The sequence below is a fragment of the Rhineura floridana genome, chromosome 12, assembly GCF_030035675.1.
Source record: "Rhineura floridana isolate rRhiFlo1 chromosome 12, rRhiFlo1.hap2, whole genome shotgun sequence".
Classification (NCBI taxonomy): Eukaryota; Metazoa; Chordata; class Lepidosauria; order Squamata; family Rhineuridae; genus Rhineura; species Rhineura floridana.
In genome coordinates, this window is record NC_084491.1 from 20783031 (window position 1) to 20854231 (window position 71201).

A 71201-nucleotide genomic window follows, 5' to 3' on the forward strand; every position below is an offset into this window, starting at 1 on the left:
ATCTGTATTGTAAGGGATTAAAGTTGTATTTTGTACGTCTTTTAGCAGCACTTGAAATACATTTTTTGCTCTCACCCAATTCAAGTCCATGTCCGCTCTATGGCCAGTTCCCCTGTGTTAAGAGGGAAGGTCTGAAGGGTTGGTTGCTCCTCACCCCATTCAGCTGGACATTTGTAGAGGCCTTCTTGTGACTGGGAATCCTCAAAATCCAGGGATTGCAGGGAGGCTTCCAAGAATGTTCAGCTGAACAATGCTTAGAAAGAACCCCCTTCAGACGTTTCCACTCAGTGCAAGAAGGTTGGGATGAAGCAGGCAGGGATGTGAATTTTGTAAATGAGCACAGCATACAAGTGTTCCTCTGCCACTACACATTTTATGCTCACGTCCAGTCAAAGGACACATTTATTTAGAAGATTTATGAATCTTTTAATCAAAGAGGTCTCTAAGCGGTGTGCAAATAAGATTGCAGATCAAAGATCAGTTACAATTCACAAAACTATTTATTTGTATTTATGTAACAAAATTATGTAACCCTCCGTGGCGCAGAGTGGTAAGCAGCGGTAAAGCAGCCGAAGCTCTGCTCACAGCCGGAGTTCGATTCCAACAGAAGGAGGAAGTCGAATCTCCGGTAAAAGGGGTCGAGGTCCACTCAATCTTCCATCTATCCGTGGTCGGTAAAATGAGGACCCGGCACACGCTGGGGGGTAAAGAAAGGCCGGGGAAGGAAGGAACTGGCAACCCACCCCATATATACAGTCTGCCTAGTAAACGTCACAAGATGTCACCCTAAGAGTCGGAAACGACTCGCACTACAAGTGCGGGGACACCTTTACCTTTACCTTTTGACAAAATTTGTATACTGCTTGATTAAGAGGGTTACAGGAAATATTAAGAGTATCAAAAAAGTTAAAAAACAATTAAGAATATTTCAAAGATAATTAAAATGAACAGTCAACTAAAAAGATACGAAAATGTTGTCAACATCTACATGTCAGGATAGGCCATTACAGCTATTTAAAAAAACCAAATCTACATAAAATAATTATCATTAAAGTACAGTTCAAAATCAGTAAAAAATGTAAAGCCAGCTATGAGATGTGGGTGTGACAAGCTATCTAGCAATCACCTGACATCATTATGATAATCCAGTTGCATTTCTACCTGCCCCACACCTGATGTCACATATATGTTGGGAGTTCAGTCCTGCTCTCTGCAGGGTTCAGGAGCACCACTGGGTTCCCCGGAGGGAACTCACTCAAGCACCCTAACCAAGCAGGATTGAGTTCCTCATCCATCAGATGTTGTGAGGGGGGGTTCAAGTCTGCTTTCTAGCCACAGGATCCAGCTGTGTCTCTATCTGATGTCACATATAACATCAGGTGGGGTGCATGTGGCCGTGGTTTGGGGAAAATGGCATCACAGGCCTAACAGGGACCTATGGTGGGCCAGATTTGGTCTGCAGGCCGGAGGTTCTAAAACAATATTGCAAAGGCACCTGCCTCATGTCGATAGGGAGTTCCAAAGTACTAAAAGATCGACTCCTCACATGCACAGGGCTTACGTGTGCAGAGAAACGCATCTCTCCTGCCTTCAAACTTTACTCATTTTCACAACTCTGATGTATGCTGGCAGTTGGCCAGCATTGGGCAGAATAAAATGTGTGTCACCTTAGATTGTTTTTTGCTTTTGTTGGCTAGGTATCATGGCTTGGGGCGGGGCGGGGAACAAGTTTATTTCCCCCAGGAGAGAAATCCACCGAGGAGCTTTGAAGAGCCAGTTATGCAATCAATTCACACACACTCGCTTATTGATTCCTGCTCGGTGTGTTTGTTTGCCTTAATGAAACCTAAGCCTGGCTTGATTGGTCAATGACAGGCTAAATTGCTGTGTTGGATTAGGGTCTGTTGTTGGCTTTGATGGGAATTGACACTCAGAACCAAACTGTTATTTCCCTATTCACACTCCTTTTATTTCTTCTTTCCTTTCAGGGCTGCAAAGAAAGCTTTGCAGGGAGGGGGCTGCCCCCCCTGCTCCCCAAATAATTATTACTGACTCTACATCAGTGTTAACAACGTTGACTCCTGCAAAGAAGAAGAAAGAGGAAAAAAAACCCTTCCCTTTATTTTGTATTTTTGTACTGGTTTTCCCTTTTGTGTTTCAAATTGGGAACGGCTGTCATGTGCTCCCTAGAGACGGTGAAGGTGCTGTTTTCTAGCAGTGGCTGTTCTGATCGAGAAAGGGCAGAAGTTGTTACTCTGAATCCTAGAATCATCAGTACTCATTTAACTGTTTGCCAGTGGCGCCTGGTGCCTCCATGTCAGGGGGGCAGTGGAATCTGCTCTGGGTTTCAGTCCAAACTTTCAAGGAGCTGAAAGCATCTTGCACAGCTCCTTGACAGTTCTGACTAAAACCTGGAGTGGATTCCACTGCCCAACTGACATGGAGCCACTGCTGTTTGCTAGCCGCTGTCCAGATCCTAGAAGCAATTCTGACCCTTTAACATGGTTTCCCCCACTCACCCAGGATGCTCAGTACTACTGCTGATTTAACATGGAATTTCATCTGAGGGAAGACAAGTCCTTCATCAATAGTCTGGCTGTCAACCACTAGCATGAATGCATACGACACGTATGGCTGGCTGACTATCTTTTTGATGTTGTCTCGGGTATTTTGAAATTTCCCTTTTCTTCAGCAGGGAAGCATTGTGAAGAAGAAACAGCAACCCTTCAAGCAAGTAACAAATGGCTGGATGAGGCCATTTCTAATGCAGTTTTGCCTTTATAATGGGTTGGGGAACCTGTGGCCCTCCTGATGTTGTTATGCTCCAGCTCCTATCAGCTGTAGCCAGCAGGGACAATGGTCAGGGATGATGGGGGTTGTGGGGGCCACAGGTTCCCCACCACTAATCTGAGAGTAGGTAAATATATGGAATGGGAGTGGGGAGATGGATTTTACCATGATTGAGTTGGGTAGTGATTATCAAGGGCCCAGCAAGGCTGAATGTGGAAACCTAATGTAGTTAACCTTGTCTGCGGTTTGTGTTTGCACAGCCTTGGCAAAGGCTAGTTTTGTAGTTCAGTGGAGCAGGAATTGTTGGCATGAAGAGCTTGCCAGGCAGGAGCCAAGTAAAGCTGCTTCTGATGACATTTCATGATCTACACAACTGTTAGAGCCCCAGGACTGACTTCATTTGTATCTGGTCACGCAATCTCCCAAAGCAGTTGGCAGAATTTCAGAATGGCTTGTAGAAGCTGCTGTGTCTGTTGCTCAGTATGAAAAAGGGACCCAGATGGAACTCTGATGTATCAAAACTAATGCTTTGGGCTATGTACACATCATACTTTCAAGTCACAATGCCGCCCCCGCCCCCCGAAAGAATACTGGAAACTGTGGTTTTGTTAAGGGCGCTAGGAATTGTAGCTACAGTTCCCAGGATTCTTTTTTGGGGTGGGTGAATGTGCTTTAAAACTATGGTGTTTGTAGCCCTGGACTAGTTCAAAAGTCACCAACTCAAATTAGGACTGCAGGATCAAAACTCCTCTCTCCTTAATATATGTACGCAAATTCCATAATCTGTTTGAAAATGTCCATGAAATATGATTAGTGTTTGAGATCGTCTGTGAATATTCCAATTGGATCCATGAAGATAATTGCCTTCTTTTACTGTCAGTCTTTCCGGGGCCAAAGAGGAAAACTGTATAATCCCCAGAGCTACTGCAGAGGGAATGCTTCCTGTATGGATTATCTACCTCAGAAGCCAGGACTTTGGAGTTCAACCAGAGTAGAGCTTCAGATTCACTTTTCTTCCCTTCCTTTGATGTTCATATTGTATACATTTGGGGAAATTTTATTAGGGCACCCTGTTAACCTCTGTGGAAGGGTCAGTGCAATGCCTTGTCTCCAGCTAGCATCAAGGATCGGCATGGTTGGGCACCTGCCAAAGGGCTACACAACAGCAGAGGACACACTGACAAGCCTCATGGACCTGGACCTTCTCTTCACCATTGCAACTTGCTTGTTCACCTGCCTCTCACTCTGGCGCAACAATGCTGGGCAGTAGCGGTAGAAACAGGTGGAGAACAGATGTTGCTGGACTTCAGTTCCCATCATCCCAGTCCACTGACCGTGTTGGCTGGGCCTGCTAGGACTTAGAGTCCAACAAGATCTGGAGGACCCCAGGTTCACCATTCCAGCTGCTGAGTTCCACCAATACACATAGGCAGGGTGAATAGATGCCCCTGTGGAAAGCCCTATCTTTGGGCAGGGTGGTGGTGGGGAAACCTTTGCATACATGTAGCATTCCAGATCCTCAGTGCTTTTTACATAATGTTTGCAATAGAAAACAGACTTCCTGTACTTGTATTACTTCTGTAGAAGAAAGAACTTTGGCTTAACCCTCAACTCCTGCAGCACAAGCAGGGCATGCTCAAATCCCCTGGTCTTCACCGGCTATTATCATTAGAAGGTGTTGTCCTCTGCTGGGTCTGGTAATCTTCTACAAAAGAACTGTTGGATTGTAAATATAAATGTGTTTTGGTTATTGTTCTTTTGTCTCATCTCCCCACCACCACCTTCCCAGTGAAATGCTCCATCAGAGAACACATTAACTGTCAATGTATGTACATTTAAAAATAAAAAAAAACAAAAGCATTGTGAGTGTTGAGAAATCCTTATTCACAAACAGAAGTGGGCATGCTCATGTTTCAGACTTCGGAAAACTGGAGGTTCCTTGGTACTTTTGATGGAAGAAATCCACTCAAGAATCTATTAGTGATGGGCATTTTATAAGGGGCCCTTAGGATTATCAGCAGTGGGGGGGGGAATGTGGCCCTCCAGATGTTGCTGGACTACGGCTCCTATGCTGGCTGGGGCCATGCAGGGCATGGGGCACATCTGCAGGTCCACACAGGTTCAGATTGTGCTTTAAATAACTGATGACACCTGGTGAAATCGACAAGACTTTACTCAGACTGCTCAGTTTCTTGTGGGCACAGTGTGGAATGAGAAAGAAATCCAGTGCTGGACAGGTTTTTGTGGGCCATAAAGTCTAACTTCCTGCTGCACACAGGAAATCTAGAGCTACAGCATCCTCAACAGATGGCTACCCACCGTGGTGGCTGGTATCCACTGAGATTGGCAGGATGGAATACAGGGAGCCCAAACAGTAGGTGGAGCCAATGACAGGCAGAACCAACTAATTCTAGTTTTGTCCCTGTCCTCCTCCCTGCTGAGTTCTACACAAGGGCAACACTGAAACTAAGGAGGAGGGCGCTGACAGGAAGTGCCATCCCCTGGAGTGGTTGTAAGAAAGAAGGCAGGCTGGATGAGGGGAGACTGAAGTTGGTGGGGCAGTGCCCCAGTTGCCCTAATGGAATAGCCTCCACTGGCTGTCCAGGCTCTGCTCAAAGGCCTCCAGCAAGTGCACAAGAGCAGAGGCATTCTACTGAATGACTGGGCAGAATGTGAATTTGATTGGCTCATTTCATGTTACACATGCCCCTTTCAGAAGAAGCCCCACAGAGTTCAAGGGGGCTTACTCCCAGGCAGGGGTATAGTCATTTGGCTCCTGGGTGTGTGTCTTAGACCCCTTACCTTTTTGGAAGCTGGGTCCCAGCAGGGTCTGTATGTCTCCAGGGTCCTACAAGCCAATCAGCATGAAAGGGGAGTGTATTAGCCACTGAGAAGAGGCCCCAATGAGTGTCAGTTGTAACCAAGCCTGTGTAAGGTCCTACTTCAAAAAGTTGTGGAGAATGAGAATTCTGTAATTGCAGAAGAAGAGACAGATAGCATCCCATCTACATCATCAAACAGTCTGAAAGCAGCAGGAGACAAACATGTAATAATAATAATAATAATAAATTTAATTTTTGTGTCGCCTATCTGGCCGAAACCACTCTAGGCGACGTACAACATTAAATTCAACAATACATAATAATACAATACATAATAAAATACAATGCAGTCAACAATAACCATTTTAAAAAGCGGGAGTACAGGGCCATCAATAGACAATTTTAAAATATAAAGAAATTAGCCCACCCCGGGGACCCCAAAGGCCTGTCCAAAAATGCTCACATAGGCCACAGAATAAATGAAAGAAATACTCCAATTAGGTTACATGTGGGGATTCTTTGAAAGCACCCTTCCATGTGAAAAGCAGGTCACATTCTTAAAACTTCTTTTAAACAACTTTTGGTCTTTTTTTCTTGAGATCTTTAAAAGTTGCAGCTACATTACTAACTCTACCAGGGCAGCAGTGGACAATGAATTCAGTGATTCTGATTCTCTGACAGCGAGGCTGCTTTCACACATGGGGCTAATAGCGCTAGTTTAACGGATTAAAAATCTAGCGCTTCGTTCCGGATTTCAAAAATCCCTTTCACACTGCAGTACCGATTTAGCGGCATTTTGTGCAATGGTCTTTCACACAGCACTCTCACCTACCGCGGCCGTTAGAAGACTGCTTCTTTTCCCGCCTTTTCTGTTCAAAAGCTCTGCTTGTTCCTTCTGCGTGGGGGGGTTGAAAGAGGCCCGATCCCGATCCCGATCAGCTGAGAGGCACGGCAGCGCAGCAGCAAAGGCTCTGGTTGAGCACAAGCAGCAGCAGCACAGGCTGAGCGAAGGCTGAATGCTGGAAGGGCTGTTGGTAAGGGTGGGAACGCACTGCATGCTGGGATGGCTGTCACGTGAGCAGTGGCAGCTAGCGCAAAACTCCCACAATCTTCCGGGTTCCCAGCCTGCTATTGGAATTTTTCTGGTATCATTTAATGCGGAAATTAGCGCTAAACTTCCACTACATTCCACCAGAATTCCGGAGCTACCCATTATGTCGTGTGAAAGCTCAAATTTTATGCGCAATTTAACAGGAAATAAATCGTCAGAATAACGGAATAAAGTGCAGTGTGAAAGCACCTCGAGAAAGGACAGTCAAATGGTGACAGTGATAGAGAAGCAGAAAGCAGTATTCAAGCCTGGCCAGATTGTTCTACAATCTTAGAAGGGGGCATGGCTGTGACAATCATGAAGGGACCCTGCACTCTTAAATTTGCCACTGTGCTACTGCTCCCAAGTAGGTGTCCATAGGAGTGCAGCCCTAATTTGGTGCTAGTTTTCTAGATTGGTGTCCACATGTGCACTGCTTAGCTTGTTAACATTTAGATGTATGCACAATAAAACTCACATAAAACATGTATCTTGTACAGTGACATTTCCACCACAATTTTCACAACTGAGGTTTCAATCAGTTCTGGGTCCATGCTGGGTACAACGAAGATTTCTGTCCCTCATTAACAAATCAAAATTGCAAATAATGCAAGGAAGACTAACAGTGCAATCCTGTCCATGTATACTTAGATGTAAGCCCCGCCAGTTCAACAGGGTTTACTCTTAAGTAAATGTGCGCCGTGCACAGGATTGCAGGCTAAAACCAGCTTTTTAGCTTCACAGATTTGCATGTCTGGGATTCCATACATCCTCGCTCGGGAGGAAGTTCAACTGCAATCGGAAAGGCCTTACTTCACAAGGGCATCAAGTTGTGTAGAGAAAGTGGATTGATAAAAGTTCTCCCACTGTCATAGCACTTGATCTCAGGGACATCCAATGAAGCAGATCATTGAAAGATTCAGGGCAGACAAAAGAAAGTACTTCACACAGCGCATAATGAAACTATGCAATTCACCCCCAAGAAGAAGTAGTGATGGCCACCAGTTTAGACGGCTTTAAAAGAGGATTAGCCACATGGAGGATAAGGTTATCAATGGCTTCTAGCCATAATAGCTATGCTCTGCTTCCGCTATTGGAAGCAATATGCCTTTGAATACCAATTGCTAGAAACTGCAGGCGAGGAGAGTGCTGTTATGCTTAGAATCTGCTTGAGGGCTTCCCATGGGTACCTGGTTAGCCATTGTGGGAACAGAGTCCTGGACTAAACAGGCTTCTGGCCTGATCCAGCAAGGCTCTTGTTACATGCTTTCAGCTGGAGAAACCACACACAAATAGTTTCCAAATCTCGTGTGATCTGTGCTGCATGTGAATATTGTTCATGCAGGACAGAGAACAGGGAAGAGATTCCTTTTTAAATCCAGTTAAGTTCTAGGCAAGGAAAATGTTACACTCATGTTGCAGATTCTTAGTCAAACAAGAAAGCAACACAGAAGTGAGACACCTTTAAGGGGGCAGGAATGAGGGTGTGGTTCCAGGTCTTGAAAAGGATTTAGGAAGGAGCCTTGAAGCCATTTCATGGAAGTTGCTCTGGTTTCTTCTCTATTGGTTGGGTCAGCAAGCAACAAGCGTGATTGTAACACAGGTAGGTTTTGTCTCTGGATGTGTGGAAGAATGATGTGTAGTAGCCCCTGCCCTGGGTTACACATTTGTACAGGGTGATAGAGGAGGCTCTTCTGGTGAAATGCTCTTTTATGCTACACTTTAGTGTGGCATGCCATGTGCATTTACCTGTTCTGTACTGTGTGACCTGCAAGACATTTCCGTCACTGAGAATTTGTATTTTTTTCACCAGCACTCAGTGTGTGGGGAGGGATGACTGTGACTTTTCTTCCATTTCATTTTCATATGTCAAAATTGATATTGTGGCTACTGTCTGGAATGTGGTTCTTGGTATTTATTAGCATCAGCTAGATGCTCCTTTTGTGGAGGTTCTCCTCTTGCCCCTAGCTTGTACCATTATAAACGTTTGGGATAGTTCAGTAACTTAACAAACTTTTCATTGAAAAAAAAATTGAGTGTTTTTTTAAATTATGTACTAGCAGAACAAAGTACAAGAAAATGCAGATCTGTATAATTCTTACAAAAAGCCATGTCAATCTTATCCCAAAGTGTATAAGGATATATTTTCTTTGTTGTTGCTATTGTTCAAGTTTATTGCTACAGCATTTTTAGACTAAAAAGACCCCTGAGGTAGCTCACAAAGGGTCACATGCAAAGTTTGGCATCACAGCCACACCACACATTTAAAGCACATGGCTTCCCCCCAAAGAATCCTGGGAACTGTAGTTTAAGGGTGCTGGTAATTGAAGCTTTGTACAGGTAAACTATGATTTCCAGGGTTCTTTGGGAGGAAGCAATGGGGGGCTGTGGCCCAAAGATGTAACCTACAAACATTTAAGACAGCAAAATCCAAACACTTTTAAAATGACTAAATCCAAATCATCCATATTACTGTTAAAGGCAAAGGGCACTCACCACAAAAATGTCAGAGGGAACAGGAGCGAAACTTTAGGGAGCAGCTCCTCCTTCTCAGGGTCCAAGGTGGTGGAGTGGGGCAGAGCAGGTAGAAACTCTCCCCCCTTAGTGGCTCAGCACATGTCTCCTATAGCAATGCCTTTCTTATTACTTGTATGCTAATATTTAACAACTAATGCATTCTTTTTGTATTGTTTTTATTTTGCCGATATGATTACATAAATAACAAAATTGGGGGAAATTCTTTGCAGGTGCTCAGTGGCTACTGCCCTGGCAACAACGTCCTTCCTGAAATTTAAAAGCCAGCCAGATTAAAAGGGTGGGCAAAGTAGCTTCATTGTCCTCCTGAAGATGGGACAGCCTTTGCCTGATGATCAAATGTACTTAGACAGTATTTTGTACTCTTGCTTGCAAAACAGGTGAGCGAATAGTGCAAAGGTGGCAGTGTTTGCTAGCCTCCTTATGTCTTGCGTTTCTTATCCTAGGTCCACCCACTGGGTTCTTGCCAAGCAAAATGAGCTCCCTTTCCTGTCTTTCAAGTTCCCTTTCAGCAGATGAAAACGTTGGGCCTGGCCTTTGGGGTAAGGATGTGCTTTTGGCTCTGTTCGTTAAAGGCCATCCAGGGCTTTCTAGTGAAACTGGAGCCACCAGAACTGCTTAGACCTCTTGCATCAGAAGCTGATACAAGGACAGGGCATTGGTCCATTTAGCTCAGAATTGTCTTCAGTGACTGGAAGTGGCTCTCCAGGATTTCAGACAGGGGTATGTCCCCCATCCCAACCTAGATATGCAAGGGACTGAACTGGAGACCTTTTGCATGCAAAGCAGATGCTCTTCCGCTGAGCCACTGTGGTGGCAGCAGAATAAAAGAAAAATACAGCATTTAGTGTGTTGAAGGGAGGGGGATCATTGGTGGCATTGTGCCAAGGACTCCCTGGAGTTGGGTGCTGCTCCTGGGATAGACTTTGCTCTCGATTTGCGGTAGAGAACAGGCAACCCTGACCTGGATGAACAAATAGTCTGATGTGGTGTAAGGCAACTTTCTTCTGCTCTCCAGGACAGAAGGTAAGAGCCCAGCTAATGATGTAGAGAGCACAGCCTGTTCTGTTAGACACAATAAAACAAAACAATACTTTCTGTGCATACATTCAATGCTTTTATTTATTTATTTATTGTAAACGAGGTGCCGGTACTCATACCTTGATAAAAGTGCTGTGGGTTCCAGCACAAAATGTCTGCTATGGGCAGCAAAAAAGAGGTGCCAGTGAGTATTGTCCCAAAAAAGTACTGTGTACATTTATGGGGAAGGAGAAGGGGAAGGGAGATAGGGGTGTGTGCAAACCAACCCAGCATTCATACATTCATGCACATAGGTCTGTATATGGCCCTCTCCTTCTGAAATTGAAATGTTAGACATTTAGGGCAGTATTCATTCAACTAAATTAGCAAAATGGGATATTCTTTTCCCCCCCATGTGCACCGCACACCATCCCCAAAACTGTTCTGGAAAGTTAGAGGCACCCCCTCAACAGATTTAGGGGACACACAAGGGAAGGAGAGAGGGAGAATGTTCCATTGCGCAAGGAAAAATATTTGCCCCGATGCAACCAATGACTTAATGCTACATTAAATACATCCCTCAGCCTCCATGAATTTCCTTAGCAGACAGTTGTATTGTCCCTCTGCTAAGTTCCAAAGGACTGGGACATAATTCACTAGTAAATTTGACTGTTCTGTTAGGCTTGATTGAGAGATATCTGGCTACAGTTTGTTGACCTTTGTACAGACATTCTCTGATTAACATTCTGGGGACTTTCCCCCCCATCTGACTCTTGAAGCATGCCCATCATTGAGCTGCCTGGAGTAGAGTGATCACTGTAAAGGAAGTTACAATGCTAAATATCTTGATGTCTCCTTAGGCTGTGAATTGAATGGTGAGAGCAGGAGGTATGAAGTGAAGGAACAGGATGACATATTGGAACACTTTCTGTACTTGCGAACGGTAAGCTTATATTGTGATATTTCTTGTTGCAAGTGATAGGTTTGATTCTGCACATCTTCCACTTGAAAGCATAACTAGTCCACTCGATTTCCAAAATGCCTTCCCCCCCCCCCAATTCTGTGCAAAGCAAAAGATTGATGTGCAGAAAACTGTGACTCTGGATATAGTGATTCTGTTCTTGCTTTTCCAGGTGTCTCTGGGTGAAGATGCCAATGATGAGCCCCATGTGGTGGCTGTGGAGTCCAAGAACATGAGCAGTGTCCTCAAACCAATAACCGTTGCATCACTGAGGCCCTCTGTCTTACCAATGGTAACTCCACTGGGCAAAGAATTATGTGATGGCAGCTTTTGCTACCACAGGAACAGAGGGTTGTAGTCAGCTAAGCCCTACTCAGAGTAGAACCACTGAAGTTCACAGGCATGTCTAACTTGGGTTCATTAACTTCAGTGGTTCTACTCTGATTGGGACTAGCCTTGAATCCTACCCACATGAGCATAGGGAACCACCGTATATCAAGTCAGACCAGTGGTCCTCTTAGCTCAGCATTGCCAACCCAGGGGTGGGGAACCTCAGGCACTGGGACCAAATGTGGCCCTCCAGGCCTCTCTGTCTGGCCTTTGGGCCTCTCAGCCATATCCTCAGCTTCACACCAGCCTTGAGTGTTTTTGCCTGGTTTGAATGTGTCCTTGAACTCTGATAATACTTTTTGCTTGCATGAATGGAAGCTCAAGAGGGTTGTAGGATTGTGTGTAGAAACTACCCTACAGTGCAAAGGAAATATTTACATTCATTGTTCCTCTGATTTTTGCCTCTGGCCCCACCCACCAATGACATGCAGCCCACAGAAGGCCACATTTTTTTAAAAAAAGTTTTCATAAAAAGTCATCAGCATTTTAGGGCATATTTTTCCTAATATACACATTTTGATCTGTCTTGGAGAGCCATCATCAGGGGACCATGCAGAGATCAAATTGTTTGGACCAATCTAGTCTTTCATATTTATTATTTATTTATTAGATTTATATCCTGCCCTTCCTCCCAGGGTGGCAAACAAAAACACTAAAACACTCTAAAACATCATAAAAGCAAACTATAAAACATATTAAAACAAAACAGCTTTAAAAACATCTTAAAAGCAATTCCAACACAGTTGCAGACTGGGATGTCAGTACTTAAAAGGCTCATTGAAAGAGGAAAGTCTTCAGTAGGTGCCGAAAAGATAACAGAGATGGTGCCCTAATATTTAAGGGGAGGGAATGTGATATGTTTTTGTGATGTCACTCTCCCGCCTTTTTACGGCAGAATGTTCTAGGATAAAAACATTCTAAAATCTGTTGTTTGCTTCTTAAAACAGATCAGTCTTGATGACTTTGAATTAATCCCTCCTGTTGTCTTCATCCTAAAGTCTGGAACTGGGCCAGTTTACCTCAATGGGCAACATGTGATCTGTGAGTGAAAATGGGTCTCTTGAGAGGGAGTGGAACCAGCATCCACTGGTGCAAAAAAAAAAAAAGATTTAGAGGACTGCTTTAGAAATTTGGTTAAGAGTGGAGCCCACATGTTACCAAATTCATCCAAGCTACACAAGAAGTGGATTGTAATGTGAAAGACCAACCCAAATTGTGTTTGCATTTTGACAAATTTGTAGGGCAGTACAATATCTCAGAGAGGAGGTCAGGTCTCCTGCTCCCCTGGTGCATTCACTATAGCTGCTGAATTTCCCTGCTTTTTAAAGTTTGATAGAAATATCTGTGGGCTATAGGTACATTTTTAAACAGCAAAGTTTTTTTCCTATTAGTGAATACTGGAAATGTGGATGTGCTCCTTCATACTGGGTGGATAGCACCATTAGGCCAAAAATCTGTGTACCTTGGCTGTGATCTGAATATGCAAATCCACTATTAAAGATAGATTCAGGCTTCCACATCCCTTACATCTTCTGATCTGGATAGCCAACTGCGGAGTTTCTTGCTCTCTTCCCATTATAACTTCGTTTCATTAAGTACTGGTAAGGATGGGTGAATCTGTAAATTTCAGTTCCGCTTAGTTTCTCATCTTTCCAGTCTTAAGTTCATTTCCACATCAGTTTGGGAATTTTATTTTTTAAAGTCCTCATGTAAATTCATCAGCATTTTAGTGAGAATTTATTCTAATATACACATTTTTGTATGCAATTTTGCTTAATATCCACATTTTTGCAACACATTTCCCCCCGAATTCCTCATATAATGCATTTTTGAACATCATTTTCACGAATATACCAATTTTATGGATACTTTGTCCCATTATATGTGTGTTTGTACACATCACTTAGTTGAAGTACAATTAAGAGAAGTGCAGATTTCGAAGGATTGGTGTGTTTTGGTTCATACATTGCCTCAAAGTGCAAACTGGATAATTTAAATGTGAATTGATTTCTCGCCCATCCCTATGCATTGGTGTAACAAAGTACAAGAAAATTCTGATCCGTATTCACCATTAGGAACACTGTGAAAAGCTATTTCCAATGTGTGTAAGGAACAGGCTATATTTCATTTATCTATTACTACTTTCCTTATATGAATATTAAAACATGTAAATGTACTGCCTCCAAGTCGATTCCGACTTATGGCAACCCTATGAATAGGGTTTTTGTGGTAAGTGGTATTCAGAGGTGGTTTACCATTGCCTTCCTCTGAGGCTGAGAGGCAGTGACTGGCCCAAGGTCCCCCAGTGAGCTTCATGGCGGTGTGGGGATTTGAACCCTGGTCTCCCAGGTCGTAGTCCAGCACCTTAACCACTACACCACACTGGCTATTAATGTGTTTATTATTGTATTACTGTGATTTTTGCTGATATGGTTAAATAAATAAAAAATGGGGGAAATTCTTTGGAGGTGCTCAGTTGCTAGTGCCCTGGTAATTGTGACCTTTCTGAAGCATAAAAGCTAGCCAGGCTTAAAAGGATGGGGCTGGACACAGCAGCTCAGTTGTCCTCCTGCAGGTGGGACATCCTTTGCCTAAAGTGTTTTGTACTATTATTGTGAAAAACAGGTGAACTAATGGTGCAAAGGTGGCAGTGTTTGCTATCCTTACGTCTTATGCTTCTTATCCTAGGTCCTTCCACTGGGTACTGTCCAGACAGAATGAGGTCCCTGCCCCACCTTTCAAGTTCCCTTTCAGCAGGTGAAAAACCCGTGACTGTCCTTTGGGGTAAGGATCTGCTATTTTTTATATTCCTTAAAAGCCATCCAGGGACTTCTAGTGAATCTGGGTTCCATGTAGCCACCGGAACAACGGCTTAGATCTCGTGCATGGGGCGCTGCCTGATATGACAGACCATTGGTCCATTTAGCTTCGCATTGTCTACAATGACTGGAAGTGGCTCTCCAGGATTTCAGACAGGAGTGCCTCTCCCATCTCCATCTAGAGATGCAAGGGATTGAACCTGGGACCTTCTGCTGCAAAGCAGATGCTCATCCACTGAGCCACTGTGGTGGCAGCAGAATAAAAAAATACTGCATGGAGGGTGTTGAAGGGAGGGGGATCATTGGTGGCGTTGTGCCAAGGACTCCCTGAAGTCTGGTGATGGTCCTGGGATAGACCCTCTGCCTGATACTCTGGAGAAGCCATTGCTGTTGATTTGCAGTTGAGAATAGACAATCCTGACCTTGATGGGCCTGGGCTCCTGCTGGGAAGAAGGGCGGGATCTAAACCAAATAATAAATAAATAAAAGGTCTGATGTGGTATAAGGCAACCATATGTCTGCCCTTCAGGACCGAAGTTAAGAGTCCAACTAATATAGACAGCGCACCCTGTCCTGTTAGGTTTTTTTCAATGTATACATTGAGTTTTTAAAAGAAATTAACCACGAACAGGGGATACAGCCAAACAAGACATAATAAACGATAATAAAACAAAACAGTACTTTCTGTGTGTACATTTATGGGGTAGGGAAGGAGACATGTGGCTGGTGATCAGACCAACCTAGTGGTCCATACATTCATGCAAATTGGTCTGTATATAGAGTTCATATATCTGAAAACTTCCCTTGCACTTGATCACCTTCTCATAGACTGCCAGTTGGTTCATGGCTTCTGTCCATTATACAACTGTGGGAGCGTAGACCTCTCCTTCCAGTAGTGAAATGTAAGATGTTTAGCTGCCATGAGTGCATTTTGTAGTCAGTGATATTGTCTTGCTGCCAAGTTCCAAAGGGCTGGAACATAATTCAGTAGTAAACTGACTGTTCTGATAGGCTTGATTGAGAGATACCTCACTACAGTTTGTTGGCCTCTATACAGATATTCTCTGATTAACATTTTGGGGATGTTTTCCCATTTGTGAATATTGAAACATGCCCATCATTGAGTTGTCCAATGTAGAGCGGTCACCATAAAGAAAGTTGCATCTCTAAATATCTTGATGTTCCCATAGGCTGTGAATTGAATGACAGGAGCAAGAGATATGAAGTGAAGGAGGAGGATGACTTACTGGAACACCTTCTGTACTTGAGAACGGTATGCTTATATTGTGGTATTTCTTGTTGCAAGTGATAGGCTTGATTCTGCACACCTAGAAGCATAACCAGTCCTCCCCCCAAAAAAAAACACTCCCCACAATTCTGTGCAAAGCAAAAGACTGATGGGCAGAAAACTGACTCTGGATATATTGACCCTGTTGTCACTCTTTCAGGTGTCTTTGGGTGAAGATGCTGATGATGAACCCCATGCAGTGGCTGTGGAGTCCAAGAATATGACCAGTGTCCTCAGACCAATACCAATTGCATTGCTGAGGCCCTCCATTTTGCCAATGGTAACTCTACTAGGCAATGGCACATGCGATGACAGCTGTTGGGGCAGGCTCATGTGGTAGAAGGCAACCTTTCTAGTATTGCAAGCTATGACAGGCCATAGCTCACTGGCAGAGTATCTGCTTTGCATGTAGAATGTCCCAGGTTCAATCCCTGGCATCTCCAGGTAGGGCTTGGAGAGAATGAAATACTGGTGTGCTGCTGCCAGTTAGTGTACACACTACTGAGCTAGATGGATCAGTGATCTGACTCGGTATAAGACACCTTCCTAGGTAACCTGTTTTTAGACAGCCATCATCTGGGCAGCATCCTGATATCAAATAGTTTGGACCACTCTAGCCTATGGGTGTGTTATTGTGATGTCCCTCTTCCACCTTTTTACTGCAGAATGTTTCCGAAGAAAAACATTCTAAAATCTGATGTTTGTTTGTTTGTTTTTTAAATAGATCAGTTTTGACTGTTTTGAATTAATCCCTCCTGTTGCCTTTATCCTAAAGTCTGGAACTGGGCCAGTCCATCTGAACGGACAACACATTATCTGTGAGTGAAAAAATTGGGCCTCTTGAGAGTGGGTGAAAGGAACTTTGAAAACATTTTACTTGGCTAGCCAGATTAGAAGATGAAAGGCATAAGGATGCCTGGTTTTGTTTTTACTAGTGGATTTGCATATTCAGATCACAGCCAAGATCCACAGATTTTTGGCCCTGATGGTGGTATCCACCCAGGATGAAGGTGCACATCCACATTTTCAGTAACATACTTAGTGATATTACTTTCTGATACCATTGGCAGCTACTTGTTGGTAGGTGTAACTGTGCTCTATGTCTTGCTGGCAACAGCTGTAAATGACATCCAGGTATGAATGCATTAAAAAAAAGTGGACTCTGATGTGGTATTGAATGTGCAAATCCACCCTGACACTGCCTTTCTTTGTAGCGTTATATTCAGAACACTTTATGTGTGCGACGCAAACTGAACCTTGTTTCAATAGTCATTGCTTCCCTATGCTGAGCTGGGGGGAAGGGAACAGTTCCTAGAGTTCCAGGAGTGTGTGTGGGAGCCCCAGTTACTAGCTGTAACTAGAAATTCTGAATGAGGTTCTTTGGGCTCCACTCAACAGTTTCTAAAGCAGTGGACATAACCTTTTTTGGAGCAGTTTCCACTCTGGAATGTGTCATACGCTCTGGGCACCAGCCACAAAATGGCTGCCATGGGATGTGGCATACCACCAAATGGCTGGCACATCTCAAGAGCAGGAAGGAGGTACGTCCATGAAATGGTGTGGGCATACACCCCCTTTCTGCCTTTCCATCAATGGGTGGAAAAGGCACGATATCAGCCACTGCCACCTTGAGTCAGACGAGCTCTTTGCATCTCTCTCTTTGGAACAGGAAGGAGGGTGGGTGCCCAGTCCTGGCATGCAATGAGATGTTGGCATGTTTAAGAGGCATGTTCAATGTTGGGAAGGCCAAGCTTGCACAGGTGTCATAGTTACCACTGGGGCACTAACACCTGCAGGGACCACATTGGCAACACCCTTTCTGAAGAGTAAACCTTGGGTTTCACTTGTAACCAAATAGGTGTTGCTCAGGGTCACGCTGTTTGTTGTTTATATTTATTGTCTGCCCTTCACCAATAGATCCCAGGGCGGATCACAAAATCTAAAATACAATCTTAAAATGTGGTGTAGTGGTTAAGGTGTTGGACTACGACCTGGGAGACCAGGGTTCGAATCCCAACACAGCCATGAAGCTCACTGGGTGACCTTGGGCCAGTCACTGCCTCTCAGCCTCAGAGGAAGGCAATGGTAAACCCCCTCTGAATATTGCTTACCAGGAAAACCCTATTCATAGGGTCGCCCATAAGTCTGAATCGACTTGGAGGCAGTCCATTTTTTTTTCCAATCACAAGAACAGGGTGGCTTCTGAAAACATACACTTCAGGAGGCAAAGACCAGGATAAAGAGATGTGTCTTTGTACTGCTTTCAAGTCGATTCCGACTTATGGCGACCCTATGAATAGTTTTCATGAGGCTGAGAGGCAGTGACTGGCCCAAGGTCACCCAGTGAGTTTCATAGCTGTGTGGGGATTTGAACCCTGGTCTCCCAGGTCATAGTCCAACACCTTAACCACTACACCACACTGAAAACTGAATAAAAAAGGTGCCAGATGCACCTCTGTAGGGAGGGAATCGCACGACTTCTGGGCTGCCACCAAGAAAGCCCTGTCCTGGGGCATCATACCCCAAACGTTTTAGGGTGGTGGAACTATCAAGAAAGCCCCCTCTGCTGATCTTAACACCCAAGAGGGTCTGTAGGGAAGGAGCCAGTTTCTGAGATATCTGTTAACATTTCTGCCTCTTCATTCTGGGAAATGCAGTGAACAGTAATCCTCTGGAAAGACTTGATCAGTTCTTGATTTTAAAGGAAAACTAGAGGCTGCATGGAAGGCCAGTCAAGAGTCTCCTGGTAGATTTTATGGATATGCAACTGTGGGAGGGGGCTGGGTTGGAGCTAGTGCCAAGTCTGGGGGGTGGGGTGTGGGGTGTGTGTGTGGGGGGTGGGGTGTGTGTGTGTGGGGGGTGTGTGTGTGTGTGTGTGGGGTGTGTGTGTGTGTGTGCCATCAGCCCCCACACTGTTGCCCCGGGGCTTCCCCTTCTGACCCACAGCACCCCTTCTTGTCCAGCTCCTCCCCTGTTGCAATCAGGCCTGAATTAAAGGCCTTCGATTGTAGCCAACTTTTAAAATAAAAAATTTATTGGAAGACCAAACAGTTGAGGATTGCCAGCATGCCAGTTGCTAGCATCCTGGTCTTTTTGCAAATGCCAGCCTTTGCTGGTATTGTGACATCACATCCTGCTCTCATGTCCATTATTCTCCCCAGTCCCAGCCCCCTCCCCTCCATCTTAACTGGCACAGAATTCTTTGTGCCATTGAGTACCTTGGCTGCGCTCACCTAGTAACAGAAGACTTGAGCGCCTCCATCTCCGCACAACCTGGGGCCCTTTTTTTTAAACTCTTCCTCTCTCCAATTTTGGGCTCTTTTGCTAAAGGAAGGAGGTGATGCCTTTCAAAGGAACACAGTTGTGTTGGCTGTGCTTCTTAAATTTAGTCTTTCCTGGTAACTCTCTCTTTCAAGTGGATGACGGTTCCGACTACGAGCCGTCGGAAGAAAATTTTCTGACTGATGCGGACACCGGGGAGAGTAGCTATAGTGAGAATGAGGTACAATTCAATGCTGAAGCAGAAGCCAAAGGACAATCACAGGCAGTAAGTTGTGTTCATTTCTTTCATTTATGTGTATAGTTCATGCGAGAGAGCCAGTGTGCTGTAGTGGTTAAGGTGCTGGACTATAACCTGGGAGACCAGGGTTCGAATCCCCACACAGCCATGGAGCTCACTGGGTGACCTTGGGCCAGTCACTGCCTCTCAGCTTCAGAGGAAGGCAATGGTAAACCCCCTCTGAATACCGCTTACCAGGAAAACCCTATTCATAGGGTCGCCATAAGTCGGAATCGACTTGAAGGCAGTCCATTTCCTTTTTCCATAGTTCATGCTTGTTCCCTAAGTGTAATCCAGGATCCTGTAGGTAGTGCACAATAAATAACAGATGTACCAATATCTGGGAATACCTTTTGAAAGCTGATGTATACATTCATTGACCCAGTAGTCTTCAACCTTTTCCAAACTCGGGAGTTGCCTTTAGCCCAAACATGCACTGCTGTTGTGACCCACCTTAGATCAGACCATTCTTACAGAGGGCGATCATATGCCCATGAGAAGGCCACAAGTGGGACCCGAGTACAACGGTGTTGACCCCACTTGTGATTCCCAGCACCTGGTATTCAGAGGCCATCCCGCCTATGCTATGCAGGTTCTCTCGGGAGTAGGCTGCACTGGCTTTGATGGAGCTATTCTCAAACAAGGATCCAGGGGATTTCTTTTTGTAGAACAGACCAGGACAGTTACTGTTCAATAAAGCAAGAAGTAATTCCTTCCTGATTTTTAGTGTGCTGTGTGTATTTGTGGAAATATACAATATGTATCTGTGGATATAGAAAGAGTCTTCATTGGAAAAACTACATAATATGGATATACAGGAGATCTGTTTGAATCGGACTTCTATTTTTAACTGAAATGCAACAACTCTTTCCCATCGCTATCTTCTTGATGATTACCGTTGAGTTGACCACCCTTAAGTTCTTCTTGGGGGCTGGTGTTAGCAATTGGCATGGTTGGCCACCTGCCAAGGGCCATTGTGATTCCTGTCACCATTAGCATAGCATTGTTGCTACCACCAGTCATTCACCTCCCCGGTATCTCCTCCTCCCCACAATGTTATGTTTATCCAGTGGCACTTACTGTGGTTGACTGCATACTGTAGTAGATGGCTGACATGTTAATTTTGGCAATGGATCTTGGGTGTGGCAAAGCTCTGTTGGGTTATTACCATGTTGAATGCTGGCAACTCTTGTCCAGTTTATCTATGACAGAGTTTGGTAGATGCAAAAAATAAGAAATTGTGGGGATGGCATCTTGTAGATCATTTAAAAAAAGAAAAATCCAGCTTCACCTGGTTTGCCAAGCACACCCCTTCTTCATAGTTGGAGACCGTGCAATATAGATTCATGCCCTAGTGACCACCAGATTAGATGACTGCAACACAGTGTGTGAGCTACCTTTAAAGCATTCAGAAACTGCAACTACAGCAAAATTCTACTCTTGGAGTGCTGATAAGTGTTTTTGTCTCCATCTCACCCAGTGGTGGCTGGTGCTCATTGGGACTGGTAAGGTGGAAGGGAGGGGCCCCAACAAGAGGTGGAGCCAGAGCCAGCTTTGTCTCCATCCTCCTCCCTGCCTTCTACAAAGGCAACCCTGAGATTAAGGAGAGGAAGCTGATAGCCAAATGCCATCTCCTAGACTGGTTGTAAGTAAGAAGGCAGGCAGATGAGGGCTGGTTAAGGGCAGACTGAATGTAAGTATTTATTGATTCCTTACACTTATATACCACTTTTCTTCCAAATAGCTCAAGTGTTTGGTGGGGCGGTGCCCTGTTTGCCTTAATGGATCTGCTTCTACTGTCACACTAGTTTTGTGTTATCAGCACTAGTTCCTGTCTGTTTCCTTGTTCAGTTCAAAGTGCTGGCATTAACATCCAAAGCCCTAAACGTTTGTAATCTAGCTACTTCAAAGACTGCCCGATTCCATATCCATCTTTCCATGCCCCAGTCATATTATCTGTGGCCCTGTTCCTTCATTCTTCAACCCCATGATTTATCAGAAAAGTTCATTATTAAATGAAAGCTGGGAATCTGTAGATATTGCGTAGTATCCAATGCTAAATTAGATTCATTAACTTCAACCCTGAGTAGAGTTGAATATGGCTCTATAGTTCATCCAGGGCAGGGAGGGACAGCTGTTCTGCCTGTGGATATCCATCCTAAGGCCTCTTCCGTAGGGGGGCAGACCTTGTGGCAATGTTTTGCCAAGCAACTTACATCGGGGCCCAATTGCTGTAGTGTTTTAGGTGGCTGGTAAAAATGTGTCTATTTTTAAAAGGCCCTTGGCTGATTATTATTTTTTCCTGGATTATTCTGATGTTTGGAGTTCTGATTACTTGTTCTGGAATTGGTGGTGGTGGTTTGGGTTTTAATGCTTTTATTATTTATTAGCATTTATATCCCACTTTTCCTCCAAGGAGCTCAAGGAAGCATGTATGGTTCCCCTGTCTCCATTTTATCCCCACAACCCTGTTAGGTTAGGATGAGAGAGAGAGACTGGCCCAGGGTCACCCAGTGAGCTTCATGGCTAAATGGGGAGTTGAACCCTGGTCTCCGAGGTCAGAGTCTGACACGCTAAGCACTATACCACACTGGCTGTCTTTTTTAATTGTGATCTGGCTGAACTGCCAATTGTTTTATATTTTAATACTTTTTTCTTTCTTTTTGTTGACTGCTTTGAATTTCTTTGGGGGGGGAAATGGGGGAGCAGGGTTAAGTAATAAATAAAATTAAAGACAAGTGGGTCCTGCAACAAAACATTCCAATGTGGAAGACTCCTGTTCAAAATACTACATCCTGCCCCCCCCCAATTAAAAGTCAGTCAGCATTCTATGGCTACTGAGCATGCTCAGTTTTCACTGAGCTGTCTCGAGGTTCTCTCTCAGGATTTTTCTGAAGGGGGTGTTTTTTGTTTGTTGGAATTTCTCAGCCTTCTGATTAGGGATGGGTGAATCTGCCAGTTTCTGTCTCTCTTTCACTAGTCTTAAGTTCTGTTCTCCACATTAGCCTATAGTGTTTTTCAAAAGTCCTCATGAAAGTTTAGCAGAATTTTAGTGCACATTTCTCTTGATATCCTTATTTTTGTATGCAGTTTTTTCCTAATATGCACATTTTTGCAAATCATACTTTCTCTGATATTTGCTTTCCCTAATACAATGCATTTTAATGTTTTCACTAATACCTACATTTATATGCACACTTTACCCTGGAATGTACATTTTTGTACACATTAGCTGGCTTAGAGAACTTCATTGCAAAATTCAGAGAAGTGCAAGTTTCAAAGGATGGCTGTATTTTGGTTCACCTGTTGCTTCAGGAAGTACGAATTGGGTAGATTTGCCTTTAAATACAAACTGAATCTCCCCAGTCCCTGCTTTGGATATCACTTCTTTGTAAGAGTGATACCATTTTGGCTACAAAAGTAGCATCCTGGACACTAAAAGCTAAGGGAATGGTTTAATACTATGGTAAGTTGGCTGTTGGGTAGTGCCAAATGCTGGCTATTGTAAAACGGCTGGATGTCAAAATGCTGATGCTGACTATCGCCTGGCCAAATATTTGTGCAGCTAAAGAATATTCAGAGTTTTTTGCAATCTCAAGCATTCATACAACAGAATTTTATGTGGGTGGATGTTGATTTCAGCTCTGTTCAAAAGACATGAGTTTCAGATGCTACCTTCTTTCAAAACTTTATCCCAAAAATTGCTGTTACTGAATTCAGGTTTGGCTTAGCCTATGGATTCTGGCTCCCTCTGCTGGCTTCTTCAGGAGAGTGGGATATTTTTGCCTAATTTTTGTGTTCCAGCAGCATTTCAATCTAGTAGTTGTAATCTAGTGGAGTTTTTTATTATTTAAAAAGCAGGGCTGGGAAACCTGTGGCCCTCCAGATGATGATGGACTGCTGCTCCCACCATTTCTGACCACTGACCATACTGGCTGAGGCTGATGGGGGCTGGAGCCCAAAAACATCAAGAGGGCCTTTTTACCCAGCCTATAAGGCTCCCACAATGGCTACATAAGATCAACAGGAAAAATACAATTTTAAAAAATCAAAACTGCTTTTAAAAAGCTGGCAACACTAGCAGTGAGCGGCTTCAGACTGGGAAGTTCTCCATGTTTACCAACTTTAGCACTAGAACTGATTGTTGGCTGTTTTCTCCCTCTCTCTTAGGAAGAAGCATCTAATGAAAGATGATGTCCCATTTCCTAGTTGTAGCAAGTATCACATGCAGGGGGTCTGCCAAAGCGACAACTTTGGACAGTTCCAAACACTACAGATGGATTCTACAATGGGATGGTTATTAAATATCTGTTAAACAGCTACTTCTCTTCCAGTCTGTGCCATGGTGTCCTCCTGGTTTGGAAGTATTGTGGAAAAGAATGGGGGAGGGTTGGCTAAAAGATTACCAATAAGGTTCACCTGGATAGTCCACTCAAGCATTAAACACTAGCGGCAGTGGCGACTGGTGACTCCATGCCAGTGGGACAGTGGAATCCAGGTTTTAGTCCGAGCTTTCAAGTAGCTGTCCAAGGTACTGGAACCAATTAGGTTTCAACACCTTAGACAGCTCCTTGAAAGTACTGACTAAAACCCAGAGCGGATTCCAAATGGAGCCAACAGCTGCCACTGATTAGCGGCCAGCTTTCATAATATTAGAACTCGGGGTTGTCCATTGAAACTGACAGGAGGCCGCTTAGCCTCTACTTCACGGCATCCAGTTGGAGGAGGCCATTCTTTCTAGACATCCTTTCTTTGCTGAAGATTGTTAGGGAAAGAGCAGAGGGGCAGCCACAATGATCAAAGGGTTAGAGCAACACCCTCACTTGGAAAGGGTGCAACACTTGGGACTTTTTACTTTAGGGAAAACAGGTGAGTAACAACAGAGGTATATAGGGTTATGCATAGCGTGGAGAAAGTGGGAAGGAAGATGGTCTCCCCCCCCCCATAATACTAGAGCTTGGGGTCATCTAATGAAACTGAACATTGGAAGATTCAGATAAAACGCTACATATTGCGGGAGTAAAAGCCATAAATCTGTGTGGCTTTGAAAGAGGATTAGACAAATTCATGGGGGAGGCTATCGATGGCTGCTAGCCATGAAGGGTATGTTCTTTCTGCACTGTCGAACGTAGCATAACAATGAATACCAGTTGTTGGGAATCACAAAGGGGAAGAATGCTGTTGTACTCAGGACCTGCTTATGAGCTTGCCTTGAGCATCTGGTTGGCTGCTATGAGAACAGCAGGCTGGACTAGATGAGCCTTTGCCTGATCCAGCCAAGGGGGAGGGTGTTTTTCTGTTCTTTAGCTTAATACTCATCAGGAGCAAATATGCAGCATCCTATGGACCTGGGAGAGAGCCACCTGCCACTGACAACGTTTAGCCTAGAGTTTGTGTATAAATGGCCTCTCCATTCTCCCACTCTAGATATAGGGGTGGGGAAGGATCATTCCACTGAATTTCTCCAGTGGAAGGAGAAATTCTCCCAACAGTTTCCACCCACACCTTCTTACCGGGGGATCTGTCACTCAGCAGTGTAATGGCAAATTCAGAAGTGCAGAGTCCCTTCATAATAGTCACAGCCACACCCCTTCTAAAATTATACAGCCTTCTACAATTATAGAATATTCTGGCTGGGCTTGAATACTTCTTTAGGAGACTTGTTTCAGTGACTAGCACACTTCCCCTTCATGCTGATTGGCTCACAAGGCACCAGAGACATTGAGACCCTGCTCCCAAAAAGGCAAGGGATCTAAGACCTCCTGAGACCCTGGCTGAGTACACCTCTGCTGTCACTACAAACAGAGGCAGGAGGTGTAACTGTGTTGCATAATGAAGTTGGGAGGGTTTCAAATTTGTGACGGATTTGCATATAATAGGGATAGCCAACACGGTGACCTTTAGATGTTCTTGGGCTACAGCTCCTATCAGCCCCACTGGCGTGATTGGAGTTGCAGTCCAACATCGCGTGGGCACCACATTGGCTACCTGTATCATAGAGGAAGTTAGAGAATGAGGGAAACATTTAAGCAGAGGCTAGATAAACCTTTCCTTTTCTTTGATGGGGTTTCTATTTCATACAACCAGTTGAAATGGTAACATTCTTTGCAAGATTGTTTGCATTTCTAATTAAAAGCTAAAGGATGTGTATCTGCTGGCTAAAGCTCTTTTGGTAAAGCTCAATGTGTTTTGCAAGCTGAACCTGTGCAGTCAGAAGTAAGCTCTATTGGCTTTGATGGACTTAACTCCCAGGAAACTCTGTTTAGGATTATAGCTATTGAGTGTTACGTATTGCTGCTCATTTGGGGGGCGGGAGGGAAGCTTTCTGATCAACATAGCTGCCTGTGTGTTCAGACTGAAGCAGACAGGTCACTTCTTCTGGCTTGGATCAGGATAAGGCTTGCCCTAAATTAGGCAAGTTGGAGGAAATCATAAGGGGATTCTTGCTTTAGGTACTTTCCGCACATCTTTCAGTGCTTGTGCAGATCTCCTATGTTATGCTTAATAAAGGTATGGCTCGAGTTTACCAAACTGAAGAGTCTCTCATCATTAGAAGGGGGTGCGTGCGATACAGGAGGCTAGCTCTGGATCCAGGGAGGGTCTTTAAAGATGAGCCTTATCATTGCCTCTTTCAAGGCAGTGGGCATAACTCCCTCCTGTAATAATACATTAACTACTCCCTTGACCCGTCCAGTCGATCCCCTTCTACTATATTTTTATCAGCCATGATGGGCAGGGATCAAGAGGGCCTGTCTTAAGTAACCTGTCCTTGTCACCAGGCTACAACAACTGAAACTGGTTCACAGGCTGAAACTTGACAATACCCCCCAGACCTCCAATGGGTCTGGACTTACTGTGGTATTTTCAGCATGGATCCTAGTGATTTTGCCCTCAAAGTACTTTGCAAATTTTTTGTAACAAGCGATTGGATGGTCTGTAGTTAATGATGAGGCATTGGTCTGGACAAGCTGATTTACCACTCTAAACAGCTCTGCTGGGTGATTCTCCGAGGATGCAATAAGAGGCTGAGATGTATATTCTCTTCCCCACTGCCACCACAGCTGTGTGGTTGTACCTCTGTTTGAATGGATTCACATAGGGACTTGTGCCACCTGCATTTTTAGCTGTTGTCTGGCCCACTTTATCACCCAGAGCTCCTCAGAAAACCAAGGAGCTTCCTGGGCTCACTGAGGGCACTTTGGAGTGATCATGTTGATGGCCCTCTCAATCTCATCATTCCACAGTGAATCTAACCTAGGGCCTCAACAAGAGTGCCCATCTTGCTGCCAGGAAAATCCCCCAGAGCTTGCAGAAATCCTTCAGTTGACCAACTGAACTGGTTCCCCATCCCTGCAGGGATGGCTAGTCACAGGCCATCCAAACATCGCCAAGAAGTGATCTGTCTATGACAACAAGCTGATAATCGTACACACACTTGCAAACCACCAGATACTTCCCAGTTCCCTCTGTGGCAACAAAACAAAAGCCAGAACTTGGGTACGACCTGCAGTATGTGTCAGGTGCATGATGGACTGAGACAGCCCCAGGGTTGCCATAGCAGACATGGAGTCCTGAGTGCCACAGCCACGGTGGAATCAACATGGATACTGAAGTCCTGGATTATTGTCCTGGGGTTCTCCAGCACCACTCTGAGGACTGCCTTCACCAGCTCCTTCATGTAGGTGGTTGGACAGTGAGGTAGATGGTACACCAAAAAGATCCCTGTTCTGTCTCTGCCACCCAACACTGTGCAACTCCTCACATCCAGCTTCCAGGTAGACTGGTCTTCTGGTAAGAATGATGGAACTTCCGTGCAGGCCAGCCATGCCCCCTCACCATCCATCCAGCTGGTGTTGCACTGAACACCCAGGTGGCTAAAGTCAGGTCCCCCCAGCTTGCTTGTGTCTCAGTAATGTTGCACCAGGTCAGCCAACTTATCCATGATGAGCTTACGGATAAGAACTGTTTTATTGTGGACTGACCTGATATTAAATAACAGCACCAGCAGAGTGGGAAGACAGATATACTGGTTTTTTAAAAAATCTGTAAGTTGTTTTGAGTGCACGTATTTGTGTAGAAAAGCCACTAACAAACTTAATAAATAAGTACAGACTGGATGAAGACCCCAAGCTAGAAAAAGTCCTTAAAGAATAGCTGTAAGGCAACATCATACATTTAAAGCACTATTATACTACTTTACACAGGTATGGCTTCCCCCCAAAGAATCTGGGGGATTATTGTGTGTAAAGGGTGCTGGGAGGAGACCCTGATTCCCCTCAAAGAGCTTCCCAGAGTTCCCTGGGAAGAGGGATTGATTGTTAAACCACAGGGTGGCTTTAAAAGAGGCTTGGATAAATTCAAGGAGATAAGGCTGTCAGTGGCTGCTAACCCTGATGACTATGTTCTTCCTCCACTGTTGGAGGCAGCATGCCCCTGACTACTAATTGCTGGGAATCCCAAGTGCAGAGAGTTGGTGTTGCACTTAGGTCCTGCTTATGGAATTCCCATTGGGGCACCTGTTTAACCACTGTGAGGACAGGAGGCTGGACTTCATGGGCCACTGGTCTGATCCAGCAGGCTCTTCTTAGGTTATGGCCAGATGGCTCAAGTGTGGGCCCTCAGCAACTATTCCAATGCTTGAGGGTGGCCCAGTCTTCATTTAATATGTCTAAATCCCCCTTTAAACTCACCGAAACCAGCAGCCATCGTTGCAGCCTGGAGCAGTGAGTTCCAAAAATGAATGCTGTGCTGTAGGAAGAAATACTTTCATTGGTCTACAGTTCCCCAGATACTGGGGGGGAAGCCATGCCTGTTTAAAGTAGTATAATAGTGCTTTAAATGTATGGTACAGATGTGGCCTTACAGCTATTCTTTAAGGATTTTTTTCTAGCTCAGGATCCTTAGCCAGTCTTTGTTGCAACTCCCTTTCAGTGGGTAATTCGAAGTTGTCATGGAAGAGAGAATATTTTCTCCCGCTGATTTTCTCTGTACAATGAATAATTATATAAGGTTGTTTCCTCCCCTTCCTCTTCCCTTTGGTAGAGAAGAAGAGAATAAACAGTCCCAGACAATTATGCATGCTGACTTTCACTAGACAGGTTACTTTCCATCAATGGCCTTACCTTGGAATGTTTGCATGCAAATATGTATGGTACCCCAGGTAACCATTGTGTTAGAGTTCCATAAGATGGAATGTCAGTGTGGGTCTTTCTGGAGGGCTTTAAGCTAGCATTTTGCCACTGAGCAGAAGACGGCTCAGGTGAAAGCTTTTGGGTGAAAGTCAGTCAGGTTGGGCTATGGAGACTCTTTCGGTCTTCCTTGATGTTCCGTTAGTCAAAGCAACGCTTCCCTTGGATGCCTACAGGGCAGATCCTTCACCCCAAAAGGTGTGCCTTGGCCATGCAGGTAGATTTCCTAGGCAAGCATAGCTGTCTGTAAGCAATACTCTCTTCCAGGGTTGTAAGGAAGGAAGGTTGCAAGATTTAGCTCCAGTGTTGCCACAAGGTGACAACAAATGTTCAGCAATCATCAGCGAGGAATTGTAAACATGAGGTACATCAGGGAAGTTCAGTTCTCCACATTTTCACATCAAAAAGACATTATGAAAATTCTTCAGCATTTTAGTACCAATTTAATGCAATTTTCCCCTACTATAATGCATTTTTGTATGCTATTTTCATGAATATATGCATTTTTATGCATACTTCACCCTAGCATATGCATTTCTTAACACATTACTTGCCTTGAGAACAGCACTGCAAAATTCAGTGAAGTGCAAATTTTGACGGCTGGCTATGTTTTGGTTCATGGATTATTTCGGAAAATGGAAATTAGATAGGTTTGCCTTTAAATGTGAGCTGAATTGAATGGCTTCCCTATCCTTAGTGACAAGAGAAGCAAATGACTTTGACAGCAGAGTCCTGGATAGACATGACATCACCAAAGTAGAGAGAGGTCCCATCTGCACTAGTCTTTTAAAGCTTTAAACAGTCATGGCTTCCCTCAAAGCAGCCTGGGAACTGTAGTTTGTCAAGGGTGCTGAGAGCTGTTAGGAAACTATTCCTCTTACAGAGCTACAGTTCCCAGACTTCCCTAGAAAGAGGGATTAACTATTAAACCCTTGGGAGTTGTAGGTCTGTAAGGGGAACAAGGGCTTCCTAACAACTCTCAGCACCCTTAACAAGTGACAGTTCTCATAATTTTTGGGGGGAAGTTATGATTGCTTAAAGTGGGGTGATACTGCTTTAAAAGTCTAGCGCAGATGGGGTCACACATGTTTTTTGCAACATTGCAAAGGGCAGCCAAACCAAATAATCTGGAAACTCCAAAATACTTTAGGGCACAAGCACTGAGCCTCAGCACGACCATAAGGATGTGCCTAGAATACAAGAGTGCATCCCCCTATTTTTGTCTCTGGCATGCTAGTGGGTATGGCTCAGGATAGCCCTCTCCTTCTCCTCAGGCTGCCAGACAGATGCGGATGAAGTCTGGATCCCACCAGTCGTGAAACAAATCCTGCTTCAAATCCCTCAGGACCCAACACTGGACCACGAATACCTCCCAGAGCTCGGGGTTTTGGAATTCACCAGAGCAGCCATGGAGCTAGCGATTGGCAAGGACAGCCGTGCCCTCTTAGACAACCGGGTAATGGCTTTTATCAGCAATAGCACCTAAATTACATGTCAACTCAGGGCTAGTTATTCCATTCTGCGTGCAGGAGGTGAACCCCGTCTTAACTTACACCTGAACTTTCCTTTGTAAATAGGCAGGTGGTGTTCAAACAATAGGTGGGACCGGCGCTGTGTGGATTGGAGCCGAATTTCTTCGCCGTTGGTACAACTACTACTTGGCTTCAGCAACTGTTTTGATTGCCACACCACACCTGGGTATATGATATGCTGTTGTTCTACCATCGCTAGTTTGAGGCCTAGTCCTACAGTCGAAACTGCAAGCCCCTGGGCAATGTTGCTTTTCTGCCCACGATGGGTGGTTAAAAAATCCCAGCCTATAGCAATGCTAGCAACACAGATAAGATACAGCCACTCTCGTGGCTGTATAATAACTGAATGTCTCACAGCATTGTGATATGTAGAAAGGACCCCTCACTATCATCTTGTCCAAGCTCCTGATGCGATTCCTGCTTAAGAGAGATTTAGCTCCTATCAGAATTGTCTCCAGGTTGAAGGGGATACTGACAATAGTGTCCTGTGGTGCCCCCTCTTATGCTGGTGGGCCCTTTCTTGCTCACGTGACAGTGGCAGCAGCAACCCTCCAAAACATTACCATTTTAATTTCCCACAATGCCCTGGAACACCTGACATCGCATCATTATAGGCTGTTGTGGGAAATCAAATTAAAACAGATCCAGCTGCCCCTGACAGGGAAGCTCCAGGGCAGGGGTCAGAGCTGGTGAGCCCTTCTGGCCCACTGGGTCCCCAGCATTTTCCCTAGGATGCCGAGAACTGACACCATGCCTCCAGGGCACCTTCTGCCCTGCCCAGCATATCTCACACACATATGCAGGTGTTTTATCCCATTTGTCCAATTATCGTAGTATTGCCCATTCTGACGATATTGCCTAAGTATTGCCTGGGGCATATTCCTGCCTGAGTGAAGATCAAGATGACACCCCCTCTAATCCCAGATATAAAAGCTGACCAGACTGGCAGCTGAATCTTACTTTGACAATGGCTGGCTTCACCGTACCTGAGGGCAATATACTTGCTTGGGGAGGGGTTGCACACACAGCTTTGTCCTCCACCGCATCACCACTGCCTGTCCGTCCTCCAGCATTTGCTGCCTGAGGCAGACACCTCACTCTGTCTAATGGTAGGGCTGGCCCTGACTCTGACAGGCATAGATCTCCATGGACTCAGGCAGAGGTCTTTCCCTGCCCTTCTCCCTGACATCCTTTCATTGGAGACTGAATCTTGGGCTGTCTGCATGCAAAGCATGTGCTCCATCACTGAATGATGACCCCCTCCGCATTCCTTATCGGTGAGTGTACATCTCAATCTCAACCAAAAATCAAATAAAAATAAAGTAAAGCTGGCACAAAATGCTCCATTGGTTTTCTCTCTCTATCTTTTCAGACAATCTCGGTTGTATATTCCAAGTCGCTGGCTTTACAGACATTCGTACTTACCATTACTGGGATCCCGTCAAATTGACTGTCGATACAGAAGGGTTCCTGGGGGAGCTGGAGGTAAAGACCTCAGAATATAAGAACTTCCTTGCTTGATCAGGGGTTAGAGATGGATTGGATTGGATTGGATTGGATTGGAGTCACCCTTACAGATTCTTGTTGGCTCTCTCAATCCCCCCCCCTTTCTGGAGTGATATACTGCCTATAGCTGCAACAGTTGAGCCTTCCTACAGGCTCTCTCAGGCCTCTCCTTTGGCTGTTACTTACAGCAGTGATAAACACTATGGCTGTAGGAACTGAGCCTTCTAGGATTCCTTGTTAGCCTGTGTCTTTCTTCTTGTGAGGCTGTCCCAAAAAGGACATACACGGTCTCCATTTCTGACTAAAGGTAAAGGTGTCCCCGCACTTGTAGTGTGAGTCATTTCTGACTCTTAGGGTGACGTCTTGCAACGTTTATTAGGCAGACTGTATATATGGGGTGGGATTGCCAGTTCCTTCCCCGGCCTTTCTTTACCCCCCAGCGTATGCCGGGTACTCATTTTACTGACCACGGATGGATGGAAGGCTGAGTGGACCTCGACCCCTTTTACCGGAGATTTGACTTCCTCCTTCCATTGGAATCGAACTCCGGCCGTGAGCAGAGCTTCGGCTGCATTACCGCCACTTACCACTCTGTGCCACGGAGGATTTGACTAGGGATGGACAAATCCGTCAACTTCGGGTCTCTCAGTTTCTCATTTTTCCTGCCTTAAGTTCAGTTCTCCATCATTTTCCACATCAGTTTGTGAATTAATTTTTTTAAAAATCCTTATGAAAATTCATCAGTGTTTTAGTGCAGATTTCTCCCAATATACATATGTATGTATGCATGCAGTTCTGCATAATATACACATTTTTGCAAAGCAATTTCTCCCTAATATAGTGCAGTTCGTGTGTTATTTTTACAAATATGTGCATTTAATGCACACTTTATTCCAGTATATGCATTTTTGTGCATATTGCTTGGGTGGAGGATTCCATTGCAAAATTCAGAGAAGTCCGAATTTTGACGGATGGTGTTTCAGTTCTCATACTGTTTCAGAAAATACTAACTAGGTAGATTCACCTTTAAATGAGAACTGAATCAAATTTCTCCCCCTTCCCTACTTCTGACATCATATAGGATTAACAGAGAGTCAGAACACCATGTCTGGAGACATAAAACATAACCTACTTTACTTTCCTATCTGCAACCTCTAATCTCCCTTCCACAGCATTTTTTTTCTGGTTTTCATCATTGGCAAAAAGGGGTACAGTAGACACAACTCTATGGAAGGCAGAGCCCAGCACCCTGATGAGAATACAAATCTCCCCTTTCTGGTCATTAGACCCTCAGCTACCTCCTTCCTCAGCTTATCTGAACAGTGGGCATGGCCGAAAAGTGGGCGTGACCATTTCACTGTCACATCCACAAAGAGGCATAGATCAGCTGAGGAAGAGGAGCTATATACCTCATTGTGTTTGCATGTGATAGTATAGGATGGCCACACCCACTTTTGGCCCTGCCCGCTGCTGGTATGCGGCCTGCAGAGAGCTGCCAAGAGTGAAAGCAATCCTCTGACCCAAAAAGGTTAGCCATCCCTGAGCTAGAGTGTTGGTCTGGGAGAGAATGTGGGAAACTCAGGTACAAGCCTCTGCTCACCTAGACAAATCATTCTCTGCCTTAGCCTAACCTACTTTACAGGGATGTTGCATGCCACTCTAAACTTTGCAGAGGAAGAATGGGATGCTAATGTGAATTATTTTTAAAAATGCAGTGCCCTACCTACAATAGTGCCCATTTGCCATCAGAACACAGGACACTCAGGTCAGACACTGGGTTCATCTAGCCTAGCATTATCTACCTTAACTGGGCCTCAGGCAGAAGCCTTCCCCATTGCCTGCCATATAAACCCGTGCAGAGGAAATGCTAAGCAATAGCTGAAGGCGCTTGGCTCAGTGGTAGAGCATCTGCTTTGCATGCTGAAGATGGCAGGTTCAATCCCCGGCATCTCCACATAGAGCTGGGAATGTCCGCTTTCTGAAGCCCTGGAGAGCCTTTCTCAGTCAGAGTAGACAATACTGAGGTAGATGAACAAATTGTCTGACTCAGTATAAGGCAGGTGAACCTGGCACCTTCTGCAAGCAAAGCATGTGTTCTGACACTGAGATACAGTGTGCTGTTCCATATGTCTGATGGAAACCATTGCTTCTACTGTATTAGTGCTTTGTAATCAAAAGTGTATTGCTTCTGAATATGAAGGCTTTGTACTTAGGAAGGATGACAAACTGCCATTGATGAACCATAAAATTTGTCTCAGTCATATCCAATTTTCTTTCCAGAATCTCACCCCACCTCTGCGACTCCCAGCATTCATAATCCACATAAGGCATTGATTGATGGATTGGTTTGCTTTCAGGGTGCGCCAGAAGGCTCCGTTGTGTTCCTGCATGCTCCTGAAGAAACTGGCCTGACACCCAAACAGTGGACAGAAGTTGCAGAAGTGATGGAGGTAACTTTAGGAAGCAGCTGGAGAGGTCAATGACCCAAGAGGCTAGGAATGCAGAACCTGAGGCCCTCCTGATGTCGCTGGACTCCAGCTCCCATCAGCCCCAGTCAGCATGGCATGATGGGAGTCAAGTCAGTCAAGGGTGATCCAGCAGCATCTGGAGGACCACAGATTCCTTATCCCTGCAACAGAGCTTGGAAGATTACTTTTAAAAAGTAATAAATTACAGTTACAATTACTTGGCCCAAAAAAAGTAGTAATTACCGTTACAATTACAATTGCTCTGAAAGTAACTGATTACTTTACTTTTTCTCAAAAGTAATCACTACAATTACATTTCAGTTACTTTTAAAAAAAAACTCCTACAAGGTGCTGGCCTTGGCTGCTGCACATCTAAGAAGCCTAAAACAATATTAAAAATAAACACACACACACAGGGGGTAGTAGAATTAAAAAAAAATATCCATAAGATTAACATAATGGCATAACAGAATCTCACATCCCCCCAAGCAATGAAGATACCCCAACTCTTGAAATCAGATTTTACACTTGAAATGCTTTTATAATATGTTTCTGTTATGTCTCAAAAGAACAAGATGCTCAAAGAGCATGTCAGACAAGGAATGTCTTTTTACAGTCATTACGTTGCCACCAGTACTAAACAGGCGTTCTACTGCGGCACTTGAAGGCATGCCTGTGTTGTGCTGCAAAAAACGCCGCAGCACACGTGGAAAGCCATGGAGTGATGACACTTCCCTGCTGGGAGACCTCAGGTACCTCACCAGTTCCTCCTCAGCAGTGTCCACTGCTGACTTCTTGCCCTGGGGCAGAAAGTTAAAGAAGTCATCTTCTAAGTCATCTCCTTCCTGGTCTTTATCTGAAGACTGATCACTGTCCTCATTAAGTACACCCATCTTTATTTCGGCTTTCAACAAGGCTTCCATTGTGTATCTAAGAAAGAGAGAGGATATGTTAACACATATATGTTAGGAAACCATCATCTGCTCTTCATTTCCTGATGCTTGTCATGTCCCCTGGTTCAGGGTCCAGCCTGAGCCTGTGGATGATGACATGGAAGGTAGGAAGGTGACCAAGTCACCACACTCATGGGGCAGCACAGCAGACCCTTAAGGATTACCTGCAGCAACCCAAGGTTGTGATGAGGAGCCCCAGGAAGAAAAGGCCCAGCCCCTGCCTACCACCTTAAGCCCTCTGATGCCTCCCTTGAGACAACATTTCCCTTGGAGTAATCCACCCAAAGGGCTTCCCTAATGTTCTTACTTGTTGGTATGGGTGGTGGCCTGACACGATTCCAGTCGATCTAGTTTGAAGCGAGGGTGTACGCAGGCTGCCAGAAGAAGCAGATCCCTGCCAGATCCCCACCTCTCAAGGGTTGTCTGCTGCTGCTTCAGCATTTTGGGAGGAGGGGTCTCATGCATTGGTTCAGGAAGGCCACGTCTCCTTGCCTTTATTGCTTCTTCAATTGCTCTCAGCTTCTCAGGGTGTGCCCTCTGAGGAAGAAGAACAAAGCATGAATCCAAGAAAAAATGGAAGAGGAACTTCACAATTTAAACATAAATAGACAATGGACACTCTTTGAGGACCAGCATGACAAAGGCTTACCTCAAAATGTTTCTTCACATTGGATGAGGAGGAAACAGCTGATCTCAGATTTTTGATCCTTGGAAGGCAGTAATTGCATCGTACAACAACATTTTTCCCACTCTGGCTCACAAATGTACAAGCTTTCTCAAAGCCAAACCATGGTACTTGCTGTTCTGCAGATGTGGCTGTGGGCAACTGGCACTGCTTCATGCCCTCCTCCTCCTCGTGGACAGGGCCTCCTTTCTGAACCTCACTTTCTAGTTTTGCCTCCTCAGGATCAACAAGCTGTGACTCAAGTGGCCGCACTAACTGACTGCTGCTCTCAGCAGCAAAACCTGCAACAGGCGTCTCTGTAATAAACAAGAGATAATGCTCCTATGTGGGTGAACTTCAGCTGTGATGTGCCCCCATCTCTTCCCCATGCTGCAAGATGCCCCAGTCAGAGTGGAAGTAAGCAGGTCGATAGCACAATTAAAAGAGATCCTATTTGCATCATTTTTGCTCACTAAATAACCCTGCCTGGGCCAGTCTAACCTACTATCTCACAGGGTTGTTGTGAGAACAAAATGAGACTAGGGTTCAAATCCCCACATAGCCATGAAGCTCACTGGGCCAGTCACTGCCTCTCAGCCTCATGAAAACCCTATTCATAGGGTCACCATAAGTTGGAATCAACTTGAAGGCGGTACATATATTTTTTATTTTGAATATGATGATTATGATAATAAATATGCAGCATTTCAAATTAATTCTGTATGAGAAGCATTCCATGCCAAGCTTGGAAAACCAAGGATGAGGTATAAAATGTAGACAAAAATACTGTTGACAAAATGCCGTTTATATTTTATATATATGAGCCTGGGTAGGGAACATTTAATCTAGCCTACTTGCTTTCAGCAAGAAGGTTTAAGTGCCTTCAGGCTAGGGCAGTCACCAGAAGGCCACAGCAGAGACAAAGGAGCCTAGTGTTGTGGAGATGTTAGATGGGAGCTTTGGGGAGTAAAGATGGAGGCTCCTGAAGGCTGCAATTCTAAACACACTTACTAAGGGATTAAGCCCCATAGAACTCAACAGGACTGACTTCTAAGTAGATATAGTTTGGACTGTGCTGTTGGTAAACCTTGACTAGGGTTCTTCTGCAAAGACATCCATATCTAAGCAGGGTTGGCAACCCCCTGCCTGGAATACCCTGCCCTTATCTTTTAATGTGGCTGCTCCAAATGTTTTTACAGATTTGACCCTTTACTTCAGAAAGAGGTCTGAAAAATGAGTAAGAGTAAGAAGTATCTTTTAAAATTGTTCTTTTCAATTCACTCTTGAATGAACATCATACCTAGGGCAGATCCACACCATTCCTTTAAAGCACATTCAACACCCATTTGAAGCACATGAATCCCACCACAGAATCATGGGAACTGCAGTTTGTTAAGAGTGGTGAGAACTATAACTGTGAGGGGGAAATGACACTTCCCAGAATTCTTTAGGGGAAGTCATGCACTTTAAATGCGAGTTGGATGTGCTTTACACATATTGTGTGAATCCGCTTAATAAATTTTGCCTGCATGTAAATTGTTTTAATTAATTTTTCAAAATGAAAATAAGCTATAAAGTGTAGTGGGTGACCATGGGCTACTCACCATTTCTCAGCCTATCTGCCCCTCAGGATGAAAACAATGGAGAACCATGACTACCCCAAGGCATACTTAAAATGTAAAGGAAGTATTGTACAACCATAGTATGCAATTGGATACTTATAGGGACACAGCATGACAAAACTGGGTGGAAGTAAAAGTTCTACACTTAGGAAAAAGAAACCAAATGCACAGTTATAAGATGGGGGATACTTGGCTCAGCAGTACGACATGCAAGAAGGATCTTGGAATTGTTGTTGATCACAAGCTGAATATGAGCCAACAGTGTGATGTGGCTGCAAAAAAGGCAAATGCTATATCAGGCTGCATTAACAGAAGTATAGTTTCCAAATCATGTGAAGTATTAGTTCCCCTCTATTCAGCACTGGTTAGGCCTCATCTTGAGTGCTGTGTCCAGTTCTGGTCTCTGCACTTCAAGAAGGATATAGACAAACTGGAACAGGTTCAAAAGAGGGCAACAAGGATGATCAGGGGACTGGAAACAAAGCCCTATGAGGAGAGACTGAAGGAACTGGGCATATTTAACCTGGAGAAGAGAAGACTGAGGGGAGATATGATAGCACTCTTCAAGTATTTGAAAGGTTGCCACACAGAGGAGGGCCGGGATCTCTTCTCAATGATCCCAGAGTGCGGGACACAGAATAATGGGCTCAAGTTGCAAGAAGCCAGATTTTGACTGGACATCAGGAAAAGCTTCCTAACTGTTAGAGCCATACAACAATGGAACTAATTACTAGAGAGGTAGTGGGATCTCCGACACTGGAGGCATTCAAGAGGCAGCTGGACAGCCATCTGTCGGGAATGCTTTGATTTGGATTCCTGCATTGAGCAGGGGGTTGGACTTGATGGCCTTATAGGCCCCTTCCAACCCTACTATTCTATGATTCTATGAAAATATTTATATAAGCATGACTATCAAATATGTTTATTTATATAACCTGTAAAGATATTTATAGTGCAATCCTATGTTTGTTTACTCAGAAGCAAGTCCCAATGTATTCAATGGGGCTTACTCAACCAGGGAAAACTGCAGCCTCAAGTGATAAGAAACTTGTTCTTTTAACAAGTCCTTTAAGTTGAGAGCTTATCCCAGTCTGCGTCTGTGTTGAAATTGCTTTTTAATATGTTTTTAAACTTTTTCTTAAAAAAATGTTTTTAAAGCTTTTAAAAATGTTTTTAAAGATGTTTTGTTTTAATATATTTTAAAGTCTGTTTTTATGATTTTTAAAGTGTTTTTAGTGCTTTTGTTTGCTGCCCTGGGCTCTTACTGGGAGGAAGGGTGGGATATAAATAAAATAATAAAAATAAATAAACTTCATTCATTTTTTTAAAAAATGAGTATTAGTTTCCTACATAATAAAAACTGTGATAAACCCTGCCTAATTTCTTTAAAAATAGGGTTGGAGGGAGAGAGATTTACAACACAAACACAAGTCTGCACTTTATCATGAAAGGGCAGGGTTGCAGCCAGAGCTTTGAAAAGTTACTTTAAACTACAACTCCCATCAGCCCCAGCCAGCATGGCCACTGGATTGGGCTGATGGGAGTTGTAACTAGAACATAATCTGTTTAAAAAAAAGTTGTGCAGGGGGGGGTTACGTTTTGGTGTATATCTTGGGAATTAGACCACCTAGAAAGTTTTTTTAAAAAAAATTGAAGTGGAGAGTCCAGAGAGTAAGGGGTGGTAGCCAGAGAGCCGGAGCGCCCTCCCCCCAAAACCAGAGACTCCAGCCGAAAACACACACACCGGGGCACACACACACACAAATCATCGTCACTCACCTCCACAGCTCTTCGCCATTCTGCCTTCCTTGCCCTGGCTTTTTCCTCCGGCGTCCATTTTTTCCTCTCAGAGTCAGATGCTAGCAGGCTCCCCCTGCCTATTCATCTCTTCTATCGTGCCTCCTAACACAGATCACGAGGGAAGAGACAGTCTGCGCAGAGGTCCAATCAGTGTGAGGCACATGTCTTGTGTTAACCAATCACAGCCAGGAGCTGACTTCCCCTTGTTCCCGCCCCCAAGTAACGTCCAACCTAATGTGGAAACGTTAAAGTTGAAGCTGAAAAGTAGGGAAATTACTATTCATTCCGTTACTTGCCAAATGTAATGGAATTACCCACTCGTTATTTAAAATTGTAACGAATTAAAAGTAACTCATTAAAAATAACGAGTTACTTCCAAGCTCTGCCCTGCAATAGATAAAAGGTATACACAGCGGGAAGCAATCATGAAGTCAGTCCCTATCTGTGTTGCCATAAAACTCCTCTTGCCAGATTTGGGATTGGAAATACGTATTTTGCCTGGTTAGATGATCCCAAGATTTTGCGCTGTTCTACAGCTTGGCTTACTTGCTTCAGTCTTCCAGGGGCCATTTTCTCCATAAGCACAATTCTGAGCTGCACATTAGCTCATTGACACACTTATGAACTGTAAACTGTTTAGGCTGATCAACAACAGCTTTTGGGGAGGTCCAGAGGCATTTGTACTGATTTTTTAAATGTAATTTTACTGTAGATGTACTATTCACTGCCATGATTTCCCCCCCTCTTAATGCTGGTGATACAGACTTTTTTACAAATAAGTAAATAAGATGATCTTTTGGTTTCTGCATTTCTGTGCTAGGCACGGAGGAGGGGACTTCCCTCCTCTGACAGCCAACTTGGTTTCTGCAGTGGGCTATGGAGGAGAAACAGAGTGCTCCATCCATTTTCCATTGGCTCGCTCACTCACTCATCTATATGCAAATCCTATGCCTATGGCTACCAGGGCTAGTGCTTAAATGCAAGGCTGCTTTTAGGCGAAACCATAGCAACAGTCTTATTCGCAATAATGAGTCAGCCAATTTCACAATGCATTTGCTTCTTCTTCCCCCACCCCATCTCTTTTGGGTCCCCAGAAAAGGCACCTCTTCCCCTTTTTTGACATTGCAGCTCAAGGACTGGCTTCAGGCAACTTGGACAGGGATGCTTGGGCATTGCAGCACTTTGTGGGGAAAGGTTTTGAGCTTTTGTGCGCCCAGTCTTTTTCTAAAATCTTTGGCTTATATGGTAAGTCTCTGAGTTCTCATTTGGCCAAGTTAGACAAAGCATCATGGGAGAGGATAGTGGAGTCACATTAAACCCCTGCACATTGAACCTTGAAAGCATGCACAAGGGGACTGTGAGGTCATTCCAGCTAGTCTCATCCCTACCACTGTGTTAAGGGCCTGTGTTAAGTGTTCATACATGTATGTCCCCCTTACATTGCTGGTTTCACAACTGCCACGTGACTGGCAGCAGCAATCCAAGGACTCGGGCAGAGGCCTTTCCCATCATTCGTAACTTGATCTTTTAACTGAAGGTGCCAGGGATTGAACCTGAGGCCTTCCATGTGCAGCACATGTGCTATACCATGGCAGATGCTCTACCATGGAGCTTCTCACCAAAATCCTCACTGGGCAATTGCACATCACTGTTAAGCCAATGCATCGTTGCTCTAAGTCATCCTTCCTGAACCTGATGCCCTACAGATGTTTTTGGACTGCAACTCCCATCATCCCCAGGCTGATAACAGGTTTGGGAAAGGGGCCCTAAGAAAAAGCAGATATGTCCTAGCAGGAAAGGCTGGGAGTCCCTGTCAGCTCTGGAAATATATCATATCTATGTTCAAACACTAGGGGTCCCCAAAGACAAGAGAAAGGAGTTCGGAAATTAGAGAGCAACCGTGAGTGAACTCACCATGAATTATTCACTTTTTTTCCTATGAGTAATTCCAGGCTTTGCCTTGCTACACCAATGCCCAGTTCATATCACATTTATGCATTTGGTGGTTTTATGGAGTGGGTTCAAAACTCCATGATTTTTGTGGGCCATCCAAAAGCACGCTCTAAACTGGAGTAAAACTGGGTTGTGCTCATGAAGAATTACTCAAATAACTCTGAGCATGGGGGAAGAGCCATAGCTCATCGGTAGAGTATCTACTTTGCATGAAGAAGGTCCCAGGTTCAATCCCCAGCATCTCCAGGTAGGGCTGGCAATGTCCTCTGCCTGAAACCCGGAAAAGCCACTGACAGTTGTTATAGATTTACTTGTATTAATTCGCACTACAAAAAGTCTCCAAGCAATTTACAACCAGTATAAAAATCCAAGAATAAAAATGCACAAGCCTATTTAAAATATAATCAGAATGCAAACATTCAATAACTGGTGCTGCCAAGTGCTCAAGAAAACTAAACTTTGTCTGGCATCGGTGGGCCTCCCTGGGAAGAGCATTCCATAGACAGGGAGCTATTCCTAAAAGGGCTCATTCTCTCATCACCACCCTGTTGACCTTCCTCAGATGTGACACACAGAAAAGGGTCTCAGACACCAATCTCAGGGTCAGTGAAGGTTCATATGGTAAAAGTGTAGTCAATGCTAGATTGGCCAGTGGACTGACTCCGTTTAAGGCAGCTTCCTTGGGAAGCTTGCAGGTGTTCCCTGAACACTACGGTTGGATGAATGGTCTCTTATGCCTGAAATTATTGATTTACTACATTTAATTTCTTGTTTCAGCATCTCCCCCTCCCCGCCCTATGTCCTCACACCAACCCTATGAAGTAAGTCAGGTTGAGAGACAGCAACTGGCCCAAAGGCATCGATTATGTTTGTGTTCAAGTGAGAATTTGAACTTAGTCTTCCTGGGCCTCATCCAACCCTTAAAGCACTGCAGCATCCTGTCCTTTTTTGTCACCTTCTTCAATTGATAGCACAGGGGACAGAGAGAGTGATGCCTGGGGACCTCCTCTCCCCTCCTATTGCCTCATTCTGACCAAACCTGGACAGCTTGGCTCAGTTCCTCATCATAGAGGCTGGGAGCTGTCCAGCCCAGCATGAGCAACAGAAGCTGGTCCCCTAGGCAAAGTGTGCTGAATCAGCAGGGGAGCTGTCCAGCCAAGAAGCTGGATATAAAGAAGATGTTGCAATAGCAACAGCCAAGTAGCAAATGAGTGATTCAATTACTGCCCCTGCTACACCATTCTTTCCTGGAGCTTCAGGAGAGCCCAGATCCAGAGCACAAATTTAGTTCTTGCTGCCTCCTCCCAAATAGGGCTCAGAGATGGGAGGTGTCATGGTACCTGGCTTAGTTTCATTGCATTGAGGCTCCTGTACAATGCTTAGAGACAACGGTAATTAAGGGGTATATACTTTGTCAATAATGATGATGGTGATATACCCTACCCCCTATTTTGGGCTTCTTCTTGGGCTCATGAATGTCTCCTTCTGCGTTCTAGAGGTGATGGAGGAGCATCTGAAGCTAAGGTTAGTGTCCTGCTAGGGGGCATTGGGTACCCTGATTTTACAGCCACTTTGTGTAGGTTCTCCTCTGGGCTGGCAGTCACGGGGTATTCCTCAGGATATGTCAGCTCCTTGGTTCAAGTTTTGGGGCTAATGGTGCAGATAGTCCTTTTTCTCTAAGAAGATTTCATACGGAACTGGGTCCAGGCATTGGCTAGCAATGGGTCTTCTCCAAGAATGACTAAGTCTGGATACAACCCAGTATCTACAGCAGGGAAAGAGAACCTGTAGCCCTCCAGATGTTGTTGAACTATAACTCTCATTATGCCCAGCCAACATTGCCAAGGGTTAGGAGTGATGGATATTGGAATCCAACAATATCTGGAGGGCCAGAGATTCCCCACCTCTGATTTACGGATTGTGAATCAGTGAAGGGCTGCAACTCAATAGCAGAACATCTGCTTTGCACGCAGAAGGTCCCAGGTTCGATCCCCGGTGTCTCAAAGTAAGGCTGGGAATGTCTCTCATCTGAGATCCTGAAGAGTCCCTGCCAGTCAAAGTAGACAATAGTGAGCTAGGTGAACCAATGGTCTGACTAGGTATAAGGCAGCTTCCTTTGTTCCTATGAGGAAGGCTCAAAAGAATCAAGGGAAGAGGCTGTGGCTCAGTGATAGAGTATCTGCTTTGCATGCAGGTTCAGCCTCTGGCATCTCCAGATAGGACTGGGAGAGAATCCTGTCTATTCAGCGCTGGTTAGGCCTCATCTTGAGTAGTGCATCCAGTTCTGGACACCACACGTTAAGAAGGATGCAGACAAACGGGAACAGATTCAGAGGAGGGCAACAAGGTTGATCAGGGGACTGGAAACAAAGCCCTGTTAGGAGAGACTGAAAGAACTGGGAATGTTTAGCCAGGAGAAGAGAAGATGGAGTGGAGATATGATAGCACTGTTTGAGTACTTGAAAGGTTGTCACACAGAGGAGGGCCAGGATCTCTTCTCCATAATCCTAGAGTGCAAGACACTGAATAATGGGCTCAAGTTTCAGGAAGCCAGATTTCAACTGAACATCAGGAAAAACTTCCCAACTGTTAGAGCAGTACGACAATGGAACCAATGACATAGGGAAGTGGTGGGCTCTCCAACACTGGAGGCGTTCAAGAGGCAGCTGGGCAGCCACCTGTCGGGTACGCTTTAATTTGGATTCCTGCATTGAGGCTTATAGGCCCCTTATAGGCCCCTTCCAACTCTACGATTCTATGAAATCCTGGAGAGTTGCTGCTAGTCAGTGTAGACAATACTGAGCTAGAAGGACTAATACTCTGACTCAGTATCCAGCAGCTTCCCATGTTCCTATGACCGCATGTTTCTAAACTTGGTGGAGGGATTTGAAGTGTAGTCTGAAGGTGTTTTGTGGGGGACACACAGAGCTTGAAAAAGTTACTTTTTTGAACTACAACTCCCATCAGCCCAATCCAGTGGCCATGCTGGCTGGGGCTGATGGGAGTTGTAGTTCAAAAAAGTAACTTTTCCAAGCTCTGGGGACACAGAAATGTAACTGATTTGTGTATACTTGATTTGGATGTGCCATGACTTATGTGACCTGTTTCCTTTTGCTACTTTCCACAGATGAGAGGGTGGGAAACCTCATTGTGGTGACGAAAGACAATCAGACACTGATCAGAATCCAATCCCAGCTGGCCAAGCAAATACGCATGACGTGGTTTGGGCCCACCAGCTTGGGGGCACGGGTCATAGCAATGGTGCTGACCAGCCCTGCTCTGCTATATGAGTGGTAAGGAGGTAGCCATGCAACTCTGTGGTTTGGTTTTGTATTGGACAAGAGCATGATTGCCAAATCAACATAGTTGGTTGGTGAGGTAAGGTAGGCAGCGATGGCAGAGCAGGCCAGTTGTTGAGGAGCTGCCCTAGCCTGTCATGCCTGTTCCTCCGCAGCTCAACCAGCCACTACTGCTATTGCTGTATCTCCCTCCCTCCCTCGACTGCCCATCCACTCGCCGGCCTGCCTCGCCTGCTGCTGCCTCTGCTGCCATGGCCCCACACCATTTAGAAGGTTGTGGTCACATGAATACAGCATGACGACACCCTAAGAAAAATATCATATCTATGGATGTATACTAAAATGCCACAAAACGCACAACAGCTATAATTTGTGACATGTTCGTGCAACGCTCAAAAGGTATACAACAGGAAAGGACGCAGTGGACCTCCAGAAGTCGTTTGACTACAAGTCCCATCATCCTTGACCATTGTTGATGCTGGCTGGGGCTGATGGGAGCTGGAGTCCCGACAACATCTGGAGGGCCAAAGACTCCCTATCCCTGATATACAAGATAGGCACAGTGGCCATTCACAACAGCAGTAGTTACTTGCTAAATTTATGATTGGCACTAACACACCCTTCCTAGCTTTGAAGTGGGGATGGGGGAGAAATTTGATTTAGTTTGCATTTAAAGGCAAACCTACCTGATTTGCACTTTTCAAACAGTATGCAAACGGAAACACAGCCATCCCTCGCAATTCATACTTCTAATTTTGCAGTGCAGTTCTACAGCCAAGTAATGTGTACAAAAATGCATATAAAGTGTGCACCTCTTTACCCTTCAGCACCTGAGATGTATATTTTTAGGATACACCCTATTTTCTGTGATGTGGTTTAAGTTGTTTTTAACTGTTTCTAATGACGTGTTTAAAATGGTTGTAACCTGCCCTTTGGGTGAAGGGTGGGGTATTATTATTATTATTATTAACAACAACAACATACACAAATGCATTACATTGGGAAACTGTTATGCACAAATGTGTCTACTGGGAAAAATTGCTTACAAAAAATCCTGTATTAGGAGCAATTCAAACTAAAATGCTGATAAACTTTCAAGAGTAGTTTGTTTGTTTTTTAATTGTAAACCAAAGTGGAAATGTGGAGAACTGTACAAGACTGGAGAAAGGAGAAACTGAGAGGAACCAAAACAGACAGGTTTGCCCACCCCTATTTTGAAATAATAACTTGAAAAAAAGAGAGAAATAAACCCTAGTTCTGATTGAGCCCCAAACAAATAGCATTGAATGAGGAGAGCCAGAAAAAAATCCTCATGTCATATTTTTTCTATTCCTGTCTTCCACAGGAAACAGAGTCTGCTGTCACTAGTAAAGAGGATTATGCTGATCAGAGAAAAACTGAAGGAGAAGCTGCGTATCCTGGGGACACCAGGTTCTTGGGAGCATCTTACAGCCCAGTCAGGAGTATATAGCTTCATTGGGCTCCTTCGTACGTATCCAATAAGCCTTCTCTGTCGCTAAGCCCAGGATGTGTCTACATCCAGGCTGTCTCCTTCCTAAGCGCTAGGGTCAAATCTTGCAAGCTGCATGGATCCTTCTTTGGCCTCTGCTTGTTGTTATCGATCTGGAGGCATGGTGAAGCAGTCATGGAACTGCTTCACCATGGATTTGGTATTGTTTGCTCCCCTGGAAGTAATTCTCATCTCACCACATCTAAATGCTCCTCTGAACTGGCCCTAGGAGAAGGGGATCATCATTTCTGAGGAGGGGAGAGCAGAGCCTCTGGATAGCTTATAAAAGCACTGATTTTTGAAGGGCACAAATGGAGCTGCAACAAAGTGTTGCAGCGTAAAGTGTTTCTGTTCAGTGTTTCGGCCAACTCTCATTCCATTTCCCTTGTCCCCAGTCTCCTGTTGTGTACCCCAACAGTGAGTCAGAATTCTATGGCCACTGAACATACTCAGTCCTCATTGGGTTGTTTTCCCCACTCACTACTCCTTTTCCTTCCCCCCCAGTCTCCCAGATCACTCCCCTTTCTCTCCTGCTCTCTTGGTTGCTCCACTTTCTGTTCAGCTGCTAAGATGCTAATCTGCACTTTGGGAAGCACATAAAGCTGAAAGACAAAGTGACTTCCTTCCAACTGCCCTCTTCAGTGCTTTTTTTGGGGGAGGAGTGTAATGTCACCCCCTCACTACTTCATGATGAAGGAGGTGGGGCTCAGAGGTTTTGTAGGTGCCAGCAAAGTCCTCAAGGGCGCCATTGTGCCCATGGGCACCACATTGCAATCCCAGTTTTAAGCAGTTGCTTCCCTTAAGCACATATATCACTCTGGACCTACTTATGTCTGTTAAGAAGAGCTTCCTCCATACGCATAGTCAGTGGAGAGACTGGTCCATTAGGGCACTGCCCCACTGCCTCAGTCTGCCCTCAGCCGGCCCCCATCTGCTAGCCTTCTTAATTACAACCACATTACAAATGCCTGCCTGCTTCCTCCTCCTCCTCCTAAGTCTCAATGTTGCCCTTGTAGAACTCAGCAGGAAGGAGGATGGAAACAAAAGTAAGCCAGGACAACCAAGATCCACCTATCCCAAACTCACTCATCCCGGCAGATCTTGGGTTTGAATTGTGCTGTAAGAGAGCCTGGGATGAGAACCCATCACTGCAGTCTCGGATGTTACATGTAATTCAGAGAAATCCTCCCCTTTCCCCCATACCTGCAAATTTTACCCCAAAAACATATTTTGGCATATACAAGTCCCAAAATCTTTGCTATATCGGGAGGGGGATGTCTTTAGTATGCTAGTCATGCTTTGCAATGTTTTCATTGGAAACAAAATATGCTTCTATGTAGTCGTGATTCATGGATGATTACAAAAGCTGTGGATAATCCGCTAATTAACGTCCCAGTTAGCTAGCTGTGTGAGAGTTAAATAAGAAATGGAATCATCCAGTTCATTCAGACTGGGCAGGGGACATGAAGCAGGTACTTCAGAGATGAGATGAGTGAACGGGAAGATTTGGGAAGTGGGGGAACATTTCCTTTACCCTGGGGAGGGGAAATTCTCCAGCCAACAGATTTGTATCAAGTCAGCCCTAAACTATGCAGCCATTTAGGCTAAGTAAATACAAGCATCATTTGTATACATGCTTCATTTGCATAACTGGTGTTTCTTAATCTTTTTAAAAATCATCTAAATCAGGGGTGGGGGACCTCCACCCTGGGGCCTGACTGGGCCCATCAGACCTCCCCATTTGGCCTGCGAGGCCATTTTTGAAGAGGTCATGCTAGTCGCCCTACACCAGATATAATACAGGTAGGGGAGGTTTGCTCCTGGCAGTTCCTTTGCTGGAGCAAGACTTGCCCATGAGCTGATGGATGGTAGGAGTGAAGCCTGCTCAAGGAGGGGAAAATGGATCCCATTCCATTCTAAATCAGATTTTAAATTGATAAGCCATTTGCTCATAGCTGGTTTTATGCTGAGGTGAATAATGACACTTATTTCCTGCCAGCTTCCCAAGTGGAGTTCCTAGCGAAGCATAAACACATCTACCTCCTTGCAAACAAGCAGATCAACATCTGCAGCATTAACTCAAAGAACCTGGACTATGTTGCACAGAGCATCCATGAAGCAATTGTGACCACACTCTTTCAAGAACACCAAAGTGAGAACAAGGAAAAGTCAACTGAGGCCCATCCCAGAGTCCAATGGAGCCCGTCTGAATAATTTTTAACAGGTCTAATATAACTGCATTCTGGAAAGCCTCTGTGTCAAATTAGATCAAATGTATTTCGACCATAAGTCATTTTTTTAGAAAAAGCATAGAGTTATATCCATTGTTAATCTTACTCAGAGTAAACCCATTGAAGCGAATTGAAATGACTAACTTAGGTTCATTCATTTCAGTGGGTCTACTCTGCATTCAGGATGCAAAATATCAAATCCTCACCCACCACAATTGACAATTAAAACAATCTGCCATGCTTCACTCAAAGATATCAGAAAGACATATTTTCAGTTATATCATTATTATTGTTGGCTAATTTGTGATTCACAGCTGGTATAACACAGTGGGGAGGAGAGCCTGGCTGTGAGTCCAGAGTCTGTGAGTTCAAATCCTTGCTCGTGTCTCCCAGGTGTAAAGGGCCAGCTAAAGATCACCCCCACAGTGAGTGCCTCAGGGGTTACGTGCCCTCCCACCTGTGCAGCCGTGGGCAAGCTGCATAGTCCCAAGGAACCCAGTTGCCCCCCAGATGGCAGTTGCGGACAAGGAAGGGGCTGTGGCAAGCTGAGCAGGCCCTAGCCAGCTGGGAGGACTAGCCTCAGAGGGAGGCAATGGTAAACCCCCTCTGAATACCACTTACCATGAAATCCCTATTCATAGGGTTGCCATAAGTGGGGATCAACTTGAAGGCAGTCCGTTTCATTTTCAATTTGTGATTTAAAGCCATCAAATCACAAACAAAAAATAACCATCACTGCACACAGAAAATGAGTGGGGCAGAATGAAGCCTTGCCTGGAATTGAAAGAGTGTCTCCTCCCCAAAACGTTTGCTGGTGCAAACAGTACTGAAGGAGGGATCATGTGTGACTGCCCTACTGTCATCGTGAGCACAAATAATCATGAACACGCAATAAAAAACAATGTATAGAGGGGCCTGTTGAATTTGTATTCTTGCTTTGTGAAGCTACCTGTTCGATTCATTTTATTTAACAGCATCTGATAACCCATGATACTTTTTTTAAAAAGTCCTTTGCTTGCTGAAGTGTGAGTTTCAAGCTAGTCTGTGCAGGCTCCATCACACTTTTCTGAATGTCTCTGTATGGCTTCTGGATGCAGCTGTGTGAAATGCACTCTCTCCAAGCCTCTTTGCTCAAGTGTTTAATCATTTGTTTTGGCTGCCTGATTGGTTTTGAGCTTTAGCAACAGGAGGCCTGGCCTTTTGTTGTTGTTCTCTGAAATTAGATTTGTCTCTTTTATTATGGTTTTCCGTCTTTGCCAACCTGTTTAAAATTCACCAGTACCAGACATGCACACAAGGGTGAGATCTGAGCAGTAACCAACAAGAAATGACACAGAAATACTACCGTCCCCTGATCCATTGCTTTATCTTCTCTTTTGCCATCAAATTGTATGGTTCTTCCATTCCAGAAATAGGAACATGTGTGGAAGAGGAACATTCAGCAGACACAGCTTGTTGAAGCATCAGACTGAGAGCCAGTGTAGTGTAGTGGTTATAGTGTTGGACTAAGACCTGGGAGATCAGGGTTCAGTTCCCCACTCAGTCATGAAGCTTGTTGAGTGATCTTGGGCCAGTTACCATCTCTCAGTCCTACCTACCTCACAGGGTTGTTGTGAGGAGAAAATGGAGAGAGAGGAGAACCACGTACACCATCTTCAGCTCCTTGGAGGAAAGGTGGGATATAAATGTAATAATAGAATTAATTAATTAATTAACTGTGATGGAGTGGTAGAGGGGAAATGCAGGCTCTCCCTTGTAGACATCTGCTTTTCCAGGGTTCCTGATCAAGCACAGAAATCTCTAGGCACAAGAGTACATTGCATGCTATAGACATGATAATGAGCACACGTAGGCAATGTTTGAATTATCAGGGGAAGGCCCTCAGTGAAATGCACAAGCACCATTCTCTGACATACCCACAGCCATTTGAGCCCAATATGCCCCCCACAGCCTTTCAAAGCCTAAAGCAACTGTATTATAAGGTAAAGGGACTGGCCTGCCTCTAACAATCTGTAATTGAAGCATTTCCTGCAAGTCAGAATCTGGGCTTGTCAACGCAATCTCACTTCTCCACTATAAACATGTAATCATTTTGTGCAGTGGAGGCTAGTGCTTATTAGTACTGGTAGGGTGGAAAGTAGGGAAGCCAACAGTAGGTGGAGCAAGAGCCAGTGATAGGCGGAGCCAATGAAAGGCAGAGCCAACTAATTCTCATTTTGTCTCCATCCTCCTCCCTGTCAAGTTCCACAACTCCAACAATGAGCTTAAGGAGAAGGAAGCTGACAGCCAGTACCACCCCCTGGACTGGTGGTAAGTAAGGAGGTAGGCAGGTGGGGACTGGCTGAGAACTGACTGATCTTGGTGGGGCAGTGCCCCACTTGCCCTGATGGACCAGCCTCCACAGATTGGGTGGGTCTCAATGATCCCCCCCATGTGTTGAAAGAATGCATATGTGGGCTGTGGGACGACATGGGCTTCTCTACCTCTGTCAACCAAACAGTGGCCATGCTCTCCTGAGGTCTGAGCATTTGTCCGGTGTGCGAAGGGCCCCTGCATACATGTTGCTTTATGCTCATATAGCTCCTCCATTCAGGAGGGGAGGGGGACCCTGGTCCAATCAGTTTCTCCCTCCTGTGGGGGAGCTCTACATGTGTTCATTAGTACTTGAGGAAAGACCCTTCATAGGCTGGCTAAACATGAGGATGCAGGACTGGCCAAAGGCATGTTACTGCCTGAGGCAGAACAGTAAATGCTGTTCTTCTGCTCATATGTCATACGAGGGATGGAAGGATCTGTCCGTTTTGGTTCTCTCTGTTTCCCATTTTCTAGTCTTAAATTTGGTTCTCCACATTTCTGCAGCAATTTGCCTTAAAAACAAAAACAGAAAAAACACCCTTCATAAAATTCTTCAGTATTTTTGTATGAATTTCTCCTAAGAAATACATTTTTGTGTGCAGTGTTGACTAATGTACACATTTTGTGTGATCAGTGTACCCTAACATGATGCAATTTTGTATGTTATCTTCACCAATATATTCATTTTGTGCACACCTCCCTAATGTAAGCATTTTTGTAAACATTGCTTGGTTGGAGAACTGCATTGCAAAATCCGGATAAGTGCAAATTTCAAAGGATGGCTGTGTTTCGGTTCTCATTGTTTTGGAAAGTGTAAATTTGATAAGTTCAGCTTTAAACACAGACTGAATCTAATTTCTACCCCATCCCTACTCCACACCAATTCAAGGTCCAGAGTACCCAAGGCCAGCCAGGTTTTCTGGTACCTCCCTGTCAGTAAATGTAAATGTACTGCCTTCAAGTCGATTCCGACTTATGGTGACCCTATGAATAGGGTTTTCATGAGGATGAGAGGCAGTGACTGGCCCAAGGTCACCCAGTGATCTTCATGGCTATGTTGGGATTCGAACCCTGGTCTCCCAGTTCGTAGTGCAACACCTTAACCACTACACCACACTGGCTCTCAGTAGAAATACAATAATAAATGAAATAGCTAACAATTTGCTGCCCTTTCATGACATTCAGAGTAAGCTGCCTGAGGCGACTGCATCACCTTGCCCAATGGTAGGGCTAGCCCTGTGTGGACAACTGCTGGGCCCATGGCCACTGAGTGTATTGGTGGGGGGAGGACAAGGCAAGCTTCCACAGCTCTGCCACTTGCCTCATGCCTTCTTCAAGGAGTGTGTGTGTGAAGGGGGTGTGTGACATCTGAACCTCAGTATTCAAATAATTGAAAGGGACTCCTATTTGATTGCCAAACCATTTGGAGGTTTTTAGGATCTGTTTTGGGCCTAGTTTGTATTTAGGTGAGCTACTGCATTAGGGCTAGTTAGCAAAGTGGTTTCTATGGTAACCCCATGGGCCATGTCTGATGGGGAAGATCAAACAAACAAAGGCAAACAAACAGCAGAGGGTTAGAGTGTGCTAAGTCTGAAAGGATGAGACATCCAGGAGACAACCGTCAAAAGTGATCTTAATAAAGAGAAAGGACTCAACAATCTGCCCTCAAAAAAAGGACAGTATAGACATTTTAACAACCAGGCAGGAAATAATAGCTTTCTATTATTTAAAAATAAAGTGGCTTTTTAAAAAAAAGTGTACAAGGAAAATAACTGGCAAACCTTTACCAAATCCAAAATCTGTGTTATTTTCAGGAACAGCCTCCCCTTTAAAGTCACAAGTACTGAACATTCTCAAGTGCACAGAGAGCCATGCACACCATTTTGCCACCTCACAAGGCACAGTTATGTCCTTAAAAAAATACAGAATACAGAAAAGAAGGGCAAGTATAAGTAGGGATGGACAAATCTGTCAATTCCAGTTGCTCTCTCATTTTAGCAATCTAAGTTCAGTTCTTCACAATTCCACATCAGTTGATTGATTGATTGTATTTATTACGGTCATAGACCAGCATAAAATATACAGCATAAAAAAAATACAGAAGTTCAACTAGCCATTTTTCCATTAAAAGCCAGGATAGAGTACTTAGAACAAATTCACTTTTAAACCAGTACCAGATCTTGGGTTAGTTACTCTTTTGTCAAATTCCTTCTACAGCGTATGGCAGCAGCACAAAAGCTGGCTACCTTAGCTGATATTTGTGGAGTCTGGTCAGATAGAAGAAATTCTACAAAAAAAAGCCTCATCCCTGCCCGGTATATTTTGTAAAATAGGAATGATTAAAACAGAACAAAGATCACGATAAAATGTGCAGTGCAATAGAACACTGACTCAACTACCCCTTCATCACAGCGAGACAGCCGCTCATCATATGGGATTTTTTTAAACCTACCATCCAAAAGTGCCAAGGGTAAAATATTAAACTTGCACGTGTAAACACTTTCCTAAGCTTAGGAATGGTCAGGGTAGCTAGGTAATGAGCGGGGGCAAATGGCCTTGAGTTAAAACTAAGATCAGGGTAAGGTGCAGCCAGTGCTAAATGATTTTGGAAATCTGTATCTAGGATTCATTGGAAAATACATGCTTTTGCTTTAGAATAGCCTAGAGTGAGAATGGAGGAGGTGGAGAAGCCTAAGCTTAGTAGTTTCATATTTAATAGCCTTTTCCATTTGGACTGAAAAGGATCAAATAGCATAAGTGTGGCCAAGCCCACAGGAGCAAACATCATTTTTAGCCAGAATTTTATTCTGCACATCCACAGGAGCAAACATCATTTTTAGCCAGAATTTTATTCTGCACGTCCAAATACGGGTTTCTATCTTAGTAACCCCGGCTTCTAATCGCACGATGGAATTGGGTATGCAACCCAGAATACCAAGAATAGATCGTAGAAATTTAGTTTGGACAGATTCCAAAGGGACATGGTTGTCATAGACACATATTTGTGACCCATAAAGCAGCTGAGCAATAACTTTAGCTGCAAAATCTGGATTGCTGATGGAACATATTGACCCCCTTTAGAATAGAAGAAAGAGAGGAGTGCCTTCGTACTTTTCTGAGCATTTACAATGGCGCTCTTTGCTTGGAGTGCCACGTTCCAGACGAGTGTAATATTATCCCAAGATATTTAAAGGACGCTACCTGATCTATTGTGCCCATTTATCTGCCAACGATGCTTGACCCTTTTTCTAGAAAAGACAACCTTCAATTTGTCATAATTAATTGTCAAGAGTTCTTTTTTACAAAAACAGGCGAGAGCACTTAACAAATGTCTTAACCCAATGCATGTTAATGATAGAAGAACTACATCGTCAGCATACAGAAGGATGGACAGAGGCCTCTGAGACAATCTAGGCTGGTGAGAACAAGCTGGGATCAAGCTTTCAACCAGGGAGTTGATATAAACATTGAACAAAGTAGGGGCTAATATGCACCCTTGCTTAACTCCCTTAAAGGTAGAAATAGGCTTAGATAACTGGCCGGAGCTATTACATCTTACTCGAAGGTAGGTATTATCATATAAACAACGTATGAGTAGCAAGAGACATCTGTCAATACTAGTAGACTCAAGTTTCGCCCAAAGTCTATCTCTAGGGATCAGATTGAACACTGATTTGAAGTCAATAAAAGCCGAATACAGAGCTCCTCCAGGCGTAGCCATATATTTTTCTGCCAGATGTTGGAGAACTAGACCATGGTCCATAGTGGAACAGTCCACTCTAAAACCGGCCTGCTCATCAGCTAGAATATGATCTTGTTCCAGCCAGGCTTGCGATTTCTCAAATAAGTGGCGGGCGTACAGCTTGCTGACAATGTTAAGGAGGCTGATGGGTCTGTAGTTGGAAGGGTCAGATAGTGAGCCTTTTTTATAAATAGGAATAATTATAGCAAGACCCCAGTCCTCCGGAATACAGGCTGAATAATAATAATAATAATAATAATAAAATTTTATTTATGAGTCGCCTATCTGGCCGAATTAATGGCCACTCAAGGCGACGTACATTGCACAATAAAATACAGATAAAAACCACAATCAATGAGTAACCTGAAAACCCCCCTTCCAGTTACTAACAGCATAAAGATTAATCCACTCCAGAGATCCTGTAGGCCTGCCTGAATAGCCAGGTCTTCAAGGCCTGGTGGAATCCCATCATACATAGAATGATCTATGTTTGTAAATGGAGCAGCCAGTGTCGGTGCCCACCACTCCACATTGGATTTAAATAACTCAGCAGGGATGTTATCGGCCCCTGGAGCTTTACCCGGTTTGAGATTATCAATAAGATTAGAAACTTCCCTCGCGGTGACTGGTGGCCACTCAGGATATTTGTGTATGTCAAAATTGGGCATTTGGTGTCGTATCTGTTCGCAAGCATGTATTTTGCTAAAATGGGACCCCCAGGTGTTGACTGAGATATAATAGTCCAAATTAATTGAAGATTTAGGCCATCCCCTGGCAACCAGCTTCCAGAAGGTACTTCTTTAATCTGGAGGCTTTTAACAAGCACTGCCAGCTTTCTTTTTGAGCTAGAGTCTTTTTCTGTGCTATTAAGTTCTTATAAGATTTCTTCAACTCCAGGCATTCTGTAAGCAGAGACTGAGAATTCTTATCTCTATATAATTCGTATTTTGTGAGTGTCCGTTTTTTCAGAGCTACACATTCCTGGTCAAACCAGGGTTTAGATTTACATACAGGAAAGAGAGTTTTGCTCCAAGATTTAGGGGTTAAGTCATTCTGTAGTGCCAAGATCAATTACTGAAAGGACTTGAGGGCAGTTTTCGGAGATGATGCTGTAGTTATAGCCTCACGGAGACCAAGACATCTGTCTGAGTTTAATGTGCCTTTTAAGTCCTTATCTAACGCAATCAATCACTTAATACGAGTTGAACGTAGTTCGAACTCTTCATTCAGAGTTGGTTCCTGTTTGAGGTGGATAGGTTGATTGCCACAAAGACTAGTAATAAGCCAGAAAACAACTTGATTGATCTCGAGATCAAGGAACCATCTTTACACCTAAAAAGTCCGGCACCACGGACTATGGAAATCCCAAACGGAATTGATTTCCGTGGGCTTACCTTAGCGTCTAACACATCAGTTTGTGATCATTATTTTTTAGAGTCCTCATGAAAATTTATCAATGGTACATATTTTGCCTAATATACTGTTGAGCGCCACCTTCTACAAGCAGTGAGAGATCTCCAGGGGTCCTGTGCTTGCCCAGCATTTGGTTTCTTTGGAAAGAAGGTCATCGGAGTCTATGGTGTATTTATGAAATAAGGTTAATTTATACACATTCACAGCCTGCACATAAGATGGAGGGGTTCAAAGCATCAGCAGTCCAATAGATCTTGCTTTTCCACCAGGCTTATAGGAGGCATCCTGAAGCCATCATGCAGGGAGCAGGCCTCTCTGAGCGTAAAAGCCTCTCTTTGGCCCCCAGAGGGGGGGCTCTCCTGATGAGTTTAAATAATGATAGGATCTCCCTGGCTCATTGGCCAGTCAATGGGCACTTGACAGACTCATTAGCCCATCTAGCCACTCTATTAGGTTAACAAAGGAGACTCATCTGACTAGCAGAGCAGGTTTCGCAGTTGCAGAGCCCACCTACAGGTGCAGGGTTCCAAATCAGAGGCTGGAAGGGGACCCATACAAATCATCTGTCTCAACCCCCAACCCCATAACAATACACATTTTTGCAAGCAATTTTCCCTACCTCAATGTATTTTTGTATATTATTTTCCCTAACACATGTATTTTAATGCATGTTTTCCCATAATATTTGAACTATCTTCTTACTCATTACATACCCAGCTGATCACTGTGCTCTGCAGGTGAGAACCTCCTGCAGATACCATCTCATCAGGAGGTCCAGTCTGCACAACATAGGAATCAGGCCTTTAGTACTGTGTTTTATCACTTGTTCCTGGGATTCTGAGATTCTTTTGGGAGGAAGGGCAGGATGTACATTTAATAATAATAAAAAATACAAAAATATTTGTTTCCTTATTTAAGACATCAATATACAATTTAATCATCAGCATTTCTAATGGCTGTGCATAAAAATAAATCATACAGACAATAAAGCAATGAGCAGCCATCATAAACTGGAAACTGCTGGAAAAAGAGAGTCTTTGTCATGTGCCTGAAGTTCAGCAAGGAGGGGGCCTGTCTAATCTCAGTCAGGAGGGAGTTCCACAGGCTTGGAGTTCATGCGTATATATATTATAGCATTTCGCCAACCTCCTAATTTGAGCAGACTGTTGGTGAGAGCTGTGCTTCAGCCAGCTATCACCAATCCAGGGTCTCATCCTTGTCACTCCAAACGCTGTATCACCTGTGTGTACCTCAGGGAGACAGCCACTTTTACAAGCACTAGGACAGGCAGGACATATTACATCAAACAGAACATCACCTGCAGGTCCTGCAATATAGTTTACATCATCGAGTGCAAAAGACCAGGATGTCATATCCAACATGTAGGAAAGACCACAACTGACCTACGCACGTGCTTCAGGAACCACAAGTCGGCAATCTTGACAAAAAAAGTGGAGCAACCAGTTGCAAAGCATTTTAACATCGAGGGTCACAGCCTGTTGGACTTTTCCATAACAGCGATAGAGATGCCAGCAGATCCAGCAGCATTGACCAAAAGGGAGAACTTTTGGATTTACTCTCTGGACACATTGGCACCACATGGCCTGAACCTGGAGGACAGTACCACCACTACTTAGCTTCTGCAAGTGAAGCCCCTCTGAGCATTCCATCCTCAAAGCTCTATATCTGCTACCTTGGTAACAGCATTTGTATGTTAGCAGCTGATGAAGGCGGAAGCTGAAACGTTTTGTTAATATAATAAAAACCTCTGTTTGGTTAATCACAATTATGTTCACACACACACACACACACACACACATATATATATATATCTTTATTGTTATGGTCGGTGACCAGCATAAGGAGTTCATGCATTTTTCTACACATTCTTTCATTCGAGAACTGCATCACAACATTTAGAGAAGCGTGAATCTGTGGAGAGCCACAGGGCCTCTCCACCTCTGCGTTCACATGAGTGTGTCTTAAATCTATATGTTCGGAAACACCAAAGCTAAAATGAATTCCCCACCCAAAGGAAAATCTTCATCAGAATTCTCCTTTGTGAATATTGGTGGTGAGTATTCAGACAGGCAAATATTAGATATTATTTCTTTATTACATTTATATCCCACCTTTTCTCCTAGAAGGAGCCCAGGGTGGCAAACCAAAACACCAAAACCACTCTAAAATGTCTTAAAAAAACTTTAAAACATATTAAAACAAAGTATCTCTAAAAACATATTTAAAAAACCTTTTAATTTTTTTAAAAAAACGCTTCATGTGGGGCTCCCATGGGTCTTTCTGAAAGAAAGAAAATGAGGGGAAACCAATAATTAAACACCATTTTTAGGGAACTGACTGATTACTGAGAAATTAGGGGACAACTCATCAGCAATTCATCAATAATGTCAGGCCACCCTGAACAGCAGAGGTAGGGAACCTCAGGCTGAATGTGGCCCTCCAGACCTCTCCATCTGGCCCTCAGTACTCTTCCCAGCTCATGCCCCCCTGCCCAGACTACATCCCTTGCTAACACTGCTCCACACACTCTCAGTGAGAGCTTTTGCTTGGCTGGAATATGTCCTTGAATTGTGATATTCCCTCCTGCTTTACTGGTTTGCGGGGGGGGGAGAAGTATGTGTGTGTGTAACCTGACTTTTGTGTGGTTGTAATGTAGCTCACTGTACAAAGGTAAGTCACAGCCATTGCTCCACCTACTTCCTCTTTAGCCCTGCATAGCAGTGGAGGTTAGCGCCCATTTGGGACTGGTGGAGCAGAAGGCAGGGAGCCCAATAGTGGCAGAGCAAGACCCAATGACAGGCAGAGCCAACTCATTCTAGTTTTGTCCCCATCCTCCTTGTTGAGTTCTACAAGGGCAACACTGAGATTAAGGAGGAGGAGAAATCTGACAGCCAGAGCCACCCCCTTGGACTGGTTGTAAGTAAGAAGGTAGACAAGTGTGGGCTGGCTGAGGGCAGATGGGGGTTGCTGGAGAGTATTGAAAATAGGCAATCTCACATGCTACCACTAGGGGGTAGGGTTGTATATGCTTTAGTACTGTGAAAGAAGAAGTAAAGTCTCTGGCCAGATTCAGGATAACCCTATAGTTTCCTGAGATATAGTTTCCTGTTTATTTGTTGTTTCTCCCCTTCCCTTCCTTCTCCTCCCTGCTGTGCTGCCTTTTGAATCCTCCATTACCACATGAGCCAGCAGGCATGAGGCTGCTTACCAGAAGCAAAATTATGAATTGAAGTAACCTACATTTTTCTTTTTTCTGATTTGCTATGCTGAGTCTATATCACTGTATACATGAAGAGGTTATGAGTAAGCAAATTTTATATACTTTATTGGAGAAAGCTTGTTTGTTTAATTCTGCTAGTGTGAGTTAGGAAAAAGGATAGAGAGTGGTGCTGGTTATCGCTCATCCTGTTTTAGCCATTTTTACTCTGCTAGAGACAGAACCACATACACTAATTGTTTTACCCCATAAATCCAATTAGGGCAGTGCCCCACTAGCCCCAATGGATCAGCTTCCACTTCTGCAAACCACTGCAGCCCTTGGGTTGAACAAAGTTCTGCTCTCCTGTTGAGCAGGAAGCAATTAGAAGCAGAAATCACAAAGAAAAAGTGTTGCAGCAGAACTTTGCAAGATGAACTTACTACTTCTGAGTATACATTATAGAAAGATCTTGTCTATGGGGCAAGCATTGTAGGATAATGTAATATTTTTGTGCCAACTGCAGAGCCAACATTTTTGTTGTTCTTCCATTTGATTGTCAGAGAAGCCTTTGGGTAAATTCCCTAATTTCCCAGTAGCTACCTCATTAGCTCTTCCTAGATATGTTGCTCCTGCTTATTCTTTTCATCTTATCACTTATTTTTCTCTTCCCTGTAGCTTTTTAAACATGGATTTCATTCTATGCGACCTTCGTTTTTGGTAGTTTGCTTTGTTCCAAAACCCAGACCCTATCAGCATAACCGGAAATTAGATAAGATGTCCAATTTGCATACTTTATTTGTGTTTTTCTCAATTGCAATTATACATAATTTGCAATTATGCATGGAATTGGATTTTTATAAAGTGCAAGAATATACAGTATTCCCGTATGGGTAGTATCAGAAATCGCAAAGGTATAAAGATTGGTTTTCTTTGGATTGTATCCAACTACGCTCTCCTCAGGGTAGATCCATTGATGTTAATGGACAGGACTAACTTGTTTGCTCATTTCAGTGGGCCGACTCTGAGCAGAACTTAACTAGAGAAATGTTATATATGTATTTGTGTTTTTAAAAATATATGACATTTATGACTGCCGTGAGGCCTTGTTTTGGTACATTGTTGCAAGCCTGCTTGGCAGTGGTTACCTGGTGACAGTTGTGAGAGGAGAGAGACATGATCACTTTAAGATTCTACTAGATGGGGCCTGATCAGGTAAATTCTGATTGGCTGGAGGTTCCAGGCAGTAGGGAGTTAATGGTCAGTCAGAGAGTTAGCAGTTTGAGAAGGCAGAGTTGGTGTTGGTGACAAAGTGAGGAGTCGGTTGGTAAGAACAGATGAGGGAAGGAATCATTACTCAGGGTGTCACTAATCGTGGTCTGGTGAAGATCAGAAGGGAACCAGTGAGTCTGAGGGGCTTCCCTGGAGAAAGGTCTTGCCAGAGGGAAGTGATACAAGTGGGGGTGTAACACTGGCTAAACTGTCCCACAGGCAGGAGTGCAACCAGAGGAGCTTTGAGGGCACACAGGCAGATTGGCCCCTTAGCTGGACTGGGTTGTGGAAGTAATTGGCTGGGGTGGAGGTTTAGGGAAATTGACTTGTGGGGAGAGCCACTTGGAGGCTGGGTGTCAGCAATGGGGTCTCTGGAGACTTTAGAACCTGTCAGCAAGCACTTGTAAAGTTCCAAAATAAGCAGCCCTATTCTCTTTTGTAATTAATCACCCTACAACATAGTTCAAAATTTACACTGACTCTCAGTGGGGGTGTCATCTCATGTCTAAAGTCTTCCATACACACTACTAGGAGGGTTTAAAGAAGTATTCTGTGTGAATTGGTGTCAGCGAAAGGGTTACAGAAGCCTTTTTATGTGAAGTGAGGCGAAGGAACCAGGGGCATCCCTGATAGTTGGATACAACTTAGTTTTTTATTGATGAGAGTAAAGCACCAATGCATGTAACAAGTATCCTGAACCAGGGTGGGGGTGGGAGACAGAAAGAAAGGCAACCTATTCTTCCTTTGTTGATTCCTTCTTTAGTAACTGTTTCTCTCAGGCTTTAGTTCCTCTCTTCCTCGACCTTTCTAGTTAGTCAGCACTTGTACCCATGAGTGCAAGCCCACCAAGAAACAGAACAAGAGAAAGTACACACACACACAAACTTCACTTTTCCAAGGGATCTGGGTAAATATTGGATGCAGTATAATTCATCTGAATTTTGAAAAGCACTTAGATCTGAAAAAGGAAGTGGGAAAGAGCACCACTTTTTCAGACTCCTCCTTCAGCTCTGTGTACTTTTCAAGAGAAAGAGAAAGGTGGTCACCTTCTCTGCATTGCAGCTGAGGAGGCTCAAAGGCTTTGTGGGCATCAGGAAAAGACTTCAAGGGCACCACCACATCCATGGGCTCCATGTTGGCAACCCCTGGTCTACAAGCTGTGCATACATTGCCATGTGTTCAAGGACCCAGCCTCTTCAAAGGTTTCCTGGTGTCATCAATAAATGACAAAAGTTCATATTTAAAACAATTGCACATATAAAAACAGGCATTTAGATGAACATCTGAATACTGGAGGGTTGATAAATAAGGTCATGTCTACATACATTTAAAGCACATGGCTTCCCCCAAAGGATCCTGGGAAATGTAGTTTATCCCTCACAGAGCAATAATTCCCAACACCCTTAACAAACTGCAGCTCCCAGGATTCTCTGAGAGAAAGCCATGTGCTTGAAATGTATGGTGCGGATGTGGCCTAAGTTTGTTACTGGGATTCTTTCAGCATGTACCAGAATCCTACAGCATCCATTGTCCCCATGTTCCATAATACTGGGATCCAGAGAGGACAATGAGGTTCTGCCACAGAGAGATGTGGGATGCCCAGATTCAAATCCCTGTTCCGATATGGTTATTTGATGTATAAAAAGTCCAGATCTGGTTGACGCTGGGGAAATGACCCTTTTGCAGGTAGTACACACAAGTGCTGAAGAAGATAATAACAGTACAAACCATGGCTGGTACAAACCATACTCTGTGTTTGGGAAACAATGCTAAGCAAGGGGAAAGAACAAGAATCTTTGTATAATGTTCTTATCATAGCGCATTTAGCAGGGTCCATCAAAACCCATTAACAACAGAGGTAATTGTAAGAAGAAAGAAGAGAGAGACTCTTTGAATGCCAGTCTGGAGATTCATTAATGCAACACAATTAGTTATATAATGCACATCATGTTCACAATAGAAGGAATTAATCAGCAGAACAGCAGCTGCATCATACGTATCTGGAAGCACACATCAGACATAGAAAGCTGCCTTAGACTAGGTCACACTGTTGGTCCATCTAGCCCAGTACGGTATGCTCTGACTGGCAACAGCTGACTAGGGACCCAGGCAGAGGTCTTTCCCATCACTTGCTTGCTGATCTTTTTAAATGAAGATGTCAGTGACTGGATCTGGGATCTTCTGCAGGCAAAGCGTGTACTCTGCCACTGAGCTCTGGCCCCCACTGAGGAATTGCCATCTTTCCCACACACAGAATACAGCAAATATATAAGTATACATATATGTAACCAGTGGGGGCTGGTGGCGTCATGTCAGTGGGAAATCCATGCCAGATTTTAGTCTTAACTTTCCAGGAGCTGTCCAAGGTGCTGCAACCTAATCCTTAAAAAGATTCAGCACCTTGGACAGCTGCACCATCTCACTGACATGGAGCCACCAGCTGCCATTGTATCTAACCGTTAGGAACTCTGCAACCACATGCAGTTATGTAGTCTAAAACACCTGGAGGGCACCAGTTTGGAGAAGACTGCCATAGGCTAATAATAAACTCAGTCTGAGAAAGTAGATCCTTATGTAGCCAAACTGCCACCAGCCATACCCAAGAGGGAGCTATCAGCAGGGTTGGGAGACCCCTGAGGTTTGCAGAAATACAATTTTTGAAGAAAAAATTAAGAGGGGGGAACTCCCAAAACAACACAATGAGGACTCAATTGGTTCAGAGGCCGCAGAACACTAACTGACTGTTAAGAGGGGATAAAATGGAAAATCAGGTAGGGGGTGGGATAGAATGGAGTATCCTGCAAGAAGGCATTGCTGGATCACAGGTGCTCTTCACACAGCAACTCCAAACTTGTTACAAATTGCTGACAGTCAAACCTGCCCCTTTCTGATGACATCATCCAGCTATGAGAACCATCCAGTTTCACAGAAGGTTAAACCTTTCTGATTCATTGATGATGGCAGAGAAGCAAAAGAGCCTGCCAAGGGAAAACTTGATTTACCATGTCTCTCACTACCTCCTGAAAGAGGCCAGGTGGTCAAATAGTTAAAAGCCAGCCAGGACAATATGGCCATCCACTAAACCAGGGCTGGAGACCCTCCTCCCCACAGGCCAATCTTGGCCTGCCAAGGGGTCCAAATTGGTCTGCAAGGCTGTTTTCCAGGGCTGGCTCCAGCTTTCTGAGGGCCCTCAGGCACAGAGGATCAGTGGGCTCTTGTCCCCTCCCTTTTCTCCTCAAACCACATTCCTCTTCCTTGTGGCCCTACTCCTTTTAAAGAGAACACATCTTCACAAATATTGCAATCCCCTCTTATAAAATAAAAATACAAAATTTTGATTTATTTTAATTTGTTGGGGTAAATTTACCTATTTTGTAGGCCTCGGCTCCTAAGAATTTACTCTGGTTTACCATGCTAATGATAGGCAGATTATATGAATAGTATCAGAGCCTGGGATCTTCCACAAAATGTACTGAGAAATACTTCTCATTTTTTGCTGTTTCTGTTGGCATCTCTGCTTTAATGTTTTCACAGGCAAAAAAGTGTGTCCTGTCATTTGCAAAGATCTTTGAAAAAGGCACTTCAAATAAACATTTCAATTCTCCACCAGGATTTTCTACTCACATCGGAAGCTGCCTTATACTGAGTCAGATCATTGGTCCATCTAGCCCAGTACTGTGTCTACACTGACTGGCAGCAGCTCTCCAGAGCTTCAGGGAATAATGTCTCTCAGAAGGTCTTTCAGGTTCAGTCCCTGATGACATCTCTTCTACCTGGAGATGCCATTGGACACTGAACCTGAGGGACCTTCTACATGCAAGGCAGATGCTGCAATGGCCCTTTCCCTGCACTCACAACCTACTCAACTGTGCTGAGATATTAGGAGGCATTCTAGAATTAATCGTAAAACTCCTTATTGCCACGTGGCACTGTTATATCAGAGCACCAGGACAAGCCAAGGACAGAACTGTAGATTAAAGGCTTAAGCAAATGTTGTTTTTTAAAAGTAAAAATTGAATTTCTCAAAAAAAAAGCATTCACAATAATTCAACTACAATTCACCTATATGTTAAGAAGTGTGTATAGTGTACAAAAATGACACTAAAGGATACCTCCATATTACATGCAGAGAAACCTTAAAATACTGTAGACCCATATAAATACAGATGCAACACAATACTCCGACATGCCTCAGTCCATCAGAAACCCTCATAAAAAATGTCTAATAAAAGGAATCACCTTTGATGTCTAGTGCAGAATAAACACACAGCACTGGTGGAGATGTAATGCTATTAGTACTACTAATACAGCGCTTTGTATGAAGGACTGAAAAAAGGGCCTTTCTAGCAACAGACTATTAGTCTCTGAATGTGTCATGTTACCACCAGGCATCATAAATGTACAAGTTTCCCAGTTAAAGACACACATGATAATTAGGACCTCCTACCAGACCTGGTTTCAAATCCCTGCTCAGCCATGAAGCTGGCTGGGTGACCTTGGGCCAGTAACTGTCTCTCAGTCTAATCTACTTCATAGGGGTGTTGGGAGGATAAAATGGGGAGGGGAAGAACCATCTTTGAGCTCCATATAGAAAAAGCAAGCTATAAATGCAAATAATAATAGGAGCTACAACTGGGCTGGTGGTCAGGCGAGGGGGGAGAAAGAGAGGGAATTCATACACACTTGGAAGAAACGGATTATCTAGATCCATTTCAATCGGGCTTTAGACCGGGACATGGGACTGAAACAGCCTTGGTCGCCTTGGTAGATGATATGAGAAGGGCGTGGGATAGAGGCGAATGCACCTTCCTTGTCCTTCTCGATCTCTCGGCGGCTTTCGATACCGTTGACCACGGTATCCTCTTGGACCGCCTGCAGAGGCTAGGTATTGGGGGCACTGTATTGCAGTGGTTCCATTCCTTCCTTTCTGGGAGGTACCAAAGAGTAGCACTGGAGGAGGAGGTTTCAGATCCCTGGCCCCTCACTTGTGGGGTACCACAGGGGTCTATCCTTTCTCCAATGCTTTTTAACATCTATATAAAGCCGCTGGGAGCAATCATCAGGAGATTTGGGCTGCAGTGTCATCAGTATGCGGATGACACGCAGCTCTATCTCTCATTTAAATCTTCACCAAGGTTGGCTGTGGAAACCCTGTCCAAATGTCTGGAGTCTGTGAGTGGCTGGATGGGAAGGAATAAGCTGAAGCTGAATCCTGATAAAACCGAGGTGCTGTTTGTGGGAGACAAGGGAAGGTTGGGAGATATAGACCTGGTGCTTAACGGGGTACGACTGCCCCTGAAAAACCAGGTCCGTAGCCTGGGGGTCATTCTTGACTCCCAGCTGTCCATGGAGGCTCAAGTTTTGGCTGTGAGCCAGGCAGCTCTGTATCAACTCCATCTGATATGGAGGCTATGCCCCTACCTTCCCAATCATCTGCTCCCACCGGTGGTACATGCCCTGATCACCACTCGCCTAGACTACTGTAATGCGCTCTACGTGGGGTTACCCCTGAAAATGGTTCAGAAGTTACAGCTGGTACAAAATGCAGCGGCACGTCTGATTACAGGCGGCCGCCATAGAGATCACATCACTCCTGTGTTGAAGGAGTTGCATTGGTTACCGATGTGTACCGAGCCCAATTCAAGGTGTTGGTCTTAACCTTTAAAACCCTATACGGTTGTGGCCCAGCTTATCTGAAGGAGCGCCTCCAGCATCAACAGGGATGCCGCTCAACAAGATCAGCCTCAGAAGACCTTCTCTGGATCCCACCTGTCAAAACAGCTGGACTGGTGAGGACTCGAGAGAGGGCCTTCTCAATTGTGGCCCCCACCCTATGGAATTCTCTCCCAACTGATCTACGCCATGCCCCATCTATAATGAGCTTCCGCCGGACCCTGAAGACCTGGTTTTTTAGGCAGGCTTTTGGAACGGGCTAGTTTTACTGTGTTTTAAAATTTTTATCTGTTTTATATACTGTTTTATTGTGTACGTCGCCCAGAGTGGCTGGCTTGCAAGCCAGATGGGCGACTAACAAGTCCCATAATAAATAAATAAATAAAAAGCCCCAACACGGACCTGAACAATGGAAGCTTGCCTGTAAAAGGAGAGGGAAGACACACATACACACAAATCAGGAGGGGGTAGGGAGGCAATAATTATGTAATTAAGACTGCGATCCAGTGCATTTACCTAGGATTAAGTCCCACTAAACCCAGTGGAGCTTATGTCTGAATAGACTATTGGATTGCAGCCTAAGAAAACCAGAAAAGCCTCCTTACCATCCTTCCTTCTAAGCTCCACAGCCCACTCTTAGGCTGAAATTCTAGCTACATTGATCTGAGAAGAAGCCCTTCTGAATTCCACAGGGCTTACTTCTGAGACATTAGAATAGACATAGGTAGGCTCTTTTTCAGCCCCTTCCTCCCCTCAGCATTGATTCACTTCAGCTGCTACAGCCCAGTAAGCTCCACCCGTCCTCCCATGCCTGAAGCTCAGGACAGGCCGGGTAGCTCCTTAGCCACCGTCCTGGTGCTTCTCTTCCCCGGCAGCTGTGCAGCTGAGCAGGACAGACTCTGTTGCTGTAGAGCTAGGCGGGGCTTGCCTGTGCCACCACCCACTAATTTCTGCTGCTGGCCTGTGCTTATCCTGGGAGGGGGACCCTGTGTGAGATCCTGGGCCCTTGGACCAGTGCCCCACTTGGCCATGTGCTAGCGCCGGGCCTGCCATTTTCCACAAAGCACAGCCATCTGCCCATCACCTGACATCACTAGGTGATGTTAGTTGATGCATGAGGGAGGGGGTCAATCCTGCTAGGGTCTGCCTCACCAGCGCATTTGCTACAGGAAACATGCTGGTGAAATAGACTCCTGCAGCCATTAGGCTTGAATCCTCTGCTCATAAGCTGTTGATTGGAGGCATTAGTCCTGCTGGGATCTGGTTCGCCAGCACTCTGTCTGTGGCAAATGCGCTGGTAAAGCAGACCCTTTCAGTATAGGATTGAACCCTCCAGTCATCAGCTGCTGGCTAAACAATATCTCAGACCCTCTCAGTGTACATTTGCTATGACTATCAGACCAACAGAAGCACAGCTTTTCCATTGCTGTAGCAGCCCTTTGAAAATATCCAAGCAATTATATACTTACCAAGGAAAGAGTTGTGTGGGCTTTGTTGTTCTCTGCCATGCTCCCTTGCCAGTTTTGGTTAGTCTGCTGTTCAGAGGCTGTCATTCACATTTGTCCATTTCACTTTTAAATCTTCTTTGTATTTCTTTTCTCCCTGCATTTCTTGCTACCCTAATCCTCACTCAACAGGATAACCTGATGCAGTTATTGTTAGCCAGGGTTTCCATTAGCATTAGAGACCCTACACCCTCTAACTATGCTGCTTATTTGGAATTTTTACAATCCCAAAACTTTGTCTTGCCTTTACAAAGGCTAGATTTAATTCCCTTCATTCTGCACTATTGATGGGAAGATATCAAGGAATTCCCTACGAACAACGCGTATGTCCGTGTGGGGAAGGTAATATTGAAACACTCAATCATGTTATGTTTAACTGCCCCATATATGATTCTATACGCTGTAAATTTTTATCTGATATAATGGGAAGTATCGCACAATTAGCCCCTGATATTATGTTACGATATTTACTAACAGGTTCAAATAAATCAACTACAATGAGGGTCGCAAATTTTATATACGCTGCGCAATTGTTATGATGTAAAGTTTTACAAAGTTGAATGTTTTAATATATGAATGTAACAATTGAATTGGAACCAAAAGGCATGGTTCTGAGATTTATATTCTATTATCTATGCTTTTATTCTAATTGTATTGTATTATACACAGGACGGGTCCTTGACCGTAAAATAAACTACATACATACATACATTAGCATTAGGATTTATTTGTCTGTGTTAGAAAATTGCTGTTAATATGATTTTTTTTAATAATATGTTTTAACTCTTTTTTTAAAAAGATATTTTTAAAGCTTTTTAGAGTTTCTGTTTGCCACCTTCAGCTCCTGCTGGGAGGAAGGGTGGGATATAAATTGAATAATAAATAAATGAATAAATATTAGGAATGGAGGAGAAATCTGATTCAGTTCAAATTTCAAGCTGAATCTATCAAATTTGCACTTTCCAAAACAATATGAGATCTGAAACAGAGCCATCTTTCAGTGCTCTGATGAGGATTCAAACCACCCCCTCTCCAGAGCCAAATGTAACAAGAACTCTACCTAAAGGATGCTAAGTGGTCTCCCAGGGCATTAATTCTGGAACTCACCTGAACTATTGGTAATCCCTGCAATACGGCATTAGCAGAATGTTCCAGCCCGTGCTGAGCTTCCAGCAGCCCACAAAGCTGACAGAGACCATACTAGCATCAAAAGCTTTATAGATCAAAAATAGTTTTCACCTATGTCCCTATAGGATTTGCAAACAGACATGATGAAATTATCATGTCTTTCAAACATGGGGTTGATCTAGCAGAGGCAGCTTCTCCTAAGAATTTGGAATAAGTATGCTAAACACATCCCCACATACAAACCGCAAAAATGCAAATCAGATGGACACATGGAAGGCTCATGAAACCTTCTCAAATTCATTTTCATAGTTACAGCTTCCAAACCGATATGCACATATTGAGTCATGCCTCCTGTTTACTTTGTCTGCAGATGGGAATTTGGGGTCTAGAAATGTTTCCTTCCATGATATCTTTTGTGGTTCCCCTCGCCTTCACCATGACGCACTCTTTTCTTTTTTCCCTTATTTTTTCTTATTACTTTAAAATATTATGGATTATCTGTTACAGATGCCCCAATGAGGAATTCTGCCCCTACCTGTTAGCTTCTACCTCTCTTTTTTCATTCTTCAAGGGAAGATCAACAAGAAGAAGGTTAATCCATTTTTATTCACAAAAGCACTAGCCAGTCATCTCCCAGCCAAACCTAGCTCACAGGTTGGTGGTAGTGTAAAAAGAAAGAGGGGAGACAACTATACAGTGGTGGCTGGTGACTCCATATCAGTGGGGCAGTGGAATCCAATCTTTGACAGCTCCTTGAAAGTTTGGACTAAAACCCGGAACACATTCCACTGCCCAACTTACATGGAGCCACCAGTCGCCACTAGATTATATATGCGACTTGTATTCCTTGGAGGAAAAACAGACTATAAATCAGGGGTGGGCAACCTCAGAGCCCTCGCACATGTTCCCCTCCAGGCCACACCCCTCACTAGTTTTCACCAGTCCCTTGCCTCCTTGAGTGCTTTTGCCTGGCTTCAATGTATCATTGAACTGTGATGATGCCTCTTTCTTGCCTGGAGTAGAGATGTGTGTATATAAACCTCTGGTTTTTGCAGGTCTGGAACGCAGCCTTCTGTACAAAGGTGCTTGCGTATTGCTGTTTTACTGGCATTTACTGCTTGTGTTTTTGTTTAAATGTTTCAATGACATACTGTTTTAGGGTTTTTTTAGACTATACACTGCTTGGAGGCATTTGAAACATTAAGTGGTATCTAAATGCTTTTAATTAAATAATAAATGAATAAATAAGAGTCACCTCCAGTGGTGTAGTGGCAAATTCAGATGTTCAGGGTCTCTTCATAATATAAGATTATACAACCATCTGAAATTATAGAATAATCTGAATACTGCTTTCTGCTTCTCTGTCACTGTCACTATTTGACTACCCTTTCTCACTGTCAGAGATATTGCCTGAATTCCTGAATTCAGTGTCTACACATTTATTTCCTGCTGCTACCAAACTGCTTGATGATGTAGATGGGATGCTATCATCAGGCTTCACTATCTCTTCTTCTGCAGTTACAGAATTCTCACTCTCCACTGTAGTGAAAGCAGGGAGCCTTCCCCGTCTGCTCTCACTGTCCCAGGAGTCAATTCCCAGCCTTGGGCAATTGATCCCAGCAAATCCTGGTTTGCCAAGGTTGTGCATGCTCACACCAACCCTGCAAGGTAGTAACTGCCACCACCCTTCTAGCTGGTTAGCTACTCTGGGGCGAAGGGAACCTCAGAGCCCAGTTAAACACCAGAGCTTCTTGGGACAAGAGCCTTTATACGCTCCTTGCCCCTTCTGAAGTCTCAGGCAAAACGTTACTTGTTACACGGTAGTTGTAGTCGAATGGCAAGGACTGAATTTAGGAACTGACCCCCCTCTCTGAAGTGAACACACGTTGGTTAAAGTAACTAAAGTTCATTAAAAAGAAAAGATAAGAAAAGCATAAAAACATTACAAATAACAAAGAGGTGCATAAAGTCAGTTTTAGCAGCAAATTGAATCCTGTTACCATACACCCAAACAGGGCAAGGTTTGGTAAGAAATACAGTAAGATAGTTTTTGGCACAAATCAAAATAACAAAGCTTTCTTGCATAAGCTGTACTTACAGACCATAGGATCTATAGATGAATAGCCTTCTCCTCTCAGGGAATTGCGAGTCAGGATGGAAATGGAGCCACAACTGAACATCACCTATGGGACAAGGTGGTGCTCCAAAGTGGGACACAAAAACCCAAAGTTCTGAGCTCCTTCTTATGGAAGAAATCTTCCGCCCAGCCGGGGACAATTACCCAATTAAGATTTTATCCAAAGGATAAAACACCACAACACCAGGCACCTCCTCTTGGTTTCCCAAGGCAGTTCCTTGAATTTTATGGCCTTGACAGAACCAGGCCCCTTCTACTGATAACAAGGTGTGAAGCTAGCTTGTAATCTCATACAGCTGGGGTTGTAACTTGCCAAGTCACAGCGATGAGGCAAAACTAAACATTTAACTGCTTACTGGCAGGTTACAGAAAAAGATGTCAAGGGGAAAAATCCCCACAATGCTTTGGTGTACAGCCATTTTAAATGCAGGCCAGGTCAAGGCTGGCAAGCTGGCACTACATCCACAACTTGGCTTTTTGAAGTAGGAACTAAAAGGAACTCCTTTCACTCTGATTGGCTCCAGTCAACAGGAAACAAGAAGAGAGCAAGATAGAGAACTCTTCTCAGTGGCTAACACACTCCCCTTTCATGCTGTTTGGCTCAGAGGATGCAGGAGACAGAGGGATCCTGTTGGGACCTGGCTTCCAAAAACGTAAGGGGTCTAAGATCCCCTGAGACCCTGGACGACTACACCCCTGGTTTTGGCCATTTCTCCACCCACTTTTACACTGCCCACCACTTGTATGCGGCCCCCAGAA

General features: G+C 44.2%; 4 protein-coding genes across 5 annotated transcripts in view; 3 read left to right on the plus strand and 1 right to left on the minus strand.

Annotated features, from left to right (window-relative positions):
* ADRB3 (adrenoceptor beta 3) overlaps nt 1-4643 on the plus strand; it is a 24555-nt gene extending 19912 nt beyond the window's left edge. For both annotated transcript variants that reach the window (XM_061593063.1, XM_061593061.1), the window contains one exon: nt 1989-4643. Coding sequence is in view for 1 of the 2 variants with exons in the window: in XM_061593061.1 (XP_061449045.1) it covers nt 1989-2052 (64 nt within the window). In the remaining variant the exon portion in view is untranslated. The remainder of the gene's footprint in view (nt 1-1988) is intronic.
* A 3556-nt stretch (nt 4644-8199) lies between these two features.
* LOC133368407 (uncharacterized) lies at nt 8200-23596 on the plus strand. Its single transcript, XM_061592613.1, has 11 exons — nt 8200-8305; nt 9684-9779; nt 11118-11200; nt 11391-11510; nt 12556-12649; nt 14297-14392; nt 15618-15700; nt 15876-15995; nt 16440-16533; nt 19132-19262; nt 23445-23596. The coding sequence occupies exons 1-11, from the start codon at nt 8239-8241 to the stop codon at nt 23466-23468; spliced, it is 1008 nt and encodes a 335-aa protein (XP_061448597.1). The 5' UTR covers nt 8200-8238; the 3' UTR covers nt 23469-23596.
* Nucleotides 23597-28570: 4974 nt separating this feature from the next.
* GOT1L1 (glutamic-oxaloacetic transaminase 1 like 1) lies at nt 28571-47983 on the plus strand. Its single transcript, XM_061593374.1, has 9 exons — nt 28571-28679; nt 29737-29918; nt 30040-30160; nt 31367-31479; nt 33858-33950; nt 40102-40252; nt 44088-44253; nt 45605-45747; nt 47769-47983. The coding sequence occupies exons 1-9, from the start codon at nt 28571-28573 to the stop codon at nt 47981-47983; spliced, it is 1293 nt and encodes a 430-aa protein (XP_061449358.1).
* Nucleotides 35162-39292, minus strand: LOC133368383 (uncharacterized). Its single transcript, XM_061592572.1, has 3 exons — nt 38987-39292; nt 35571-35902; nt 35162-35458 (listed from the first exon to the last, which is right to left on the minus strand). The coding sequence occupies exons 1-3, from the start codon at nt 39042-39044 to the stop codon at nt 35225-35227; spliced, it is 624 nt and encodes a 207-aa protein (XP_061448556.1). The 5' UTR covers nt 39045-39292; the 3' UTR covers nt 35162-35224.
* Nucleotides 47984-71201: the final 23218 nt, after the last annotated feature.

Excerpts from the sequence above, each read along its gene's own strand:
- LOC133368407 (XM_061592613.1), top strand. The coding sequence starts at position 8,239 with ATGGAAGTTGCTCTGGTTTCTTCTCTATTGGTTGGGTCAGCAAGCAAC. Across the intron at positions 11,511-12,555 it reads GGCCCTCTGTCTTACCAATG|ATCAGTCTTGATGACTTTGA; the intron begins GTAACTCCACTG and ends TTCTTAAAACAG. Across the intron at positions 16,534-19,131 it reads GAACGGACAACACATTATCT|TGGATGACGGTTCCGACTAC; the intron begins GTGAGTGAAAAA and ends CTCTCTTTCAAG.
- GOT1L1 (XM_061593374.1), top strand. The coding sequence starts at position 28,571 with ATGGAGACTCTTTCGGTCTTCCTTGATGTTCCGTTAGTCAAAGCAACG. Across the intron at positions 28,680-29,736 it reads GGTGTGCCTTGGCCATGCAG|GCTGCCAGACAGATGCGGAT; the intron begins GTAGATTTCCTA and ends CCTTCTCCTCAG. Across the intron at positions 45,748-47,768 it reads TAGCTTCATTGGGCTCCTTC|CTTCCCAAGTGGAGTTCCTA; the intron begins GTACGTATCCAA and ends ATTTCCTGCCAG.
- LOC133368383 (XM_061592572.1), bottom strand. The coding sequence starts at position 39,044 with ATGGACGCCGGAGGAAAAAGCCAGGGCAAGGAAGGCAGAATGGCGAAG. Across the intron at positions 35,903-38,986 it reads AATGGCGAAGAGCTGTGGAG|AGACGCCTGTTGCAGGTTTT; the intron begins GTGAGTGACGAT and ends TGTTTATTACAG. Across the intron at positions 35,459-35,570 it reads ATGTGAAGAAACATTTTGAG|AGGGCACACCCTGAGAAGCT; the intron begins GTAAGCCTTTGT and ends CTTCTTCCTCAG.